Below are 72089 nucleotides of genomic sequence, written 5' to 3' on the forward strand. Positions count from 1 at the left end.
TTGAGCTCCTTCCATGTCCTAGATAGGCACATTGTGGAATAAAGATATGCCTCAGTGACAGATCTTACAGGAAGCCTACCACAGACGGAGGTAATAGATATACAAGATGAAATGATATTACAAGGTAAAAACGTGTCCAGATTGTGAGAAAGATAAGCAAAGGCCAAGGAACCAACACATCTTGGAGGAGAGCAATAAAAGACATGGAAACCTGAAAAAAAATTATGTTAAGTGAATTAAGTTAGGTTCAGAGAAAAAAAAGGATTCATGTTTTCCCCTGTATGTGGAATCATACATAAAATACTAGTGAAAGGGGTGACAATGATCAAGGTATAGTGTATTCATAAACTGATTTGTTAAATGTCAAGTCCTTTGTACCACTACTTAAAGATAATAATAATAGAAGAAGAGGTACAGTTTAATATAATGTAGGATTTTACATAGGATCTTAGAGAAGAAAGACTACATTACTGGAAAAACTGATGAAATCTAATGAACTGAATTTTCAGGTGTTGCAGCAGTTTTGATTCCTTTATTTTAACAATTGGAAGATGGTTATGTATGGTATTAACACTTGCAAAAGTTAGCTAAAGGGTTTAATGAGAACTCCAAATTTTCTACGTTGAAATTTATTTTAGTTGAAAGTTAAACACTGATAAATGCCATTAGAAGGTGGATGTGAGGATCTTTAGAGATTATAAGAAAGAATAAAAATTTTTTGAGCAGATAAATTCAAGCTTTGCAAAGAGGTAGGTGAATATCGAAGGCTAATAAAAGAAAAACAGTAGGAAACATCATGGAAATAGACTATAGACATAGAAGCAAAGAGGTGGCTCAAGTGGCAGAGTACTAGCCTTGAGCAAAAATGCTCAGTCTGTGTCTAGACCCTGACTTCAAGCTACAGGACTTATACACATATAGTTATACAACTATGCCAAATTATACATTGGTAATCTTTTCATTTTCAAGGTTTTAGCTACAATAAAATTGAAGATGCAATTACAGTTTATAGTGTTATGTGACAATATCATTTTTAGAAAAAAGGAAGACAGGTGGACTGGTAAAAATGAAGGTAGTTTATGTCTATTGAGCCTTACGAAGCATTTTATGAGTTAAAGGAATTCTGAATTCAATACTGGTATCATGTACATATGTATATATGTACACACACACACACACACACACACACACACACACACACAGGAACTAAGATTGCGGAAGCTGGATTTAACCAAGTTCACAGAGCTAGTATGTAACAGAACAGTGGACTTGAAATTAGGCATTGATCTTCTGAAGTTTGCACTGCTTATTATTATTTTATGCTGCTGCCTTATATGTTATCAGTAAATCTAATCATAGATTATTGTACAACTAACTTGGAAAAGGGGGGGACCCCTTTGCCTATATTCTCTTGTATTGAAATGAGTTTAGAGTTAGCCAAGTCATCTTTCTGTATATTTATAAGAAACATTATGCTACATTTGCATGTAAAAATTTTGCTACTCAATTTTTCAAGGTGCAAAACAAACTAGTTTCATTTCCTAAAAAACTAAGCAGTTCTTGTTTCAGTGAAAGATAAGATTGATATTTACCCAAATGAAATGGGGCATAATTCATCAGAAAATAAATCATACTCAATATCTTAGTGTTGACAACTGTGTTTGGAAAGAGGAATACTTGGTTGGCGGATACTAAGTCCATCAGTAGTTAGCAAGCCTGTGTGTTCTATTTCCCCAAAAGATTAAAACTAAATTTGGTATTTCTTTGTTCCCCTTTAGAGTGGTAAGCAGACTCTCTTGAAAGCAATTCTACTTTCCATAGTGGATGAGATTTATTATTCAAGTCTAAACTCCACACAAAGAGGTATAAACACAAATATTAATTCACAATAAATGTGGTGCCCCAAGGCACTATTTCTACATCATAAGTATTTGGATATGATATTACATTATATTGTCTGTCAAACCATGCTTGCAGCCACATTATTTTTATTCATTCCAATTTACATAATGCATGAAAAGACAATGAAAGGCAAAGGTATGTTCAATTTTAAACAGCCCAGGAGGCAAGTTATGACATTCTTGGACCACATTGTTCTAGATAGAAAAGGTGTGTGGTTACTAATCCCCTATGTATTAGTGAAGAATTCATCTATGAAGTAATTAAAAATGGAGAAAAAGGTCTTCAGGGAAAATAATATGCAGAAAAGTCACTGCCTTCTAAATCCCATTCATATTCATGGAAAAGCTAGGGAGGAGGGAAGCAAGGATAGAAATTTCCAAGGCCATCATTGAAGGGCTTCAGATAAAATGAAATCAATCAATCAAAAAATGAACATAAATTAGTTATTTTCATAGATTTCTTTTATTGGTAATGTGAAATCTACTAGATTCATACTTTTTAAAAGTTCAGTTTTGCTTATTATTGAAAATAATAGTCTCACATGTTCAATGCTAGAAGGCTAATAACCATATTGTTAATAAGAGCCAGATGTAGGCTTTTCCAGTATTTGAATTTTGCTTTAAATCGTCATATTCTATTAATTTTAGATAGTAATCGAAGTCCTTAATTGAACAATGTCACATATATAGAAATAGATAAGATCTGGGTTTTGTTTTTTGTTTTCATAGAATAAGCACTTATATGAAAATAGACAAAGTGTGTGGGTTACATCTTTGTCTACCTTTTCCCTATCAACTAAAGCCATTAAAACCTTGGAATGTTCACAATGTGCCCAGTAAGTCTATGAACCCAGAGTGTTTTTACATCTGCTTTCTATAAGTATCCTCACTCATCAGTTATAATCCTTTTCCCAATACTATACATATTTTGTATTTCCTTGAAATTTAACTTATCCTGACAAACAGCATGTGTGTGATGACACACAAAGCTTTCTCCTGTGCAAACAGAAACCTACTGTTAAGAATCTAAGAACCTATTGTTTAGAATCCACAGATAAGAGCCAAGTGTACAATGTTTGAAGATGTATTATAAGGCTTACAGTAAAAACTGTCTTCAAAAATAGATAGTTTTAATTGCTGAATTTTTGCATAGGAAACTCAAAGGTCTAGAAGAGAGTTTTTAAAAAAATATTTTCTTTGTGTTTTAAATATGGTAACCCTCTGTTCTAATAAACCTACTAGAATTTTTTCCAATGAGTTATATAATTCTCCCTTGTGAGGGTTCAGAATTCTTGTGGGTTTTTTTTTTTGTTGTTGTTGCTGCTTATTTTTTTGTTTTTTTTTGCCAGTCCTAGGGCTTGGACTCAGGGCCTGAGCATTGTCCCTGGCTTCTTTTTGCTCAAGGCTACCACTCTACCTCTTGAGCCACAGAGTCACTTATGGCTTTATCTGTTTATGTGGTGCTGAGGAATCGAACCCAGGGCTTCGTGTATGCTAGGCAAGCACTCTACTGCTAAGCCACATTCCCAACCCAGGTTCAGAATTTTTACGTGGCTGTTTCATTTCCTAAGTTCTGAGCAATTGAAGCTATATATGTAATTTAAGTAGCTTCTTTCAGTTCTTTACTATTTTCTTTCTTTTTCATGCACTGAAAAAGAATATAGATGCATTCCATGTATGCCATATACATTAACAAGTCATTTTGTGGCTATCTAAAAATTTCATTTAATTTTCAAAAAAAATCTTAATTCCCACAAAATAAAAATGTTAAAGAAAGGGACCAGTGGCACACATCTGTAATCCTAGTAACTGATGGACCTGAGATCTAAGAATCAGAGTTTGAAGCCAGTCCAGCCAGAAAAAAAATCTGTGGAATTCTTATCTCCACTTAACCACCAAAAAATTGAAAGTTAAGTTGTGGTAGAGTGCAAGCCTTCAGCAAAAAAAGGACAGTGCACAAATCCCGAGTTCAAGCCCTAGTACTGGCACAAAAATAAATATTAAATTTAAAATGAACAAAATGAAAGGGAATACCAAAATCGAGAGACACAGGGTAAAAAAAGACAAACAACTACAAAAGCAATACTTGCAAAACTGTTTAGTGTAAGTGAACTGAACAACTCATGGGGGGGAAGGGAAAGGGGGAGGGGGATGGGGAATGAGGGACAAGGTAACAAACAGTCCAAGAAATGTTTCCAACGCCTAATGTATGAAACTGTAACCTGTCTGTAATTCAGTTTGATAATAAAAACTTTTTTAAAAAATGAACAAAATACAATAAAAGTTACATTCAAGTCTTTCTAAAGAGATTCTTCTATCTATCTATCTATCTATCTATCTATCTATCTATCTATCTATCTATCTATCTATTTATTTATTGCTTGCCACTCCTGGGGCTTGGGCTCAGGGCCTGAACACTGTCCCTGGCTTCTTTTTGCTCAAGTCTAGCACTCTACCACTTGAGCCACAGAGCCACTTGCAGCTTTTCCTATATATGTGGTGCTGATGAATCGAACACAGGGCTTCATGTATGCAAGCCACTAGGCCACATTCCCAGCCCCTAAAGAGGTTCTTTAATATGTGAAGCTTTTTCTGGGAGCTTAAACAAATTGATTAACGAGACTATATTGTAAAATTCAAAGAAATGGCAATTCTCCTTACTTCTTAGGGACAAATTATTTTAATAAAAGGCAGTGGAGCATTGCACATTGAGTGGCATGCTGAAAACCCTGTGTGCCTGGATCTGAGTGGAGTGGGTTTCTGCATCATTCCCCACAGATTGCCTGTCTACACCTACACACAGTTTGTAACTTGCACAAAATAGTTGTCCTGGGATTTAGTTTTGATACCTGTGAAATAAAAAAATCCAAATGAGTGTCTTTGGCATAGCTTTCAGTCAAACGGAATTTGATCCTATAGTACCAATGGTTAGATAAGAACATGCTTATCAACACTGAAATAATTCTTAAAATGACATTACAAAATGAACCAAGTTAGACATATATGTATAAAGTATTTTTAATATATACCGAAGTTTAAAAGTCCAGTCCCATTTGTTCAACCTTTCTTTGATTTGTAGCATTTCTGGGCCTTTATTAAGGAAGTTTCATCCTGTGCTGCACAGCTTCTGCAGGGCAAAGAACATAGCTCCTAAGATAAAGAGAAAGCCCACAGATTGGGAAAAGATCTTTAATGGCCATACAATGGACAAAGGCCTCATATTTAAAATATATGCAGGACTAAAAAAATTAAATTCCTCCAAAACAAAACCACAAAGAACCAACAGCCCCCTTAACAAGTGGGCTAAAGACTTAAAAAGAGACTTCTCTGGTGAAATGAGAATGGCCAGGAGACATATGAAAAAGTGCTCTACATCACTGGTCATAAAGGAAATGCAAATCAAACATTGAGATTCCACCTCACCCCAGTAAAATGTCCTTTATCAAGAAAACTAACCATAACAAATATTGGATAGGATGTGGCCAAAAGGGAACCCTACTTCATTGTTGATGGGAATGTAAACTGGTTCAGCCACTCTGGAAAGCAGTATGGAGATTCCTCAGAAGGCTAAACATAGAGCTCCCCTATGACCTAGCAGCCCCACTTTTGGGCATCTACCCAAAAGACCACAAGCAAGAACACACTAAAGCCACCAGCACAACAGTGTTCATCGCAGGACAATTTGTCATAGCTAAAATATGGAACCCAGATGCCCCTCAGTAGACGAATGCATCAGGAAAATGTGGTACATATACACAATGGAATTTTATGCCTCTATCAGAAAGAATGACATTGCCCCATTTGTATGGAAATGGAAGGACTTGGAAAAAATCATACTAAGTGAAGTGAGCCAGACCCAAAGAAACATGGATTCTATGTCCTCATAGGGAATAAATAGCACAGGTTTAGGTTAGTCACAGCAGAGGATCACAAGAGCCTAACAGCTATGCCCCTATGAACGCATAAGGTGATGCTAAGTGAAATGAACTCCATGTTATGAAAACAAGGGTTATATCACTGTTATAATTACTTTCCACATGCCCTGTGAACCATAGCATCTTTTGTTGATGATCCTCTTGTATCCTTTCCTGTGCTTGTACTCGCGCCATCACTGTATCTCATTTGAATACAATGGATACAGTATATACTGGTATTAGAACTAGGGAAGTGAAAGGGAATATCAAAATCAAGAGACAACGGATAAAAAGAGAAACGAATCCAAAAACAATACTTGCAAAACCATTTGGTTTAAACCAACTGAACAACTCATGGGGGGAGAGGGTAAGGGGGAGGGGGGAGGGGGAATGAAGGAAGAGGTAACAAACAGTACAAGAAATATACCCAAGGCCTAACATATGAAACTGAAACATCAACTTGACAATAAAATAAAATAAAAGGATGAATAAAAAGAAAATGCAGACAAGAATCCAATACATATCTGATAAAATTAAGAGGGAAGAAAATGGTGGGTAGGGGAGGGATTGTGTGACAATATTGAAAGAGGTGACAATTATCAAGATATATTGCTTTCATGAACTGCGTGAATAATTCCTTTGTACAACTACTTAAAGATAAATAAAAGTTAGGCACAGAATAAGGAAAGAATCTCAAGTATGAGCATCAATGTATGTTCAAATCTAGTCTGATTTCAAAATACTAATCGTGGAAAAGCATCTTCTACAAGAGTTGGGGTAATCAGTACATGGTCAGGCTATCCCATCCTGTTACATTGTTCTTATCCATCTCTTATCCCTTATGTTTTCTTTCTTTTGTATCTCAGTATGTTACACAATTCACTTACTTGTTATGATTGCTTTTTAGTATCTGTCTCTCCCCAACAGACTGCCATGAAAACAGATGATTCTTTTTTTGTCTCTTTAATTCAGTGATGCATTTCAAGTCCTTTAACAGTAAGGCATATCACAGCTATTAATAACTTGTGTTTGACTTGCTGGAGAAATGAAGTATGCATTCAATTGTAAGGTAGTCAGGTAAGGATCCTGATTGATTCTCAGCTGCACAATTGCCACAATGTACACTTCTCATGCACAGGGACAAGCATTCTCAGGCCAGTACAGTTCCTAAAGTTCATTTGCAGCTTAGCTGAACATTTTGATTTTCTATTATGAAATTCAGTCATTGTGCTTGTCATGACACAGTGCAAATATACTCATGAAAGAAGAACAGTTAATGGAAGAACAAAGTGATTTACTTCAGCAAGATCAAGAAGATAGAACATTTTTGAGGTATACAATGTTATCCCTCCTACAAGATCCTACTTTGGTCTCATTGTGTGAAGGGCTTAATAACTATGTGCATATTATCATATAAAATTATGCTTATCAAAATGAACTACAAGAACGGAAACAAGAAGTTTTTATTGTGCTGTTTGTGGTTCTACCTTCTCTTCCCCAACCTTCCTTTGGTTTATTCCTTTTGTTGCTGTTTTTGATTTCTGTACCCTTAGTCTTGTATGTAAGTTTATCTGATTTGGGGAGGGGAAAGGAAAGCACAGAAATGGTGGAACAAAGGGTGAACCAATTCAGCAATGAGATGCACTAGACACTATGTTGAAAATGTAACTATACAACTTGGGAGGGGAGAAGGGCATCAAGAGTGGGAAAATTGGGAGAAAATGAGGGAGGGAGGTGACACTGTTTAAAAAGAAATGTATTCGCTACATTACTTATGTAACTGTAACTTATCTGTATACCACCTGTACAATAAAATAAAGTGTTGACTCTTAAATCTTTTCTTTTGGCAGTTTGGGATTTTTTTTTCTAATTACTACTTGCTCTTTTATTTTTTTTTTCAAATTTTTATTATCAGACTGATGTACAGAGAGGTTACAGTTTCATACCTTAGGCATTGGATACATTTCCTGTACTGTTTGTTACCTTGTCCCTCATACCCCCCTTCCCCTCCCCCTTACCCTTTCCCCTCCTGAGGTGTTCAGTTCACTTACACCAAACAGTTTTGCAAGTATTGCTTTTGTAGTTGTTTGTCTTTTTTTACCCTGTGTCTTTCAATTTTGGTATTCCCTTTCAATTTCCTAGTTCCAATACCAGTATACACGGTTTCCAATATACTCAGATAAGATTACAGAGATAGTGTAGGTACAACCACAGGAAGGTGGCAGTTTGGGATTTTAATTCAAGGTCTTCTGCTTGCTAGGCAGTCATGCTATTGCTGAGCTACAACTCTAGCCCCTTTTTGTGCTGGTTATTTTCAAGATAGATTCTAGCTTCCTGCCTAAGTACGTGCCTGGATACTGATCCACCAATTTTAGGCTTCCTGTTGTAGCTACATGATGGACAGGTATGCTCATCACAATCCTCCCAGTCTCAGCTCCCCAGGTAGTTAGAAATTCAAGTCTAAGTCACCTGTAATTGAACACAGGTTCAATTCCATGTTAATATTTGATTTCTAAATTTTTTTTTTAGCAAACTTGAAATTGCTACCTGTAGTTTACTTGTTCAAAGCATAGGACCAATGTCCTGATGAGCTATTTTATATTAATGTCTGCTGTACATAGTCATATTTCATGGAGACAGCTAGAATTGTTCTAGTAGCAGTAGACAAAATATTCTATTTGAGCAATCTTTAATTTCTCAGACAGTACAAGGGAATTTTAGCCCATGTATCTGTGATCTAGTAGGGAGAAAGGAATTAAATGAGAAATTTATGTAAATTGGAAGGACTAGGAGATCTAGTAAAAAACGCTACTATAAAACAGCAGGGGCGTTACATTTTTCTGAAGCAATATCTCATAAAGGCCAATGTATTAAATTTTCATCTTTGAATATTTTCTCCCTTAATAAGCCAACATACATGTGATTTCTTCTTAGTTTTGTGTCAGAAAAAAAAATGGCATATTTGTCGATTTTTTTGTTCATGTATTGCAAAGTTTGCCATCACAAGCCGCTCTGCATTTATTTCTAACAGGTATCACATTAGGAGTGCAATTCAGTGGTATTCCATTTCACTTGTGAAGCTAAGCAGCTCTGCATTCGAAGTATGCTGAGTTAATGGGACTATGTTTGAAGGATGTTTTACCAGGACCTGCAGTTACCTGGCTGTTTCTTGCTGAACTCAGGACTTGGCAAAATGAAGGCAGGAAACCTGCTGCGAGGAAGATACAAAAATTGTTGTAATCTACATTCCTAAATTGATTGAGAATTTTTGCTCAGCAGAAACCTCTTGACAGCCAAACCTATGAAATTATATCCTGCTGGCAGGAATACCTGTTTGGGGCAGGAGAAGTCTGTATGTTCTACTGTTCCTCAAAGCAAATTCTATGAATACATGTACAGCCTTACTGAGAGTTTGCTATACCTCTTCTCAAAGAGAAGCAACTATGATCCCTTTACACTACTCATGAAAAAAATTGTGTTTAGGCACTTTTTGGTTAATAAATTTACTGGGATTTGAATTCAGGGCCTCAGACTCTTATTGGAACCACCCTATCAGCCCTGTTTTGCTATAGTTACTTTTCCACATAGGTCATGATGATTTTTGCATGGAGCTTGGACTGTGATTCAACTACTTACATTTTAGGTAGGATTGTAGAAATCTGTCACCACAGCTTGTTTGTTGAAATGAGATCTTAATTTTTCCCCAATTGGTCTCAAATCATGACCCTCCTGATTTCTGCTTCCTTAATAGCAGGAACTAAAGACACGATTCTCTATGCTTGGCCCAGTTTTAACCATTTTTGATACAGAATTCCTTTGTCTTAAAGATAAATTTAACTTTTTGTGCCAATTCTTGGGCTTGAATTCAAGGCCTGGGCATGGTCCTTGAGCTTTTTTTTGCTCAAGACTAGGACTCTACCACTTGAGGCACAGCTTTATTTTCATTTTTGGGGGGAGGGATGGGTAGTATTTTTTTTTTTTTTTGGAAACAGGAGTCTTACAGACTTTTCTTCATGGTATGGCTTTGAGCCATGATCCTCAGATCTCAGCCTCTTGAGTAGCTAGAAGTGTAGGTGTGAGCTACCAGCACCCAGCTGTCATATGGAATATTACTCAATAGAACTACGTCATCACTTAAAAATAGACATTCTCTTTCTTAGGATGTTTTCCAACATTAAACTTACTTTCTGAAAAACTAGCTTAGGGTAGTTTGATATAGTTTCTAGATTTTTTTTTTGGTCAAATGGAGCTTGTCCTCTCATAGTTGTTTCAGAAATGGGTCATGATAATAAAAATTCCTAGTTCTCTCATAATGATGGCTAAATTATTGTGTCTTATGTAAGGTAGCTATTTGTTATTGAATATCTCAACTGTTATTAGCTTTTTAGAAAAGTTTTTTCCAAATTTATCTCCTTGAAAATGTCTAGTAGATTCTCCTATAGTCTTTTTTATATAAAAATCTTCCAAATGCTTCCATTCTCCAAGATAAAAGTAAGAAGACATTTAAGTAAAGGACAAAAACATCTCCCACTCCCTTTTAGTGGAGAATATTTTGTTTATTCTGCTACCATGAGTCACCATGTTGCTCTTAATATCCCTGAACATTCTTTTTTTTTTTTACTATTTCTTTTTTTTTTTTTTGGCCAGTCCTGGGCCTTGGACTCAGGGCCTGAGCACTGTCCCTGGCTTCTTCCCGCTCAAGGCTAGCACTCTGCCACTTGAGCCACAGAGCCACTTCTGGCCGTTTTCTGTATATGTGGTGCTGGGGAATCGAACCTAGGGCCCCGTGTATCCGAGGCAGGCACTCTTGCCACTAGGCTATATCCCCAGCCCCCCTGAACATTCTTATAACATATTTTGTAAGCAAGTTTAGAGTGATAATTTTAGAGGCACTGGAGTCATCTTGGAAAAAGGGTAAATAAACTGAGGTGGGAAGAAAGTGGGAAAGTGGGAAAGTGGGAAAGTGGGAAAAATGATTCCTGTAATGCCAGACCACCAGTAGGAAGCTGAGCTGGGCTTTACATCTAGGTAACACCCAGGCTAGGGACCTTTCCACTCACTAAGCCCTCCTGAAATGCAATGATGTGAAGTACTTCCTCACACTGTGAGTTTGTACTCTGTGTATGCCCTGTTACATAGAAAATTTGCCTACGGTCTGATGTCATCATTTCATTCCACATTGCAGCCGCAGAATGGCAAACTCGATAGCAGCAATGTTAGAGTACTTTTCCTGGGCTTTCTGTTAAATCCAGAAATCATCATGTTTATTTTCTTTTTCTTAAAAATGGGACAGTTCTGATGACTGCAGATTCAGTTTTCCTATCTCAAATGCTCTAAACCATCATTTTGAAATGTAATTAGAAAGTTTATACTAAAAATATAAGGCCAGATTCTGTCTTCAAATACACCACCCACTTGCTAGCAGCAGAATTTGGCCCTCAAAACACATTAACAAATATTGTCATTAAACTAAAGAGCTAATTACTTTGGACTGGGAGAGAACCAAAAAAAATAATAGGCCAACCACAGCTGATAGTCATAATAGTAACACTAACCATATGTTACATCAGCGATTTTAAAGAACAAAGACATATTGACACCCATGTAACCAAACCTGTATGATTCTTCTTTAATTAGAACAACTACTATAGTTAGAAAAGTCATGGAAGTTTATCACAATTATCTGATACATGAAATAAAGAATATCTAAAAGCAATTAACTATTTTAGTTTGAAATTACAATTGTTTAATGAAGAGGAAGACATGGAGACTTTTGATCTACTATGATGTTCTAGAAACAAAGAATTATATACAAATGTTTTTATTAAAATGGAACTATTATACTCATGCTTATGTCAGTTTAAGTCACAAGAGCCTTTCTTTAGGCTAGTTAAAAACCATAATTAGTACTAGGACTTCCTTATAGCCCTTAACATGAATTTTCTACTATCTGCATAATGTCTCAGCCTTTTAGAAACTGTACAATGACATGAAGAATATTTTCTTCAGAAAGAATGTTTTACAAACCCTGGGAAGCAATTAAAAAATCAGCCATAAGTCTACCAACAAAAGATAAGCATTAAATTATTTTGATTAAATAATTTTCCTTTTGATTTTCTCCCTCTTCATATTTCATATTTAATGAAAATACCATGCTGTAATGTGATTTTATAACATCCTGTATTTATTTACATATATTATGAATATTTCTCAGAGCTCACAATTATACTTTTACCATATAAATTTTAATGACTTCCAAACTTGTTAAGTTGAGAATAATAAACACATTTTAATATTTTGTATACTCTTAAATTTCATTAATATACAATTTTACAATTACACTATTGCTCCCAAGAGCTTCTTACATATTTAAGTCTATTTTCTCCTATACCGATGGTCCAACATTGGCTGTGTTTTTCAAAAGCTGTATCTTAACTTTAAATTCATTTTCTCTCAAATTCAGATTTCCAAATGAATTGGCTAAGCCTGACTCCTGATTTTTATGTGTTCATATATAAATTAATGAAATGGGAGATTATCCATTGACTGCTAAAATAATTGTTTTGAATTAAATTATGCTTATAAATAAATACTCAGATATTTTCTTCAAGTCATTAAGCTTGTTCCATTCTTTTTTAATTATTTCTTTCTTTGTGTTTTATTTTCTAGTCCTAGAACTCTGTCTGAGTCTAAGCACTGTCTTTTAGCTCTTTTTGCTCAATACTAGCACTCTACCACTTAAGCCCCAGTGCCACTTCTAGCTTTTTCTGTGATTACTGGAGATAAGAGTCTCACAGATTTTCCTACCTGGGCTTTCTTCAAACTGTGATCCTCAGATCTCAGCTTCCTGGGTGAGTAGTATTACAGGCATAAGCTGCCAGCGCCTGGCCATAAAGCTTTTACTTTTTTCTGAATAATTGCTTATTTATTGTCAAAGTGATGTACTGAGGGTTACAGTTTCATACGTAAGGCAGTGGGAACATTTCTTCTACAACTTGTTACCTCCTCCCTCATTTCCCAAGTTTCCTTCTCTTTCTTAACAAGCAAAGGTAAGAAAGTCAGCACTGAAAATACTTTATTGGCTTCTCAAGGATAAGTCCTATCTGACCAGATTTTTGTTTACTGTCCTTTGTACTAGACTTTCACAGGACAGGTTTTGAAGAGAAAAGAAAGTGTTATACATTGGGGATGAGATTTAGCCATCCATTTCTGTTCTAAAACCTTATGTAGCTGTGGTTCTAGAAAGTTCCTGACATTTACTCTTTGGTTGTGTATTGTGCTTCTTGGGTATTGAGATGTCTCACTTGGTTCTCTGAAACTATGTTAAAGTTTTCTTTAGGGAACCACAAATTAAGATAAGTGCCTGGCATAAGAAATGTGATTCAGCTGCAAACACAAATCTGTTCTCTATCTGCTCCTCTGCAAGGATAAAAATTTTTTTTAAAGGGAATGAAGGAGAGTTGGAGAAATAGAAAAAGAATAAGGGAGGGAGAGAAGAAGGGAGGAAAGGAAGATGAGAGGGGAAATGAAATAGAAAAGCAGTTTTTATGTTTTTTTAAAGTTTGTTTTAAACATTACAAAAATGTATTCTGAAAGCCTTATTAAGTTTCACTTGGGAAACTTATCCAGACATAAACTTACACTGTTTAAATTTTAGGATTTGTGATTTGTACTATAACTTTAAAATTTGTTTCTTGCATGTGCAATCTTAAGAATCTTAAGAAACTGAGAATGATGCTGATAATAAATGTATGTGAAATAATTATAGTTGTTCTAATTCTGTTTATATTCATTTTGATTATTTGAAAATAACTGGAAATTATTTTATATATATGAATATATTCAACTTCTCATGTGTAATTTTTGTGTGTGTCTTTCATAAGGTTTAAATTCAAGGCCTGAGTATTGTCACTGAGCTTTTTTTTTTCTCAAAGCTAGTGCTCTACTACCTGAGCCACAGTTCACTTTGTCTTTTTCTTTGTAGTCAATTAGAGATAAGAGATTCATGTGCTTTCTTGCCTGGGCTGGCTTTGAACCATATTCTCAAATCTCAACCTCTTGAGTAGCTAGGATTACAGGTGTGAATGATTGGTGCTGCACTCCTATGTGTAATACTGATAGCTAACATGCACAGCTAATTTATACTATGGGGGTATGCTTCTTTGTGAATGTTTATTTATATTTTTCCATATGTTATAAGCAGGGAATTTGACACAATGTATAGAAGTACATACAAGGACAGAGAGAGGATAATGTCTACAAAGCTAAAATTCAAAGGATTTTGATTAAAAGCTTCATTTGCCACTCTAAGATAACATCCTATTGAACCTTTAGTGAATCATCGCTATTTATAGCATTTTATTAGCATTAATTAGTTGGTCAAGGGGGTTTCATTTTGATATGCCCATATACACATATAATGTACCTTGATTCAGAAATGTCTTTGTTTCTCTCTCCCCTCTTCCACCCCTAATCAATCTCACCAGTTTCATTGTTTCACTTTCACACATGTACATAACATATTTCTACCATAGTTACCCACTTTCATCCTCTCCATTCTCCCTCTTCTCCCACTACTACCTCACCCCAGAGGATGCTTCACCTGAATATGTACTATGTTTCTAATGATCATTTTTCTAGTTACAATAAGAAAATATAAACCCCTTACAAGCTTAAAATTGCAAATAATGAGATGAAAGCTGTTAAATGAGATACAGGAAGCAGAAACATTATAAAGTGATATTCATTAAATGTGCATGTAGTCCATCATAGTATTACAAATTCTTATCTGCAAAGAAATAGAAGTAATGAGAGCTAGTTTAAGCAGATCTAATTTTTATCTAAATGTAAGACTGAATTTTTTAAATGAAATAAAAAGATTCATCCCCCAATATATAAAAATGCTTAGCCAACACTAGTAATTACTCATTATTTTCACCTTCTAGAAATTTCTTATAATTAGATCCACTAACCCCAAATATCTGAATAAATTAAAATACTACCCAGGACAGAGTAACAGCAGGAGAAAGCAATGACAAGAGCTACCATTCTGAAAGAGATAAGGACACGCGGGAATTAGCTCATCATATTGAACTTTAATAAAGAAGATTAATAGGAATTAATTCAAATGGTAGAATAAAAATAGAGTGCTAATTTAGTGCTTTTGTGCTAAAATCACTCTTTGTTTACTCTTTTAACTTAAAGGAAGCTAAGCAATGTAAAAATCAAGTTAAACATAAAGTTTGGAAATATAAAATATATAATTTTGAAACCCAGTTTCAATGACTCTTAAAGACGCCAAACACATTAGGATCAATTAGGGCTGAGTAAGTGCAACCAATCAGATTCCTGGGCCGTATCCTAGCCCAAGTGAATCAAAGTGAATCTCTGTGAAATACGTCCAAGAGCCAGCACTGGAAAGACTTCAACTGTCACTTTTATGTTTGAAGTACATTGTCAAGTAATGAGCATTTCTGTTGTGCCTTGCTTACACTTAAATCCACACAGCATGTCAAAACTTTAAACACTTCACTTAGTTGTCTATTTATTGCAAACTAAATAACTTAGTTTGGTATATATTTACATACAGTATTCACTTTTGATATAATTAGGAGTTTCCCAAGAAAGCAAGTTACCTCTCAAATCCTCTTACCTTCAAATCTTTATGCTCATCCAGAATGTTCTAAATATAGTTGATGACGTTGGAGTGGACTTTCTAATTTCCAAGGGTGTTAATGTTGGCTGCAGAGACTCTCAATGTGGACAGCAGAAGTGCTTCTCAAAAGATTATCTGATTATCTCTAAACAGAAGAGAAAAAAATGAATCATTGGTAAATGGAAATTCATAGAGAATCTTCTATGGAGAAGGTTATTTTCAGTAATCTGGCAGTGTTACTAAATTTAACCTTGGCTTAGGTTCACTGCACCCAAATTTAGCACAGTTGTCATTAAAATTTTCAGGTCATTATGGAGTCAGAATTGCACGATGTGGCTGACTGAAGAAAATTCTGGTACAACTCCTGTTGTTTTAATTGACTATTTTTTTCAAATTTGCATCAAATGGGATAATTAACAATTTTAGTTTTTTTGATATGCAGTGCTTCATTCCAGTGCTGGATTTCTTTCTAAGTCAAGATTGGTGAAGTTTCTTGGAAATGTATTTTTATGTGAAAAAAATGTCATACCCTGTGAAAGATGTACTGGGATACTTTTTACTTAGTCACTAAAGAATAATGTTGTAAATTTGTTATATTTTCTTTCACATGGAAAATGCTTTCCAAGATAATTATGCATCAATAAGGATAATATCCTTTCTTGTCAATATGTTTTGCTTCTCAGGGAAAACAAGCTTCTTTCATCTTTGCTGAATGAGTTAAGCAGAAGTTGTTATTAGTTAATAGGAAAGAAGAGAAGAAAACTTTTAATTTTTAAACTGGAAATCAATAGAGGAAGCAAATGCATGGGTACATATAAAGTGAGATAAAAATGACAACAGTGGTGACACATGAAAGCACAAAGAACAGTATATTACAGTAGTTCTCATGAGAAATCCTATGGGATCGTTATTCAACAACCATTTCCAACTACCTTCTTCTTTGCTATGTCTCACAATAAGAAGGTCATGTAACCTTATCCTGGGACACAGCAACATAAAGTATGCTATGTAAAAATGTATGGCTGAGAGCCTGGTACGGTGGCTCAAGCCTGTAATCCTAATTATTTGGGAGGTGGAGATCAAGGGATTTTAAGTTCAAGGTCAGCCCAATGGCTATCACACAGGAATATGTATATCATCCCAACAGTGCATGGAATTACAACAGAAGGATCATAGTCCAGGTTAGCTGGATGTAAAGCCAAACTCTATCTCAAAAATTAACCAACACAAAAAGGCATGGAAGAGTGGTAGACCCCAGAACCAACATTAGAATACCTTCCCCCCCCCCCAATACTGGCAGAATTTACCTCACTCATAATAGGATTCTGCTTTTTTTTCCTCTCCTTACACCATTTGTTTGAATTAAGTTGTATTAATTGAAGAAAGAATAGCTATCTTCATACATGACATACAATGCTACAAAAATCCAGAGAAACAGAGATTAGACACTATGATTGATGAGGTGAGCCAATACCATTGTGTCTGGAATTCTGCTTTATTGTGTTGAGGTTTTTTTTCCACTTAGCCAGTTAACAAAGAACTCAAAATATTTCTAAGATGTCAGTGCCACCACAATGATTGTAGTGATATTATTCTTTAACTTCTTGGAGTATAATTTGCAACCAGAACAACAACAAAAGATCTCATTCATTGGAATCAAGGACAGCCTTTACTTGAGTGAGTTAGTAACTCTGACTGAATGGTAGGGAAGGTGACTATGAGGACAATAAGAGACACAAGATAATATTAATTAATTAAAGTGAAAGACTTCTTTTGGTCTGCCATCATACATTTTTGTTTCCTTCCATTATATTGTCCTTATGAGATTTAAAATGATCATCTTAATTTCTTTTTTCAAAAAAACCTTTATTGTAAAGGTGATTTACAGAGGGGTTATAGTTATATAAGTCAGGTAATGAGTATATTTATTTTTGAACAGTGTCACTCTCTCCCTTATTATCTCCCACTTTTCCCCCTCCTGAATTCCTTACCTCCCCCCATGTTTTATAGTTCATTTCCAACATAGTATCTAGTAAGTATCACTGCTGATTTAGTTCACCCATTGTCCCACCATTTCCCCTCCTCAAATCAGATAAAATTATATATAAGACTAAGGGTACAGAAATCAAATACAGCATTAAAAGGAAATAAACTAAAGAAAAAAGAAAGAAAGGGAGAGAGAGATATATATGGGGGGGAGTGAGGGAGGAAGGATTGCCAACAGACAGTAAAAAACCTATCCTTTCCATTTCTTGGTGTTCATTATGATAAGCATCACTTTATATTATCATATGCACAGAGCCATTGAGATGTTGTATTCTTCTAAAAGTATCATCCTTTGTTTTCACTGTGTGAATGTTTAGAATGGTGTTTAATTAATCATGTCCAAGTGTAATTATTTGTCTTTTATAGGCACATTCTAATTATCACAAATGAGGGAAACCATTCCAAGACTCACTAAAGCCACCAGCACAACTATATTCACTGCAGCACTGTTTACCATAGCTATGATATGGAATAAACACCAGGGGCCCCTCAGTGGATGAATGGATCAAGAAAATGTGACATGTGCTATGTACACACACACACACACACACACACACACACACACACACAATGGAATTCTATGCTTTCATCAGAAAGAATGACATTGCCCAATTCATAAGGAAATGGAAAGAGTTGGAAAAAATCATATTAAGTGAAGTGAGCCAGACCCAAAGAACATAGGCTGCATGGGTTCTCTCATCTGTACTAATTAGAATGTGCCTATAAATCTACAAGTAAACATGATTGTTTGTTTCCTTATAAAAAGTCTCCTTTTGCAGTTCAAGCTGGCCCTTGAACTATCATCCTCCTGTCTCTTCTTCTCATTCAGTCCCTAGGTTCAAGTCTAGAATGATCTTTGTAAAATGCCTCCTATAATTTTTAGAATACCAACTACACATTTTTGAGCTTCCTATCATAGGAACCTTTATACTCAGCATCGTCTCCCTAAGCGATAGGGAGCCTTTCTTTATCTCAGTTTATATACACACAGCATTGAGCACAACACTTAATACATACTAAGCAGCTAATAAATAATCTATTAAATGAATAAGCAATTGCATTGTAATAACTTGTAAAAATCTTGTATTATTAATTTTTCCTTCATATTTTATTTTCTGAAATTCTTATAAATATATGAAGGTAAGAAAATACCATTCATTTCTTTGGAACCGACAGCAGAATGCCATGGAAGTAGTAGAAGTTCTGAACTATGCAATTTTCATTGATATGAATAATTCAATTGTTTCCTTTTTAAAAAGTTGAAGTTCATAATCTTTCAGTCAATAGGCTTTCACTTTTTAATAAGATTAGGAATAAACAAGGGAAAATATATTATTATCCTGCTATTTGAAAAATAATAGAAAATGTGTCTGATTCTATACAATTTGCAGATTAATTATAAAGAGATTACATGATAAGGGAAGCTCAGAAAGACCTTGAGTTAGATGGACAAATAAATGTTCATATATCATGTTTGGTAATTCCAGTGTCACATTTTCAAATATTTTCTTTTACTTCTATTCAGCTACAATTTATATGTAAAAAGGAAAGCTAAAGGGCTAGGCAATGTAGTGTACATCTGCAATCTCAGCTGCTAGGGAGGCAGCCAGACACAGGAGGACCAAAAACATATCTCAAAAACAAAGTGGTCTGTTGACTCATGCCTGTGGTCTCAAGATACTCAAGAGTCAGAAGAATGAGTGTCAAGGTTTGAGGCCAGGTTCAGTAAAATTTAGTCAAAAACAAACTCAAGTCAAAAGGATTCAGGGTATGGCATAAGGGTCAGGGTATATCTGCTTAACAAGCCATAAGACCCTAAATTTAATTTTCATTACTCCTCTCCAAAAAATCTAAAACACAAGTTCAATACTTATAATGACTAAAAGAAATTGAGGGCTGGGGATATAGCCTAGTGGCAAGAGTGCCTGCCTCGGATACAGGAGGCCCTAGGTTTGATTCCCCAGCACCACATATACAGAAAATGGCCAGAAGCGGCGCTGTGGCTCAAGTGGCAGAGTGCTAGCCTTGAGCGGGAAGAAGCCAGGGACAGTGCTCAGGCCCTGAGTCCAAGGCCCAGGACTGGCCAAAAAAAAAAAAAAAAAAAATGAATACAATAGGTTAGTTTCGAAAGTAGTTCCTTATACACAAGTATTTGTATGTATTAGATATTTACCTTTGAAGAGCAAAAGGAGCTTTAAGGATTCAAAAATGGAGATTGAATGGAAGCACATTGCTCTCTGTATTATATACTGACCTTACTCCAAAATAAGGGAAAGATTTCCTAAGGTACCTTATGTGAGAACAGGCACAAAAAGACTAGGAATGTTACTGCAGGGTTTCTACCTATATTATTACCAAAGGGTCGAAAAGATTTTCCAAACTGGAGACAGGCTAATAAAATTTAAGATTAAAGAGATCCAGAAGATGAGAGGCCAGGAAATGTAAGTGAAGATCATGCAGATGTTGTCCTATACAAAATTCTTGAACAGGCTTCATCTTCTGGGTCCTTAAAGGCGTATTTCTCTAAGAATAAATTATCTTTGGGTTTCTATAGAATATTGTTCAGCTATAAATACTTTCTCATTTCCTCAACATAGTCAATCTGTTGAGGTGTTTTTAAAATCAACACAAAATGAAGGCAGCAAGGCAAATAAGTAGGCAGGGAGGGAGGCAGGAATATAGGAGGAAAAGAGAAGGAAGGGAGGGAGGGAGAGAGGATCCTTCATGAAATTAATCTTTACAATGACTATAAACAGTTCTCTTTAAATAGTCAGACAACAGGCTATTTTACACTTTTTCCTTAGAGTACTAAAAGGTATTTTAGGAAAGCAGTGAATCATGATTTAATACTCAATTCCTTTTCAAGCAAAATAAGAAATTCCACTAGGATGTTAGTCATGATTGCATTTTCCCTATAATTTAAACTCTCAGTGGTAGGCAGAAGCAGTACCATTTATTTTGGCTCTCTTCATATGAAAACTCTATATAATAAGTTTAACTGAATGACAGAAGAGTAGATTCTTACATTCTGTTTATACATGTATCTTTCATGGAGGAGGAAATATTGTTCAGTTATAAATAACATTTTTATGGAGAAAATTACAATTGCTAAACTTTTAGTACTATTTGTAAATTTATGATTTTTAAAAACAGAACTAGGCTCACTCTTTTTCCTGGAAAATTGATAAATATTCACAGACATTTGGTGATTCTTTAATCATTGATTCTTTTATTGAGAATATGGGACTGCTGGAGGAGAGTGAGGGAAAGGGTGATATAGTCCCAAGGAAATGCACTCATTACCTGACTTAGAGAACTGTAACCCCTCTGTGTATGACCTTTATAAGAAAAATTTTTTAAAGTGGGATAGATTGTTCATTTACATATACTTTACACAGGTGACTACATAATGGTGAACAATAATTTTTTTCTAATTTCCTGTTCAAAAATGTTAGATAAACCATGACAGCTTCTGCTTATGAAAAGTACAATGCCCTCAGCCGACAATAAATAGGATGGTATGACAAAACAATACAAAAATACACATTCATGATTCCCCTTAGGTGCTCAGTTTTTGTTGATTTTCCTCAGTGAGTAACTAAGCTAAGGAGTCTGGGAACAACTAAAGCTCCCCTAACAAGATCTGAAAACAGGAGAGAGGAATGGACTGTGGGTAGAAACACTGAATTTTATTAGCAGAGGGATGGCTAGGTAAGAGTGGTCTTTTTGTGTATTTTTAAAGCAAATCTATCTCTCACAAACCAATTCTTACACAGAATCTAGAAGCCTGTGGAAGATGGCTTGACCAATACAGGCTATGAGAATGGAAAGTGGAAAATATGGGAGTGGGAAGTTGCTTGTGTTGATCAGGATGAGCAGAATCCCACATCCAGTTCACTTATTCAGATGATTCCTCAGATTCAGATTTGTTTTGCTCTGCGTGGTGTTTTTTTTTTTGTTTGTTTTGTTTTTTGTTTTGCTTCTGCCTACATTTATTACTAAATGACTTCCCGGGCAGAGAGACACACTAGGAGGAGTCAAACAATGCCAATGGTTTAGAAATGGTTGTATGCAGACATGTCCGGCTCGTGAACTGACTTTGCAATTCAGGAACTCCAATTTCTTCTCCAGAATGAGACTGTCCTCTATGTCAAATTCTCATGCCAACAGTGGGAAGATTTGCACCCTGAACCTTAGAAAATTCCATGAAGATAGTTCTATTATGACGTTAGTTATAGACAGCCTTCTGGTCTGTCTATCCTCAGCTTACAATTTTTTTTTTTATTGTGATTTCTACTACAGACATCCTTTCTGGTATTTTTTAAAAAAGTGATCATTAAAACCCAAAATATTCAAGAATGTCTCTGTTCTTTACATGATAGTGGTAATTTGTACAAACCACACATAGTCATAAAATTATATTTCAGATAGACAGCAAGTCCAAGCTCTCCCATTAGGTAAGAGAATCCTTATTGAATTCTTGTGATTGGTATAAAAAAACCAAGTGCATATAGCTATATTTGTGCAATACCCTTACATTTATGAGTTTTTTCTTATTTAAATATTTATTCTTGGAGAAAGATGGCGCCTACAGAATAGGGAGGCACCCCGACTCGCTCCAACTGAATAGCGAGCTGGGAACTCCAACACCCAACACCCCATCAAGAACCCAGCAAAACCAGCAGCCAGAAGCAGTGGAGAAACACAGGAAAACAAAAAGGAGCAAAAAAGAAGAACCGAAAACCTACACGGAGCCGGAGAATCTCCGGGGCACCCTCCCCCCACCAGCTGACCCTGGCCCAAACAGGGCCAGGCTGGGACAGGGGAACCGGAGATCGGCAGACAGGCTGCCAGGAGCGCAGAATTCATATAGCGGGAGACCCCACGGTCACAAGGCAGGGTGCGGACCAAGACACACACCGGCAGCGACGAGAAGTTTGGGTCCACACCGGGTTTGGACAAGGGAACCCAGCGCGGCAGAAAGAGGGAACCAGGGAAGCCACCACGACACTTCGCCAACCCCTGAAGGGCCAACGGCTGCGTGGGACACACACACAAAGCAGCAACTGTGAGTCCCCCATTACCCCCTCCCCCAACGGGAGACCAGCTATCAGAGACCCAAGCCCGACAAAGAAGCTAGATCTCCCTCCCTCCCCCTCCCCACCCCGAGGGAACAAAGAACCCCCAAATCAGGCGGGGAGCCCCCATCAGGCGCTGGGAAGTCAGTATAGCAGGGAAAGGGCGGAGCAGCCCCAAGGCCCCACAGGTTCCTGAACTGGCAGAACCGGACCCGCCCCCTTCCCAACAGGGGCCAGGGGATGGCGGGCAGTACAAGCCCCACCCGAGGCACCTGGACCTCGAAGACTCTTACAACTAAAATCACAGGCGCTGGTGGGCAATACCAGCCCAGCAGGGTCACCTGAACCTGATCACGTCCCCCCCTCGCAGCAGAGGTGAGGTCTGAGTGTGCCAAGCCACACCTGGACAGTCGATCCCACTGGACCCCACACATACCGCTCCCCACCCCCCCGCCAACGGACTCGCAGGAGGGCGCAAGCACAACCCAACAACCCGGGGCTCGCTCTGGGAGGCATAGCCCGCTAAAGTGCCAGTTGTAGTGGACGCACAGCGCACAGGAGGGCGGGGGCCCCCGGCGACAGCACCCGCTCTGGTAGGCATACCCTGCACTGGTGGGCGGGGCCACAGTGACAGCACCTGCTGCCTTTGACACGCATACACAGGAGGGAGGGAAGACCTACACAGAGCTCCAGATGCACAAATCACAAAGAAACATAACTCAGTTCATAAAAGGGCAAGCCAACTCACCAACTCCATAAAGCAGCACGACTGAAGAGGAGATGGAGACTAAAAAAGCAAATGAGGCCATGTTAACAGGAATTATCGAAAGCGTCAGAAATGAAATCAGAAAACAATTCCAGGAGTTTAGAGCAGAAATCTGGAAGGACACCCAGGAAGCCAAGAAAGAAATGGAAGCAAAAATGGATACAATGCAAGCCTCAATTAAAGAAATGGAAGCAAAAATGGATACAATGCAAGCCGCCTTTAAAGAAAATCTCCACATCCTGAGAATTGAAATGCATGAAAAAATAGATTTAAAATACAACTCTTTAAAGGAAGAAATTTCCACGATCAGAGCTGATATGACAAACATAAATAGCTCTCTGACATCCATAAACTCCGCAATTGAAACCATAACACAAAGAGTGGACCATATAGAATCCAGAATCTCTCGCCTGGACGATGAAGCAGCTGACAACAACCAGAAAATGACCACACTCCAAGAAAAGGTGAAGCTTCAGGGAAGACTAATCCAGGAACTAATGGACAAAGACAAGAGATATAATCTGCGCATAATTGGAATAGAAGAAGGAGCCGAATACCAGAACAGAGGGCTTAATCATGTTCTCAATAAAGTTATTGCAGAAAACTTCCCCAATCTCACAGGGGACCCCATCCAGGTAACCGAAGCCTATAGGACACCTGGCAGGCCAGACCCCAGGAAAGCCACCCCAAGGCACATAATATTCAAGACTACAGACCTCAAGATTAAAGAACAAATTCTGAATTCAGCCAAAGCAAAGAAGGAAACTTTTTTCAATGGGAAGAGGATTCGAATAACATCCGACTTATCCACACAAACTTACCAAGCTCGAAGTGAGTGGAAGAACACCATCCAAGTACTTCAGAATAACAATTTACAACCTCGGATCAAATATCCAGCGAAATTGGAGTTCACATTCGAAGGGAGAACCAGATCTTTCCACACCAAAGAGGAGCTAAAGGAGTATGTGAATAAAAAACCAGCCCTACAGCGAATATTAAGAGGGGATCCCCACCCAACAGAGATCGTAAAAGACACACAGACAGAATCAGAAAGAAACTTCAATAGCCAAAGTCCAGCAGAAACACAAGCTCACTAAAGACAGGAAAAAAAAAAAAAGAGGAAAAAACAGCCCAACAAGAAAATGGAAGGAGAAAAAACACCCTTATCCTTGATCTCTTTAAATATAAATGGTTTAAACTCCCTGATAAAGAGGAGCAGACTGGCAGAATGGATTCGCAAACAAAAAGTTGACATCTGCTGTCTACAAGAGACCCACCTTACAGCAAGGGACAAAAACAGGCTTCGAATGAAAGGATGGAGCAAGATCTACCAAGCAAATGCACCCACCAAAACGGCAGGTGTAGCCATTCTGATCTCAGACAAGCTGGACTTCTCATTAAAGTCCACTCAAAAAGACAAAGAAGGACACTACATATTAATACAAGGAAAAATCCAGAATCAAGAAATCACGGTGATAAATGTATACTCACCGAACAAAAGAGGCCCTACATATGTCAAACAAATTCTCACAGAATTACAGAGCAAGATAGACACAAACACAATCATAGTGGGTGACTTTAATACTCCTCTCTCTCCAAGAGACAGATCCAACACCCAGAGGATTAGTAAGGGAGCTGAGGACCTAAATAACACCATTTCCCAAATGGATCTAACAGACCTATATAGAACTTTTCACCCTAAGGAGACCCAATACACCTTCTTTTCAGCAGCCCATGGATCATATTCCAAAATAGACCACGTCATAGCCCACACAAAGAACCTCAGCAAATACAAAAGTTTTGACATCATCCCATGTATTATATCTGATCACAGTGGATTAAAGGTAACCCTCAACAACAAAGGATACCACAGAGGCTATACACACTCTTGGAGGCTAAACGCCACGCTGCTATCCAACACTTGGGCCACAGACCAAATTAAAGATGAAATCAACGAATTCATAAGCCACAATGACAAAGAATACACATCACAAAGAAACCTATGCGACACAGCTAAGGCAGTACTGAGGGCCAAGATCATTGCACTCAGCACCCACATTAAAAGAATGGAAGCATAGCAGGTGAATACCCTCACGATAAAACTAAAACAACTGGAGAAACAAGAAATGACAGAATCTAAAATGACTAGGAGGAGAGAGATCACAAAGATTAAAGAAGAGATGAATCCGATTGAAAATAGAAAGACCATTCAACAAATAAATAAGACTAAAAGCTGGTTCTTTGAGAAAATAAACAAAATTGACAGACCCCTTGCAAGACTTACAAAAAAAAGAAGAGAAGAGACTCATATACGTAAAATCAGGGACTCCACCGGAAAAATTACAACAAGTACACACGATATTCAAACAATCATAAGGAGCTATTTCCAAAACCTCTACTCAGCAAAAAACAATAATTTTACAGAAATGGATCAATTCTTAGAGAAGTACAAACTGCCCAAACTGAACCAAGAAGAAATAAATCAACTAAATAAACCAATAACTTACAGTGAGATACAGGAGGTAATCAAGAACCTCCCTACTAAGAAAAGCCCAGGCCCAGATGGATTCACCAACGAATTCTACAAAAACTTTAGTGAGGAGCTAATACTAATACTCCTCAAATGCTTCCGCGAAATAGAAACAGAGGGAGAAATCCCAAACTCATTCTACGAAGCTAATATCATACTCATTCCCAACCCAGGCAAAGATCCAACAAAAAAAGAGAACTACAGACCAATATCACTAATGAACACAGATGCAAAGATCCTCAATAAAATATTAGCTAACAGGATCCAGAAACTGATCAAGAAAATCATACATCATGACCAAGTAGGCTTCATCCCTCAGTCACAAGGATGGTTCAACATCCGTAAATCAATCAACGTAATTCACCACATAAACAGATCTAAAATTAAGAATTACATTGTTATCTCAGTCGATGCCCAAAAAGCCTTTGACAAAACACAACATCCATACTTATTAAAAGCTTTGGAGAGAACAGGAATAGATGGAACATTCCTCAAAACAATAAAAGCCATATACAACAGACCAACTGCTAATATCATATTAAATGGAGAGAAACTTAAATCATTCCCCCTAAACTCAGGAACAAGACAAGGATGCCCACTCTCCCCACTTCTCTTCAACATAGTGCTGGAATCCCTAGCCATAGCAATAAGGCAAGAGGGGCACATCAAAGGGATCCACATCGGCAAGGAAGAAATCAAGTTATCCCTATTTGCAGATGACATGATCTTATATCTGAAGGACCCAAAAAACTCAGTCCCCAAACTCCTACACCTAATAAACCAATTCGGCAAAGTAGCAGGATACAAAATCAATCCACAAAAATCAGCAGCTTTTCTGTACACCAGCAATAGACAAACAGAAAAGGAAATTATGGAAACAATTCCATTTACAGTAGCCAAAAAAAGAATAAAGTACCTAGGGATCAACTTAACCAAGGACGTGACGGACCTATTCAATGAAAACTACAAAAATCTAATAAGGGAAATCAAAGAAGACAAGACACAAGGAGATGGAAAGACCTCCCATGCTCATGGGTAGGCAGAATCAATATAGTGAAAATGGCCATATTGCCCAAATTGTTATACAAATTCAATGCAATACCTATCAAAATCCCAGCTACATTTTTCACTGAAATAGAGAAACCAATCCATAAATTCATATGGAACAGCAAAAAACCTAGAATAGCCAAAGCAATTCTAGGCAAAAAAAAATAGCGCAGGAGGTATCACAATACCAGACTTCAAGCTCTACTACAAGGCCATCATAACAAAAACAGCATGGTATTGGTATAAAAACAGATCGGAAGACCAGTGGATTAGAATTGAAGACCCAGAAATAAAACCACACTCTTACAGCCAACTGATATTCGACAAAGGAGCTAAAGACATACAATGGAATAAACATAGCCTCTTCAACTACTGGTGCTGGGAGAACTGGGCAGCCATATGCAGAAAACTCAAAGTAGACCCAAGCCTATCACCATGCACCAAGATCAACTCAAAATGGATCAAGGACCTCAACATCAGACATGAATCCATGAAAATACTGAAGGACAGAGTAGGAAAGACACTAGAACTTATAGGCACAGGAAGGAACTTCCTGAATAGAGTCCCAGGGGCACAACAAATAGGGGAAAGACTCGACAAATGGGACTACTACAAATTAAAAAGTTTCTGCACAGCTAAGGTCATAGCCACCAAAATAGAAAGACAGCCAACGATATGGGAAAGGATATTTACCAGCACAGCAACAGACAAAGGCCTGATATCGGTCATCTACAGAGAACTAAAAAAACTAAGCCCCTCCAAGCCCAATAAACCTATTAGGAAATGGGCAAAAGAGCTAAAGAGAGACTTCACAAGAGAAGATATAAAAATGGCAAAGAAATACATGAGGAAATGCTCAACATCCCTGCTAGTAAAGGAAATGCAAATAAAAACAACCCTGAGATACCACCTCACCCCAGTTAGAATGGCCTATACTCTGAACTCAGGAAACAACAAATGCTGGAGGGGCTGTGGGGAAAGAGGAACCCTTCTCCATTGTTGGTGGGAGTGCAAATTAGTACAACCACTTTGGAGAACAGTATGGAGGTTTCTCAAAAAGCTCAATATAGACCTACCCTATGACCCAGCCATACCACTCCTAGGCATCTATCCTAAACAGCAAAATCCAAGATATCAAAAAGACATTTGTACTTCCATGTTTATCGCGGCACAATTCACAATAGCCAAAATATGCAAACAACCCAGATGCCCCTCCACAGACGAATGGATCCAAAAAATATGGTACTTATACACAATGGAATACTACATAGCGATTAGGAATGGTGAAATATTGTTATTCGCAGGGAAATGGTCAGAACTCGAACAAATAATGTTGAGTGAGACAAGCCTAAAACACAGAAAACAAAGGGGCATGATCTCCCTGATATATGACTGTTAACAAAGGGAGAAGGAGAGACAGTAGAGACCAAGTCTGTGAATACTGTATATGATCTTGATACATTGTATATTGCATATATGTCTACCTGACCTAGACAAGGGATAGAAAAACAGGTCATAAGATAGCACAAGAAATGTACACACTGCCCTACTATGTAACTGCATCCTCTTTGCACAACACCTTGTAAAAAAATTTATGTTCAATTAATAAAAAAATAAATATTTATTCTTTATACCCAATAAGCTTAAAATATATTTTTGTTTGCTTTTGATGAATAGGAGTTGATGTTTTCTGTGTTTCCTCATGAGGAATTAGTTCTGAGTCTGAGGACTGACTGTATCTTCTTTATTCCTCTGCCTACTCAGTGTACAGTGACTGCTTCATGCGTGACGATGATCACTACATAAAATACTTTACATGTGTAAAAAAAGAGAAAAGTGTTCCTACCCTTTATCAGCTATCATTTTCATTTACTTCTGGCACTGGCAAGACATTACTTTTTGAGCACAGGCAAGATGCATTTAGATGTGCTTTTCCATCTCTCCATCAGATAAAACATACACCACATAACAATCAGTACTGCAATTTTCTGTTGAATTGAAATATTTTAGAATTTGATGGGCTCAACAGATATACACACATAGAAAAGACAGATGTCAAAGAACAGAGAATCGTGCAACCATCCGTACCTTCAATATTCTGGGGCCCATGCTATCAGTGCTACTTCCTCTGAATGTTTCTCAGGATCTGACTTTTACACATAGGTTTTAGGATGATAGTTATTGTGTGCCAGTACTGGGCCTTGAACTCTGGGCCTCTGTGCTTTTTCTCACAACTGGTACTCTACTCTTGAACCATGCTTTCAGTTCTGTTGTTTTTTTTTCTGGTTAACTGATGGTAAGAGTTTTCCAGATTTGTCTTCTAAGAATGGCTTTGAACCTAGATTCTCAGATCTCACTCAGCCTCATGAATAGACAGTATAGGTGTGAGTGCCTGGTGCTTGGTTTTACAATGATTTTTTTTTTTTTTTTTTTTTTTTTTGCCAGTCCTGGGCCTTGGACTCAGGGCCTGAGCACTGTCCCTGGCTTCTTCCCGCTCAAGGCTAGCACTCTGCCACTTGAGCCACAGCGCCGCTTCTGGCCGTTTTCTGTATATGTGGTGCTGGGGAATCGAACCTAGGGCCTCGTGTATCCGAGGCAGGCACTCTTGCCGCTAGGCTATATCCCCAGCCCCTACAATGATTTTTTAAATGGGAATACATATGATAAAATTTTTTATGATGGGGGAATGAGGGAGGAGGTAACAGTACAAGAAATGTATCCAATGCGTAATGTATGAAACTGTAACCTCTCTGTACATCACTTTGACAATAAATAAGAAAACAAAACAAAAAATGATTTATGATGTTGTTTCACATAAAGTCTAAGTTATATAATAATTTAGAATGCAAAACTTCATTATCTCCTTTACTGTCACAAACTCCTGTGTTTCACAAAACCCACCACAATTATCAAGGAGTAAGTTATTTTTTGGTGAAAGGCAAAGGAGTAGACTATGCTGGTGAGTGCAGAAAATCCATGTATTAATTTATCCAACTGTATAGCAACATTTCCCTGGCTGACGAAAATATTTATTTTCCCCCAAACCAAGATGTGTGGTTCTTTCTGTTAATATCATTGTCAAGTGAAAGTTCAAAGAAGACACAAATGAGACAAAATGTGACTTGTAGATTGTCATTAATTTTGTTCTGAACTGGAGCTAGGTGGTGTGTTTTCTAGTCCAGTCTTTCCCAGGGATGAAGATAAATCATCTCTTCTTAAAGGATGTGTAGTTTGTTTATACAAATAAAAAGAGGCTGAATAGAACCAGAGGCTTTATCCTTGAACTCTGGAATAAACCTGGGTTTAAGAAAATAAGTCCCAGGCCATATCCTTAGATATTGATCTAAGCTGAAGAAAATGAACCTCAGAAATTCCTCAGGTGATTTTATTATTTAACCTGGATTGAGAATCATTGAATCTTTAGTGCTGAGTAAGGAATGATGCTGGAATTCTGAATAAAATCCTATTTCAAATAAGGGCTCATAACCCCTGCCCACATGCTCAAAAGACAGTTTATTCATTAATTTGGACTCTCATTTTTATTATAGTTTCAAACCCTGGCAGGAGGCAACTGTATAAAAATATCAACAGAAAAGCTAGACAGGAAAGAAAAAAATATATAAACACAGAATATTAGTTTACTGTAAGCAATATTCTATCTGCTCACTAATAAATGAATAGAAATGCTTTTGGGTACTTCCTTATATACAGCAATTTTCTGTCCACGTCCACAATCTATAGAGGACACCCAAGTCCTACCAGCAAGCTGTGTAGAATGCAAGCTTTTTTTTTAAAAACAAAACTTTTTATTTATTTATTTTTTGCAACAATTTAAACATTTATTTTTTTTCAAATTTTTATTATCAAACTGATGTACAGAAAGGTTACAGTTTCATACATTAGGCACTGGATACATTTCTTGTACAGTTTGTTACCTTGTCCCTCATACTCCCCTCCTTCCTCCCCCTTTCCCTTCCCCCCTCCCCCCCACGGAGGTGTTCAGTTCACTTACACCAAACAGTAGAATGCAAGCTTTTATAAACACTTTTACTTTTAACAAACTTTAGGAAATACAAAAGATTATCGTATAGTGGGAGGAAAAAGCTCTGCTGAAATGGTGATAGCTGATCTGATTAAAAGAGATAAAAATCTCTTTCAATGAAGAAGTTGCTTGATTTTTTTTTTTGGCCAGTCCTGGGCCTTGGACTCAGGGTCTGAGCACTGTCTCTGGCTTCTTTTTGCTCAAGTCTAGCACTCTGCCACTTGAGCCACAGCGCTACTTCTGGCTGTTTTCTGTATATGTGGTGCTGGGGAATTGAACCCAGGGCTTCATGTATAGGAGGCAAGCACTCTTGCCACTAGGCCATATCCCCAGCCCGAAGTTGCTTAACTTTTATTTGTTGAAAAAATGGAACTTTCTTACGTCTAATTGCAGTCTATCTAAATCTTGAAAAGGGGGTTTTCTCAGAAAAATATTGTAACTTCTGCATTTCTAGCGGGATGATGTCCAGAGCTAAAGAGTGTCACGATGGTCCCCACAAATTCATGCCAGAAGAGCTACTCATGTTTTGGCCAAAGGGAAGGGCATGGGTATACAGAGTTCGCTTCAACATAATTTTCTTCTTTAACTATATGACCAGTATGCAAAAAGTTAATAAGGAAGAGAAATGTAGGAGTGAGCTTAAAGGAACTGTGAAAGGCAGTTGATGTGCCACTGAGCATTTTCTGCTGAAAAAAGCTGTACCTTAAAGAAAAAGAAAAGGACCACATTTTTGGTCTCTCTATGTGTCTATAACACCCCCCCCCCCGTGTGTGTGTGTGTGTGTGTGTGTGTGTGTATGTGTGTGTGTGTGTGTGTCTTTCCCCATGTCTTCTCCTTTATCTCCCTAATTTAGATTGTTCCCCATGCTTCTTCACTGTTGTCTTCTGTCCATACTCTTCTGTATTCAGTTCTGCTGAGTAATAAATAAAATCCAGTCAAGATGTCCAGTTTCAAATGTGTAAATATTACATGCAGTTCTGTTTTTAAACGTGTCTTACTTGCTCCACTCTTAGATTGGACGGCTCTTCAAGGGCATAGATATCATGCCTTTCCCCTTTTGAACATTCTATTACACTGAAAATTAACAAATGAAGGCCATCAAAGATTAAATTCAGATTGTGGAATGAGTTACAGGCAAGCTTCCAAACTGCAAATGTCATATTTGTGAGCATTTCTGATTCTCTCTGTGATTGTTACTTGCAAGGAGTTCATGATTTCAATGTACACATGAAAAAAAATACACTTTTATTCTGTTTCTGTCATCATTAACATTCTGTGAACAAGATACATTGAAACAAGCCTGCTACTTTCCATCTCATTGGTGTGGAGAAACATTCCATTTTTCCATATGTTTTCTTTTGAGGTTCTCTGTTCAGGACACATTGGCTGAAGCTGTAGTTCAAAACTAGGGTGGAAGAACTTTATTCTTATTTACTGCCTGCGGATTTTTTTTTTCAGTTGGTAAGGCTTCATCTAATCTATGAAGTACAATGGCAAGGACAGGAGTAGCTTCCCATAAGCTAGAGACCAAAGTTGTACATGAAATACTGTCATATTCATAGATCCTCCTTTCTTTTTGAAGACTGTCTATATTAAGAGTAAGTGAATGCATACTGATTAAATTTGGAAAAATAGAATCCTGTCAGTCACTCATGTAGCCAATAAGTAGCTTTTATGTGCCTCCCTTCTTAAGCCATGATGATACAAAATTATTAATTTCCCAACAACCTATTTGTTCACTTCATCTTGGGTGGTTTTGAGGTAATTCTGTGGCTTTGGGTAAATTTTGTATCTTTTATACACAGACACACAGACACACACACACACACACACATGCACATGTACACTCTGCCCTTCATTCTACTAGCAGACCAGTTGTTTTTCAATGGAAGTACTCCCTTTTCACAGGGACATTCTTAGTCCTTGAATTAATTATGATGCTTCTGATGTCAAGCTTTCTGCTGTATGATATGAAACAGTCTTCTGTGTGTCTCCTAACCTCAGACAGAAGGGTGGCTCTCCCACCCCATAATGTTTGCCTTATTACAGTTGGTAGCCTTTCCTGCATTCATAAAGCACTAATTCATTGGCTCTTAGTTTTGTAACTGCTTCACTTTTAACTAATTTATTTATTTAGGCAGTACCAGGGTTTGAATTCAGCTGGCATGATACTATTTGAGCCACACCTCCAGCTTGGCTGCTTATTTTGGAGATGGACTCTTCAGTGCTGTTCTATCTGAGTTGACTTTGAACTATGATCCTCTGCATCTCAGCCTCCTCTGTACTGAAGATTACAGGTGTGAGCCAGCTTTACTTAAGCCCAACTTATTTTTAATCCCCATTAAAAATATCTTAAGACAATGAAAGGATAATAAATACTGCAACATTCAAGTCCAGGTTGCTAGATGCAAAGTGGGAGGAGGGGAGAAGAGATACCAGCCATGTAGCCAATGTGCACAATATTTTTTTAAAAATCAGGAATTGTTAACTGGAAACAACCCTGTTACAAAACACAAGGCTAGTGTTACTCTTCTAGTTTAAATACTTCACCAAAAACAGAACAAAACAAAAAAAATCAGGGAGAGTAGATGCACAAATATATTTTTGTAATTTAAAGTGTAAAAAAGCCCACCATGTAATCTGGACTCTCTTCTCTACATAATTATAGTCATTTTCTAAAGTGTCTAGTATGAAAACATAGGCCCACAACTGTAGTTTTCAGTAATTTCTCATGAAAACAGCATCTCAGAGCTTAAAATCCATTATGCTCCTCTTTCTACTGTATACCCCAAACTACTTAAACTGTTTGCTATGGGCGAGTATTGATCACACCAGAGAGGAAAATCAAGGATGGGCTGGGCTCACTGACTGTTATTTCAGGTGTCATCCATGGGCCTTGCCATGTTGTTCAAGGACCAATGAGGAAGGCACTTGCCCAAAGTCGTTTTGATATTCATGGGTCATGCAATCAAAGTAAAGAGTCACCACTGAAAAGACATGTAATACAAAGAATAGGATTTAGAAAGAGATTTGAAAAAACAAAACAACAAAAACTCTTTCACTTTTTTTTTTGTGGGGGTTGAACTCAGGGCCATGAGCTCTTTATGCTCAAGGTTAGTGCTTTACCACTTGAGCCACAGTGCCATTTCTGAGTTTTGAGTAGTTAATTGGATATGAGTCTCATGGGGATTTTTTTTGCCCTGTCTGGCTGAACATTGATCTCAGCCTCTTGAATAGCTAGGATTACAGGCATGCACCACCAGTGCATGGCTGCTCTTTCACTCTTTAAGCTATGTCTATACATGCAAAGAAAGATCAGAATTCTTTTTAGAATACAAAGAGAACATCTTATCTCTCATTCTTAACAAGACCCTTTCTCTGGACCATGAATAGAAAATAATTGCTTTTTTTTAAGTTACCCTCTTTGATACATCTTTCTTAGATGGTGTAGGATGGAAAAGTCAGAGTTTTTTTTAATGCTAATTTCAAGCTTTAATGGGGTTAGGAAGAGACAAATACTGTAACTGTTTCCCTTTATTATTTTTGCCCCCTCTCTACAACATTCCTTGCCTTTGCTATTCCTTGCAGTACTTCCAGAAGAAAAGTTCTCTCTTTCATCTCCTTTCAATTTGTATTCTTTCTGTAACCACCTAGACTTTTAAAAAAGCTGGTAAGTGCTGAGAAAAATAACTTTGGAACTCAACTTTTCTACTATAAAATGTTAGATTCTAATCAGGTGAAGTTCTAACGCAGAAATTTATTCACTTGGTAATAAGAACTCAGGTAATAACCCTTTATTATATTGGTGTTTGCAAATGATATCTTTGTTGGCAGTCTTAGAAGCACAGATGATGAAAAGCCATGTTGGAATGTCTCCAGGTTAATCATGCTATGAGATTGGGAAGTTTGGTGATGTGTGTGTGTGTGTGTGTGTGTGTGTGTGTGTGCACGCGCGCGCACGCGCGCTTAGCACAGAGCTACTGGGTAAGTCGAGGAGTTGCTGCAGTGTTGTATGACAAGATCCAAGAGGAGCAGACACAAAATATTCCCCCGCAGTCAGTTAATTTGTGAGATCAGAAAGATGACATTCTCTTGACATTCTCCATTTTACCTTCCTATGTGGTTACATCAGCATATAACTTACAATTATTTTGCCTGTGTTTAGTAATGCGTCTTCTCATCCACATCTATGAGACAGAGATTGGGTAAAACAACCCACCTGGCTCTTCCCCACATGCTTGTGAATACGGCCTGATGTCAAGTGGCAAGGCTGGACCCTCATTGACAATAGTGCCTGTGTGTGCAGCCAGCATACTCGTATCGGTTGCCACACTAGAGCACCACAGGTGAGAAGAATAGATGACAACAGATGTGGTGTGTGGAGTTGGTGTGGGCATGGCCACAAGTTGTGAGGACAGACACAGTCCTGCAATGACAGGGAAGTACAATCACAGTGACACTGATAGCAGTGGACTGCTGGGAAGCCAGCGAGCCTGATAGATTGCTCTGGCATGTAGCAGGCAGGGGCAGTGGCCTCATGTCCAAGGGAAAAAAATCTAAAGAAAAATTGATATACAGAACAGACTCCCAGAATCCTGGGCTCTGACTACATCAGTGGAAGCCAAAATAAACATGACAAGCATTAGCAAGGGAGGGAAAGCTTTTATGTGTGGTGTCCAGGCCAGATGCATTCTGCTAAAGCCAATATGCAGGAAAAACTACATCTCAAACTGATACGAAAGTAGAAGCATTTGAGGAAAGGGTCCAGAAAGACATCTCATGACTCATAGAAACAAAGCTTGAATGAAGGAAGAGCTGACAACTTCACTTTTGCATACAGGCAAAGGAATATGTACTTCTGGGAAACTAGTCTAGCCTAGAACTTCTTAGCAGCTATACCCCACTGTCCAGAAGTGTACATATGTAATGTGTGACATGTAGTATCTATTAATAAACAGTCTTAATATAATTATAGGCAGAGTGCTTATGTGCATAGCCAGCATTGACTTGCTTTCATGGTGGCTAGCAGAGGCAGATATGTCACAGAGCAATACTGCATGAACTAAATTATCAGAGGAGTTACTGAAAACATGTGGGCTCACCTATGAGCTGTATAACTTGTCAAGGTATCATCTCTGCTTAAGCCACTGTGTTTTTGTGAGGATTGAAGTGATAATGGTTAGAGATGTGCTTTGTAATCCATGGAGCACTACACACCTATTTGAAAGCCTTAAAGTATAATGGAGAGGACTTGAATAACAATGGTCACAGCAGACTTAGCACATTCACTCTTCTCATCTCAACTCTGAAAGACAATAATATGATTTTCCTATCTCTTAAACCAAATAAAAAGTGGCTTTAATAATAGTTTAGGTAGCATTTATACAGCAATGTTTCCATTAAGAGAACAAAAGCAGTACAAACTCCCTCGAGCTCTTGCTACCTTAATAGTTCAGTGAAAGCCATCTTAGTACTCAAAGGCAAATTCTGTGTTGGTTCCTTTGTTTAGACTTTACACAACTTCTAAAAAGTACAGCTGGGCATCCTTTACCAACTTGTAGTTACTCATAAAGTGCTTGTTGTTTTCCTCTCCTACTCACATCATGAAGAGAAACCTTAGAGAGAAAAGACTTCTCTTTTCATCGATTTGTAGCCTTATACAGATAAAACAATCAAGCAGGCCAAAGCCCAACAACAACTTTGAAAAAGCAAAGTCTGCTATGAAAGACTATTGTTCCTTTCTTACGAGAATGGGAAAAGGAAGGGGGAGAGTAGATTAGAGGAACATTTCTTTTTTCTTAATTTACTTTCGTCTTAAGCTTTATTGTGTTTCCTTTTTCATCACGGTGGAATTTGATAAATCACCTAATTCTCATGCTTCAGAACATCCTTGGATGGTCAAGGGAGTCCTTCCCTTCATTATTTGTGCAAGGGACCACACCAGTCTGTCATCTGGTACCAGTGGCAATTTGTACTGGGAAACTGGCCACTGAAGCAGTGAGAGCGAACCAAATGGCTCACCTGCTTTTTGACTAGTTCTGTAGTGAAGAAACCCAAAGACTATCTTCATGAGAAATGAGAAAGGTAGACAACAAATGCAAGAGAGGATTCAAAAGTTTAGAAAGTGAGTAAATCTCATATTTGATTTTACTCCAAGAAACCAGAGAGACTGGTGGAAATGTAACTTGGGGGAAAGCAATGGAGTTTGACAGCTTGTAAGTTATAAATCTGGCAATTCTATAGCAACAGGGTCTGTTTCTCATGAATGTAAAGGAGTTAGTACTGTCTCCTGTGTTTAAAAGTCTGTTGGTTCAAAACAAATTTAAGCAACTCTTTGGGGGTTAAGTGCTCTGTTTTCTAGTCATTATTCAGCTTTGCCAGAGCCCCTTGGGCACTCCTACCTCTCAGTTTAGCATTTCTATTCTTTATTTAATATCTTAGGTTTTATTCCCCTGTTTGGCCTACTGAATAACTTAGTCTATGTGAGCTCAGGCATGAGTACCACTGAGCAGCATTAGAAACTTCAATGTATCATTAGTCTTTGAAACCAATAGAATGGTTATTTTTCTAGTTGAATATAAAAGGTATAGCTTGTCTTTGTAATTAAACAGATAATAAAGATAAAATAGTCACCATGGCTTTGCTAATGATGTATACACATGAAAGACAAGACTTTTAGGAGCTAGATCTGTAATATATCACAGAAAATAGAAGAACAACTGATTTTCGACTGGAGAACAAGATTATAAAGGATTGCTAAAATGAGAATATGCATTAATCTCTAAAGAAGAAGCAAGTGCTAACAACTGACTATAGAAAGCTATGTAAATAATGTAAACATTTATCAGTCTGAGGAAGGGGTGGTGCATGGTCATCAGAACACTCATTACTTCATTCATTCATTAGATTTGTTTTGAACTTCTGTTATAGGGATAAGAACTGTGTTAGACTATAGAGATAAAACTCATAAGTCAACCAGGCAAGGTCTCTTTTTTCATGTAGCTTATAGATGGGAGATTTGGGTAATTTAATAATATTCAACACGGAGGCAGAATTTTAGAAAAACAAAATTTTTACAATATTTCAAATAAAAGGTAATAAGATAGGCCTCACTTTCAATCACTCTAATATGTAACATACATCAATCCACTGCTGGTTCTGAGCCTGGAACTCAGGGCTTGATCGCCTTCTCTGAGCTTTTGTGAATGGGGCCAACTCTCTACTGCTTTGCAACTATTCCACTTTTTGATGATGAACTGGAGATAATAGTCTGACAGACTTTCCTGCCCCGGATGGCTTCAAACCATGTTCCTCAGATCTCAGCCTCCTGAGAAGCTAGGATTATAGGCACAAGCCACTTGCAACTGGCTTGGCTTGTACCAGTATTTTTTTTTTTAATCATAGTACTGTGCAAAAAAAAAAAAATGCCTGTAATATATTACCAGCTGCTTCAGCCTAACAGCAGAATTTTTAACCTGAATACACTGATTATTCAACCTGTGGTTATGTTTGTCTGCATACATGCTATTGAAGACATGTGTTATAGTTTTGTTGGTCCCTGCTAACAACAAGTTTTCTATTAGCTTTTCAGAATCTTGCCCAGACTAGACAATTTAGCCAGTGAAATACACAGAATTTCCTGTGAGTTTCTCTAGTTAATAATGCATTACATATGCAAAACAGTCAATATATAAAATTGCATGTGTACACACTTTAGTCAGTGTACTTTTAGCACATATATAATCATTAATAAATGACCTATAGGCCTAAAGAAGCCTCTTTTTTTATTGACTGATTGATGATTTTTTTTCTTTTTTTTATTATAAAACTGATGTACAGAGAGGTTACAGTTTCATACATTAGGCATTGGATACATTTCTTGTACTGTTTGTTACCTTGTCCCTCATACCCCCCTCCCCCTCCCCCTTTCCCCCCTGAGGTGTTCAGTTCACTTACACCAAACAGTTTTGCAAGTATTGCTTTTGTTGTTGTTTCTCTTATTTTACCCTTTGTCTCTCAATTTTGGTATTCCCTTTGAATTTCCTAATTCTAATTCCAGTACACACTGTTTCCCATACACTTAGATAAGATTACAGAGATAGTGTAGATACAATCACAAGAAGGTGATACACGAACATCATCAATAGTAGAAACTACAGATACACATGGGATGTTGAAAGTAGTTACAACTGTGATATAACAATCATTTCCATAAAATGGAGTTCATTTCACTTAGCATCATCTTATGTGATCATAAGGGTATAGCTATTGGGCTCTTTTGATCCTCTGCTGTGACTTGCCTAAACCTGTGCTAATTATTCCCAATAAGGGAGACCATAGAGTCCATGTTTCTTTAGGTCTGGCTCACTTCACTTAGTATAATTTTTTCCAAGTCCTTCCATTTCCTCACAAATGGGGCAATGTCATTCTTTCTGATAGAGGCATAAAATTCCATTGTGTATATGTACCACATTTTCCTGATCCATTCGTCTACGGAGGGGCATCTGGGTTGGTTCCAGATTCTCGCTATGACAAATTGCGTTGCAGTGAACATTGTTGTGCTGGTGGCTTTACTGTGATTTTGTTTGTGGTTTTTTGGATAAATACCCAAAAGTGGGGTTGCTGGGTCATAGGGGAGTTCTACATTTAGTCTTCTGAGGAATCTCCACACTGCTTGCCAGAGTGGCTGAACCAGTTTACATTCTCACCAACAATGAAGTAGGGTTCCCTTTTGGCCACATCCCCTCCAACAACTGTTATTGTTAGTTTTCTTGATATATGACATTCTTACTGGGGTGAGATGGAATCTTAATGTTGTTTTGATTTGCATTTCCTTTATGGCCAGTGATGTAGAGCACTTTTTCATATGTCTCTTGGCCATTATCATTTCCTCATCAGAGAAGTCTCTTTGTAGGTCTTTAGCCCACTTGATGAGTGGGCTATTAGTTCTTTGCGGTTTTGTTTTGGAGGAAGGTAATTTTTTTAGTTCTGCATATATTTTAGATATGAGGCCTTTGTCCGTTGAATGGCCGGTAAAGATCTTCTCCCAGTCTGTGGGCTTTCTGTTTATCTTGCAAGCTATGTCCTTTGCTGTGCAGAAGCTCTGCAGTTTGATGCAGTCCCATTTGTCCAACCTTTCTTTGATTTGTAGCCTTTCTGGGTCTTTGTTCAGGAAGTTCCGTCCTGCGCCAAGGAGCCTAAGTGTTTCTCCTACTTCTTCCCTAAAGAAGCCTCTTACATTTTTCTCTTACTCTATTCATTTTTTATTACATATAGCTTATACTTCCATTGTACCAACAAATAGATATATTACGTTACTCAATAATTAATTCAAAGTTACTAGAAATAATTTGTATGAATGTAAATGAAGAATGAATGAGAACAAAAGTTTCTGGCACTTTATTCTTGGTCTAAGTCTGGAGACACTGTTGTAATGTTGCCCCAAGCAGTGCTGAAACTCAGTTCTGTAATTGTAAGGCATGTTGGCTGCAGACAGCTTAGAGCCATGTCCTTTCTTTAATGTGGCCTGTTGCTGAACTGAACTGACACTGAAGGGTCCATGTAATGATTGGCCATGGGAGCCTAGAGTTCCTCAACGTGGGACAACTCTGCTGGAGACATTTAGGTCAAAACTTTCATGGTAATTTGGAACCTCTGGTGAAATAATGTTGCTGGTGAGCTCCCTCTGTCAAACCTTGCTGTCCTCATTTGCATAGCTATATGGATAAACACTTCCCAAGATGTCATGCTCATAAATTCCCTAGAAGTCTGTTTCCAGGGAATTCCTGGGTATTGTAGAAGTTTAAAACAAAGATTATGAATGTAAAGATAAGTAGATATGAATCTGAAATATGTGTATATTCACATCCTTTTTAAGCTTTGTAATCATTCTATCTTTCAGTGGGGCACATACATGTTATTTATATAAAGTTAATACATGAATATCACTCATTGTTTAAGGTGGAATTTTAAAGAATAACTTGAATTTCTTAAAGATTTTCAAAACATGTTTGGCAATAAATTCATGGACCATATACATTATGAAGAAATGAGATGGAAGTAAATTGGAGACATATTAAAGATTGAAGTCTTCGAAATACAACACAATTTTGGCATATTTTTCTTAAAATTTATAATTTATTGGCTAAAATATGAAGTAGATAAAATATCAATAGAAAAGAAAAGGATTTCAATAAATAATATATGTTGCTAACCTTGACATGAAAGACGAAATATTCTGTCTTGAGCTAAAGTTTGGCTTTTGTTGTTGTTGTCAATTTAAGTATTAATCTTTGAACTGTATTTTTATCAGGAGAAGCCAGAAAGGGCAGCCATATTTGCTTAGCATCCTATGAGTCAATCTAACTGGTAGCTGCACTTTTCTTTTAAGAACTCTTACTTACATCCTAGCTCTTACTCTTACATCCTAGCTATCCCTAGTGAGTCAATCTCACAGGTAGGGGTTTAGAAGTCTCACAGAGGTAGAAACTGTTCTCAAGTGTTTTGAGTGAGTAAATGGAGCAGGAAATAGAAGAAAGTCTATGAAGTAACTACTCAGCCAAATATCACCAGTGTAAGAAAGGCACCTGTGAAATGGAGTTTTCAGCACTAACACCTAAGTTATAAGAAATATTCCCATGACATTCTTTAATTGACACTAGAAAGGGAACTGTGGAAACAGATAAAAAGTCTTAAATGAAGAGGAGTGTGCAAAAACCAGTGTGGGTGATTTTGACATTGAAACAGCTTAATGAGAGTGGCTTTAAAACTATATTCAACAGTGAAATACTTTTTCCAGTTGAAGTTAGATACAGAAGCCCAAAATGTCAGGCCATAGTAGACTAGTTCTGTAGAACACTGAAGGTATGAACTTGGGGTTATAATAGTGCATAGGCTGTGAGGCCCTCAGATACCTCTCGACACTTTGTAGGGCTTCATGGCACAGTGCACAAGAACCCACTGACATTGGGAAGCTTGCCAACGGTAGGCACTGAGGGCCAAGAGTGCATTAATCCTGTTGCTGCTTCTTGGGATTGATTTTCACATTCTTTCCCTTTCCTCGAACACTTCAAATTCCCAGCACATGGACTGGATGGAATTGATTTCTTTCCTGTTTCCAGGAGGGACCTTACTGGCTTAAGCCAGGCAGCATATCTCATTTCCAGCTCATACTAATTAGTTCAGAGTTGACTTGATAGATTTATATCTGAAAATATATAACCTCAGGACTTCCTTGTTGTTATGCTGAGGCGGTACTCCAAAAGGCTCATGACAAGAGTGAACATTGAGCAAGTGGCTCTGAGAACCAAAGACAGAGTCATGATAAGAAATTCATTTCAGTCACTTGGTTCAAGCATCATCTGAAGCCAGAAATGTCTCAATTTCATGCCAAGCTATTCCCTTAATTTTTCAAGCCAACTACCAAATGGGTTTTCTGTTGTAACAGTAAAACATTATAACTGATATTAACAGTATTCCAGAATTTCTAGCACACAGTGGGTAGCTCAATAATTTTTTACTAACAAAGACAGGGCTATAGCTTCTAATCCAATGCTTGTCCTTAAGTGACAACTTATTTAATCACTCCAAGTCTATTTCTTTTATTTATAAAACAAAAGACACTCAGATTCATCTTATAAAAGTCATCCTATATCTAACATGTCTCTTTGTGCTTTTCTTAGATTATCATTTTTTCATTTGCATCTCAGCCAACCTGATGAGATATCTGAGTTGAGGCACTGGTTCAATTCTGTTGAGCACAACCCACTGTGAATGTTCATTAGCTGAGGGTTAAGTTGGTATTTCTTTTTCCTTTACCTGACTGTCTGGGTGTAAAATTATGGTGATCCACAGTAAAGAAACAACAGTGGAAGAATGGAAATATATAATTTATGGGAGAGACAGTGGGGTTATCACTGTTTGTTTAATAGTGTTGTGAACATTAGGGGATGAGAGCAAGTTTCTTGGATGGTTGCAAAAGAAAATATGGAGGATAACGTTTTGTGGTCAACCTGGGCAAAACGTTTGTGAGCACCTTTTCAGCAAATATATGACATTGCTCGAGATGCATTGTACCCATAAACTGACAGGTTGAATTGAAACATTTGTACAACTACTTAAAGATAATAAAAATAAAAAATAGAGGATTTATAAGTTTTTTTAAGTGAAACGAAGAGCTGGATATGGTGAAATGGGCCTGTCATCCCAACTATGTAAAATTCTGAGATTTTGAGAATTACTAGTCCAGGTCAGCTCACAGAATAATGTTGGGGTTATAACAGTGCTTCTTCAGAAGGAGGTGAGTATGGTGGTACAAATCTGTCATCATAGCTACTACTGAAAGCATAAAAGGGGGGAACTGTGGTCTAGATGCATGTGAAAGGTGAAATGCAAGACCCAGTGTCAGAATAACTAGGGCTGGGAGCATGGCTCAAGTAGTAGAGTGCCTGCTTTGTAAGTGCAAAGCTCTGAGTTTAATCCCCTTTGCAGTAAGAACAAAGATAAACAGAAAAAAATCTAAAAAGTTGTGTAATCTACCTATGAAATTACTCAAATAGAAGGCTGAACCTGTCTGAGGCTGATATCAAAGTATCATCATCTTTGGGCCTTCAGAACATAAGATGAACAGAGCTCTGATTTGTTTTTCTTTGTTTTACAAATTTCCAAGTTTTCCCTCATAGTTGCAATCTGGAGCATTAGTGTTCAATAAAAATATAATGCAAGTGAAACACATATACCACGTTCAATGTCTGAGAAGTCTGTTTAAAAGATATTAAGAGAAATAGATGAAATTCATTTTAATCATCCACCTTATTTGGCCTATTCTATTAAAAACATTATTTTGACATACAGCCATTATAAAAATATCAATGAGGTATTTTGTTTTATAATCTTTAAAATATGGTCTGATAGTGCATTTAAAGTATTTATGGCACATTGCTCTGAGTTGGTCAACAGAGATCCCAGGGAGAGTTGTTGGCTTCTGGGATTTCTTTTGTATCTGGTGCCACTAACGTGGTGCCACTACTTCCTCACATTGTAATTCTTACCTGGAGAGTCAGCATATCCCTTCTCACAAGTGAAGAAGTTTAACATGGCCCAACACTCAGGAGGAGTGAAGAAGAATGGAGGAAGCTTGGAGTTTTTTAGTACTTTCCTAATCTTATAAACCAAGGTATAGGTAGACATTTAGAGATGACACTGAACACACTTACAAGCTGTAAAAACCTTCATATAAGAGATTGACAGGATTCAGTTAGTACTGTAGTCTTGTCACCAATCTACTTGGTTTCTATATATTGGATATGTGGTAAGACAACATTTCAGATATTAATCAGTTTGCTCTCCCTGTGATTCATTTTTCCTTCCTCCGTTTAGCAGGCAGTGGACACTCTGCTCATTGTTTCAAGAAAGAAATACGGCAAGGCTAAAAAAAATTAAAATGTCCTCCGTGACTTTTTTCATCCAAAATTTCCTTCAGGCCATTTAGAAATTATGTTAAATAGGTGACAGGAAGACAATGTGCACACATAGGAAATAACATTTTTGGACAAAACTGCAAACTAAGCAGGACTGTCCTCCAGGCAGGAAGGTGGGAGACAAGAGAGGAGAGAAGACAAGAAAGAAGAATGAGAAAGAGAAGAGGGGTTGGAGTAATAGTGTAGAGGATCTGAACTCTGCTTCCTGAAGAATAGGCACCAATGAAAGACCATTTCTAAGGGCAGACATCCTGAAGAAAGTGATAAAATGCTTCCAAGAGGTGGGAAAGTTGAGAGACAGCCTGGGAATGATTTTGATAAGCTAAGAGTGGTGAGAACTGAAGCATGTGCAGTGGTAGATGTTCTGGGAGAGTAAAGAAGGAGAAGCTTGTTTGGTCTGTCTCCCTTGATGGTTTTGGAGTGGAGGGGGAGGAAGAGAAGGGAGAAGAGAAAAGAGGAGATGGCAAAACAAGGGAAGGGAGGAGGAGAAGAGTGAAAAGGTGGAGAAAAAGAAAGGGAGGAAAGAGAGAGCAGAAGATAGGGGATGATAGGAAAAAAAGAGAGAGAAGAGCAAGGAAGGAAAGAAAAGGGGAGGGGAGAGGAGAGATGAGGATAGGAGGGATATGGGAAACTGGAGAGGGAGACAGGAAAGGAATGTAGAAGGGAGAGTGGAGGAGAAGAGGGGAGAGTGGAGGAGAAGGGAGGAGAGGAGAGGAGAGGAGAGATGAATTAATTTCTGCTTGGGAGGCAGAACTGGCAGTGCTTGCTGGATGGATGTAGTGAACTGAGGGAAGAGAAGTCAGGGCATATTCCAAATATTTTACCTAGAAAAAGAGTAAAAAATTTTTTAAAAGTCAAGTACCCAATGAAACACTAGATGCTCTTCTGAGCTCCTGACAAATGACTCATTGAATTTCTGTAATAACCCTACTGGTGTGGTTGTTACTGTTTTTACTCACATTATATAGGTGAGGACACTTTTATAGATGGTGCTCAAAGAAGTGAAGTGATTTACCCAAAGTCAGAACTAGTAAATTACAGATGTCTGGGTTCAAAATCTTACTCAAACACTTCTCCTCAAGTCAGATAATCAGCTAAACAAAGGTCAGAGAATGATTAACACTAACAGGAAAGTAACAGGAACAGCCTAGCCAATGCAATCCTACATTTATGTTATCATGGTCCTGGATACTCACTAACTGCTGTCCCTGCTCTACATCCATCTTTAATCTCTCTATCTGTGTAACACTTAAGAGTTGGGTCCCTCTTTAACAGGTTATTATGGACTTCAAACATAAATGTTCCTGATTATGGCTTCTAGTATATGTAGCAATTAAATGCAGAGACTCTACTTCCTTTCCTATTCACAAACAAATGATGGCATCTGGGTGATTGCCTTTATCCATATGTTCCCTCCTCTGGAGAACAGATCGGTGTTTTCTTGAGGAGTGTGTGAAGATTTCTGTCCTGTTTCAGAGCATGAAGACTCAAGGCTTCCCCTATATTTCTATCAGTTCTTGCAGGAAATGGAATTTAGATGAAAACAGAAACATTTTATCCACCTCATCAGTGGCAAGTGATGACCACAAGGGTTGGAGGTGGTTCAAGGTAGGAAGAAAGGTGCGGATGATGTTTGAAGATGCGTCTATGGGCACAGGGTGAGTTGCTGGGTCTTGACCTTAGGTTTCAACGTTGCTAAGACCCCTGGGCCAGCATGCCTCTCAGTAGTGCCCTGTACTTATAGTAAAATCTCCCTCCTTTTGCCACATCTCTTTGGTCTGGCTCCTGAACCCTTTGCTGGCAGGCAATTTTCCCCTGTTTGGAAACTGTTGTGAAGCCAGGCACTAGTGGGTCATGCCTATAACCATAGCTACTCAGGAGGCTGAGATCTGAGGATTATAGTTAGAAGCCAGCTTGGTCAGGAAAGATAATGAAACTCTTATCTCCAATTAACTATCAAAAAAGCTGGAAGTGCTCTAGATCACTGGCCATAAAAGAAATGCAAATCAAAACAACATTGAGATTCCACCTCACCCATTAAGAAAACTAACAATAATAAATGTTGGAGGGGATGTGGCCAAAAGGGAACCCTACTTCATTGTTGGTGGGAATGTAAACTGGTTCAGCCACTCTGGAAAACTGTATAGAGATTCCTCAGAAGGCTAAATTTAGAGCTCCCCTATGACCCAGCAGCCCCACTTTTGGGCATCTATCCAAAAGACCACAAACAAGAACACACTAAAGCCACCAGCCCAACAATGTCCATTGCAGCACAATTTGTCATAGCTAAAATATGCAACAAACCCAGATGCCCCTCAGTAGACAAATGGATCAGGAAAATGTGGTACATATACACAATGGAATTTTATGCCTCTATCAGAAAGAATGACATTGCCCCATTCGTAAGGAAATGGAAGGACTTGGAAAAAATTATACTAAGTGAAGTGAGCCAGACCCAAAGAAACATGGACTCTATGGTCTCCCTCATGGGGAACAATTAGCACAGGTTTAGGCTAGTCACAGCAGAGGATCACAAGAGCCTAATAGTTATGCCCTTATGAATGCATAAGATGATGTTAAGTGAAATGAACTCCATGTTATGGTAAGAGGGTTATATCACTGTTAACATGCCATGGAAACTGTAGCTTCTATTGTGGATGATCCTCTTGTTTCCCCTTCCTGTGGTTGTACCTGCACTATCTCTGCATCTTATCTGAGTACATTGGAAACTGTGTATACTGGTATTAGAACTAGGGAAGTGAAAGGGAATATCAAAATTGAGAGACAAAGGATAAAAAGACAACTCCAAAAGCAATACTTGCCAAACCATTTGGTGTAAACCAACTGAACAACTCATGGGGGGAGACAGAATAGGGGAGGGTGGAGAGGGGAATGAGGGAGAAGGTAACAAACAGTACAAGAAATGTACCCAAAGCCTAATGTATGAAACTGTAACCTCTCTGTACATCACTTTGACAATAAATAAGAAAAAGAAAAAGATAAGAGTGGTGCACATGTGCAATGTGCAGGACAGAAAGGGAAAAAAAAAGCTGGAAGTGGAGCTTTGGCTCATTCACTAGCCTTGAGCAAATTTCTCAAGAACAGCACCTGGACCCTGAGTTCAAGCTCCAGGACCTGTACACACAAAAAGTGAAGAAATAAAATTAAAAGATATTAATAAACACTGTTATCTCTTCTTATATCCTGCTATATTCTTCTTGCTGCCTGGAGCCTCTAGTTTTGATCTTTTCAACTCTGATCTGTTCTCCTATTGTTTTTTCTTGTCTATTTGGCAAGGATTTTTGTTTCTAACTGAATTGCCAGATCCAGGTTTTGTTTTGTTTTGTTTTTCTGCCAGTCCTGGGCCTTGGACTCAGGGCCTGAGCATTGTCCCTGGTTTCTTTTTGCTCAAAGCTAACACTCTGCCACTTGAGCCACAGAGCCACTTCTGGCCATTTTCTATATATGTGGTGCAAGGGAATTGCACCCAGGGCTTCATGTATTGAAGGCAAGCACTCTTGCACTAGGCCATATTCCCAGCCCAGATCCAGGTTGTTGTTTTTTAAATGATAGAGATAGTTAAATAAATAAAAGATGAGGTTTTAAGTACAACTAATGTAGAAAATAAATATTTACACAGATGCTCTAGACATTCTATGGGCCCAATTCTCATCTGGGAAAAATTCTTCTAATTATATAATCCATGCCTGGGTTCCATACATTGACAGGCCATGAGTAATGACAGTAATTAATATTATTCTTGTTGCTGATTTAAACCTTTAAATGTAATTCTTATTTTTCTAGAGTCTCATCAGCATTCTCTCAGTAGACTGTAGACTATTTTTTTTCCAGTCCTGGGCTTGGACTCAGGGCCTGAGCATTGTTCCTGGTTTCTTTTTGCTCAAAGCTATCACTCTGCCACTTGAGCCACAGAGCCACTTCTGGCCATTTTCTGTATATGTGGTGCTGGGGAATTGAACCCAGGGCTTCATGTATATAAGGCAAGCACTCTTGCCACTAGGCCATATCCCCAGCCCCTTGACTATAGACTATTATACATATTATTAACATTTTATATATGTGTATGTATATATATACACACATATATATACAGTATTTTTGGAAATGAGATTTTGCATTTATAATTGATGACATTGTTTCTTTTCTGCCAGGGCAGAAAAGTCTCTGAGGTTCCATCTCCAATTACCCAACAAAACACTTTCTATGCTTCTTTCATTAGGAAATTGAAAAGAGTTGGAAAAAATTATATTAAATGAAATAAGCCAGACCCAAAGAACCATAAGCTGCATGATTTCCCTCATTTGTAATATTAGAATGTGCCTATAAATTTACAAGTAAATCCAATGGATAGTAAAAGATAAAGTTACACTTGGGCATGATAATTTAAACAAGCCTCTAAACATTCACACAGTGAGACCAAAGGAGGTTATTCTTAGGAGAGGATCACAAGGGTTCAACAGATTTTTTTCTTAAGTTGATCTTTAAATAAATAGTAAGATACTGGCATGTCTATCTATCTATCTATATGAGACAGAAAGAGAAGATATAAAAAATAAAAAGTACTAACCAGTTTTCAGAAAAAAGCCAGAATATTACAACAAGCATTTTCTTAAAAAATGTAGAGAAAACAGCGTACAGTACAATTAGCAGTCACTGTTATTGCGGTCTTGAAAAGAATTTATTGGAATCTAAACCAACAGATTTTACATTACTTTAAGACTAAAGATAACCGATACTGTGAGTCATGTTCTATGCTAAATGTTGTGTTGTGGGGGACAGTTTCTAGGGAGCAAGGACATCAGAATCAGAAGAGCATTATCTGTTCAAGATTCTGAAGTGTTTCCTTTTTGGCTGGACTGTGGTATGTCTGAAGATGGGGAGGAAAGGAGTTAGATTGTGAACTCTGTTAGGGAATTCAGAGTATTCTGAAGCATGGGGACATCATGACATTACTATTTTGGAGTTCACATTCTAGATGCAGGATGGGAGATGATTGAGGTGAGTGAGAGGAGACTGCCTAGACTTGCTAAGGAGATGGTGACTCTGGCCACAGAGGTGACAACTGATGGCAACAACCTGAGGAGTTCAGATGAGTAGTGGAAAGACAAGGTAGAGCTCAGTGGTTTGAATGCCTCAGAAGGAAAGTGTGTAACAATACAGATTCATAGTCAAGTGTGAAAGAAATGGAATAAATTGGTTAAAATATGAACTAAGAGAAGCTTTTCTTTGGAATAGGAAATGTTTAGTTTGGGATTAAGAGGAAGAGAGCCAGTGAAAGACACAACTGTGGGTGAAGAAGACAAGAGGGTTAACTAATTGGGTGCTGTCATGGGAAGTTGAAAGGTTTAGTAAAAATCACATAAGCAGTGTAGCTAAGCACAGACAGGAGAACAAGCAACTTTTTTTGGTGGGAGGGGGAAGGAGTGAACAACTTTGGATACATGAGGGAGAGAAACTTCACAGTTTCCATTTTCTCTGTAGGTATGTTGCCAGAAATAAGTAGTGAGAATGAACAGGCCTGAAGCTGACCTCTCTGTTCTGTTTCAGAGGGAGAAATGAGAAAGAAGGGTGTTGCCTTTTACACTGTGAACACGGCATGTAAGAAATACAGGTGTCTTACTTAACAGAAAATTCCCCCACATTCATTTACAGTATATGCTACTGCTAAATTCTGACCATGATTCCTTTTTTGGCCAGTCCTGGGCCAGGACCTGAGCACTGTCCCTAGCTTCCTTTTTGTACAAGGCTAGTACTCTGTCACTTAAGCCACAGTGCCATTTTCTATATATGTGGTGCTGAAGAATCAAACCTAGGGCTTCATGTTTATGAGGCAACCACTCTTGCCAGTAGGCCATATTCCCAACCTGACCACAACTCCTTAAAACTGATTAATGTTCTTTCATGTGTCTTCCAATGTTTTAGTTTTTTTTTTTGAACACTTAGGGCTAAGCCTCATTAGACTCACTTCCTAATGTGTCTGTCTATGTTAGAAACCCACCACCCAGTGTTTCTGTTTCCATATTCATTAATTCATCCAATACCTCGTCATGGAGGTCTTAGTATAACTATGAATTGCAAATGAGAATTACAGTTCATGTCTTATAGAGACTTGCTGTCCTCTGGGTCCTCATATCTCAGCATGACCTCTCCTCACATAATTTCTTTGCCATTAACAGAGTAAGCACTGTCCATCCATTAAGTGGATTTTATGTAACATCAACTTACATAGTAAGGAAAAACATCAAAATTTTTCATTTTTACATTGTCCTATTTCACAGATTATTTCCTTGAGTAATTAGGTTACAGATCACTTAATGAGAAATAATCTGTGAGTGAAACTATGGAAAATTCAATAACTTTGGGTAAGATTATTATATTATCTTTAAAAATATTGCGTGTGCGCGTGCGCACACACACACACACACACACACACACACACACACACACACACACAAGAGTACTGGCCACAGCCAATGAGACTGAGAACTGACTTGAGTTTGACAGCTTGAGTATCAAGACTTGAGTTCTGTAGTTGATCTCACCTATAACCCATTCTCAGAACAAGTATCAGAGTTGTGAATATTATACGCTTCCAGATAATATCAAGTTTACATTTTGTCAGGAATATCCGAATAATAACAATAAATGGTCTAGTTACTCATTGATCCTAACATGATCTCAGCATTATCATTCCCACTTGGTTTATAATACTTCATTAGTTCTCATTTTAGTATGAAATCTATACTTACATACAGCCATCACATCCCAAATACATCTTTCAACTCCATGGTAACTTTGGTTTTGTCTTAAAAAAAAAATAAGCAAATTGCCTGTATCTTCAGCCCTTTCCTGTCTAATGATTTCTTCAAGTCATCCACTAAGTATGACTTAGTCTTACATGAGAATGGTGAGATGGATAATGTATCACGACAGTTTCCACATACAACGTCTCACATTTGAGACTGTCATTAACTGAGCAAAGAGAAAGAAGTAAATCTTAGGCTAGACTGGAAACAATCTAAATGCCAATTCACATTTTCTGTATGTTTCAAATTATTTTTAATCATGACAGCATTGTTATCTTTTACCCTGTTGACTTTAAGAAACTATACCTCTGCAAGTGGATATAGGGGTCTCTGTCCATGGTATATTTTTCTCTTAGGACCAAATTTCAAAGGATGTCAGTGGTGCTTTGTCACCCAATCCTTAGCCCAGTCCAGGAGTCATCAGATAGCTGCTGAATACCTATCTTGTTGCCCAGAACTCAGAAGGAACACATTAACCCTAATTCATCTGGAAACTGATCATCAACAAGTTATTTGTTTTGTTTTTGTTAGAAATCAGTGATAAAAACTTGAAAAGAAATGAGCCTCCACCTAAAATAAAGCAGGCAGAAAGCTCCCTGAGAATAACAAATTTCAGTACTTTGAAATTCAAAAGTATGTTAGAACAAATAGCTTTTCCCCTTAACTGGAGAATTGGATAATTTATAATTTGCTTCTTACCTAGATAAGAAGAAAGTTTTAAGTTTAAACTAGATTTAATGAAAAAAATAATTTATAAAATCAGAACTCAAATCATAGGGAAGGTCTTATTGAGAATCTTTCCTGATTTTGAATATTAAGATGCACATCAAGGTTTCCTGAATAAAACTGAGTAATAGACGGCTAAAGATCTGGGTTATGTTTTTTCATTAATTAATTAATTTGTGGCCGAGGGGTTACAGATTCATATCTAAGGCAGTGAGTACATTTCTTATCCAACTAGTTACCCCCTCAATTTTTCTCCTACCTTCCCCCTTCCCAATCCCCTTGCCCACCCCCCCAGCCCAAGGTATACAGTTGGTTTACAGCATATTATTTTCTAAGTGTTGCTGTTGCATGTTTTTGTCTTTTACAGTTTGTTTTTCTATTTTGATATAAGAATGGCAAACAGGCACGTGAAGAAATTATCAACATCACTGGCTATAAAAGAAATGAAAATCAAACCAACATTGAGATTCCACCTCACCCCAGTAAGAATGGTCATGATCAAGAAAACTAATAACAACAGATGCTGGCAGGGATGTGGCCAAAAGGAAACCCTACTACACTGCTGGTGGGAGTGTAAACTTGTTCAACTACTCTGGAAAGCAGTGTAGAGGTTTCTCAAAAAGCTAAACATAGAGCTCCCCCATGACCCTGCAATCCCGCTTATGGGCATTTACCCAAAGGATTACAAGCAAGAACACACTAAAGCTACCAGCACAACTATGTTCACTGCAGCACAATTTACCATTGGTAAAATATGGAATCAACCCATGTGCCCCACAGTAGATGAATGGATCAAGAAAATGTGACACATTCACACAATGAATTCTATGCCTCTATCAGAAAGAATGACATTGCCCCATTCATAAGGAAATGGAAAGATTTGGAAAAATTCATACTAAGTGAAGTGAGCCAGACCCAAAGAAACATAGACTCTATTGTTTCCCCTCATTGGTAGTAATTAGTACATGTCTAGGATAGTCTTAGCAGAATACCACAATAGCTCAATAGCTATGTACATATGAACACATAAGATGATGCTAAGCGAAATGAACCCCATGTTATGGAAATAAGTGGTTTATCACTGTTATTTTCAATGTACAGTGTGAAATCATGTCTTTTTCTTTTATCTTTCTTCTCCACAGTTTTACCCCTGATGTCACTGTAACGGATTTTGGTACCCTGCATATAGCATATATTTTTTATCAGAACTAGGGAAGAGAAGATCTAAGTTATTATTATAGTTCACAGCCATGATTTCAGCTACTCAGGAGATTGGGGGAATTATTGATCAGGGCTAGGCAAAAAGCTAGTGAAACTCATCAAATAAGCTGGACATGGTGATTTACATCTGTAATTCCATATACTGACTCAGATAGGTTTGCCATCTGAGACCATTCCAAGACTCTTCAAAACATAACTAAAGTGAAAAAGGACTGGGTCATGGCTTTACTTAGCAACAAGAAGGCCCTGTGTTCAAAATTGGTACTGAAAAAAAATCTTTTTTTAAATAATTACTTATTTATTGTCAAAGTGATGTACAGAGTTGTTACATTATCATATGTAAGGCGTAAGGCCATGGGTACATTTCTTATACTATTTGTTATCTCCTCCCTCATTCTACCCTCCCTCCTTTTCCTCTCCTCCCATGAGTTGTTCAATTGGTTTACACCAAATGGTTTGGCAAGTATTGATTTTGGAGTTGTTTGTCTTTTTATCTGTTGTATCTCGATTTTGATATTCTCTTTCACTTCCTTAGTTCGAATACCAGTATATACAGTATCCAGGGTACTCAGATGAGATATAGGGATAGTGTGGGGACAACCACAGGAAGGGGATACAAGAGGACCATCAACAAAAGAAGCTATGGTTTCACATGACATGTTGAAAATAATTACAACAGTGATATAACACTCGTTTCCATAACATGGAGTTCATTTCACTTAGCATCATCTTATGTGTTCATAAGGGCAGCTATTGGGCTCTTATGATCCTCTGCTGTGACTAGCCTAAACCCGTGCTAATTATTCCCTATAAGGGAAACCATAGAGTCCATGTTTCCTTGGGTCTGGCTCACTTCACTTAGTATAATTTTTTTCCAAGTCCTTCCATAGAAAAATCTTAAAGTTGTAAAAAAAAAGTACGTCTGATAGACCCAGAGTCATGATGAAAATATTCAGATAAGTGAATTCAGACAAAAATTTAGAAAAAAATTTAGATAATTGAATACAAAATAATATTTTTTTCAATATTGTGTAATACATTTCTGTCTCCTAGAGTTCAGCAAAGAGGCCCATTTTTCTAGAGTAGCCCTTTATTTCCAGATCAGCTTTGACAATAATGAAAAGCAAACTCAAGTAAAGAATTTACTGGAAATAATAACTTGATTATCATTTCCTGTTTATTTCCATCTTGTCCACTGAGCAGGTCTTTATACAGATAGAAAAATCTTCAGTTATCAAAGAACAAATTAATTTATGTTCAGTACACTTCTGAGGAAGAAAAGATGTTTTTACAATAAATTTCTAAACAAAACCTTCCTAAGAGATACCTAAATCACTCTAAATGAACCATAAATGTTAGCTCAGAATTTCCTGGGCATTCTAAATAATTCAGTTTTTAAATTCCTTTGACTTTTATCATCATTATTAAACAACATTACTTGTTTGGTAATTTATTAATTTATTTTTAATGTAGATGCATGTATAATATGAGAACGTTTGCTGAATGGTCAGTCTTTTCATTCCTTTCTCAAAATAGAAAAGCAAGAATGTAAAATTTAGTAAAAAAATAAATTGAGACTGGGAGCTGGTGACTCATACCTATAATCCTAGCTACTTAAGAGTCTGAGATTTGGAGGATCTTGATTCAAAGCCAACTTAGGTAGAAAAGTCAGTGACAGTCCATCTCCACCAAAAAGCAGGGCTGGAGGAATGACTAAAGTGGTGGGATATAAGTCTAGGAAGCATGAGGTCTCACACCTCACACACACGAATTTATCCACCAGAAACATCCCTTTTCTTGGGTTTGATGGTACCCTAAATTTATCTAAAGAAAAATATATTTAAACTCAAAGATAAGGCTTAAAATTAGGGTACTTTTAGCAAATATTTGAACTTATAAAAGTTTAAAAAGTTTGCTTTCCAAAAATAAATGAAGTCAACTTTTATTCTTCACTTTGTAGAAGTTAAATGGAGAGGTATTAGCTGACTATATATAAGCTAAGTCTGCTCATGAAAAAAGCAAGAAAAACAAGTACTTATTGTCATTTTTTTCATTTTAAAATGTAATGTGTGGGTTTCTCTTCCAAAAATCTCAGAAGTGCATCAAATTATGAGGAGCAGAAAACAACAGGAATACTTATCATGTAGGTTTGAGAATAATAATTTGTCAGTATTCATGTCAGTATTTTTCTACACCTTAGACATAGCACCAAGAACATTTTGAAAGGTGACAAGTACCAGTCCTTTTCAAAGAAAATTTGTCTCCAACTTTAATTGATCAAAAGGACTAAAAATGATAGAAAGCATCTATATTTAAAATTAGTGAAGTGAGCTGGTAGCTCATGCCCTCTAAAATCTAGCTACTCAGAAGGCTGAGACTGGAAGATCTTGGTTCAAAGCCAGCTTGGGCAGGAAAGTCAATGAAACTGTCGCATCTCTACTCAAAAAGCCAGATGTGAAGTTATGACTCGAGTGGTAGGGAGTTAGCTTTGAGCCAAAAAGCTCTAGGACAGCGCCCAGGCCCTGAGTTCAAGCCTCAGGACTGGTATACACACACACACACACACACACACACACACACACACAAACACACACACACACACGGCGTGATGTGTCAAGCTAAGTTTTTGGCCTACGTTTAACACACAATAATCAGTTCAAATTTTAATTACATTTGAAGGAAAATGACTTTCAATTGCAAAAAGTATGTCTAGTTTCCTATTAGATATACTTTTTGGTACTTAATCTTCTCATGCACCCATATTTTGTCCATATTCACTGTCTTCCATATATATATTCCAGCCTTCACTCTACTTATTTGTATCTTGACATAGAAGTTCAGAAATGGCAAATGTGATAAAGAATGAACTGTCTAAAGAATCATGAAAAAATAGCTAATGACTTATTGGTGCACATGAAATTAGTTTTAAAATAATAGTCCAACAATCTACTACAGTAAAAAGAGGAAATATTTTAAGTAAATAAATTTTAATTTCAGGTAAAACCTTTGCTGGGAACATTACTCTCTTTAGATGGGCTTGTACCATCTGTGTCAAACGGGGGAAAAAGTCTCATGTACATCTAAAAATAATATGTATCTACCACCTACACTTTCCCACCATTTCCAGGATACTGAAAACAAAGTGCCCCAAATGCACTCAGTTTAACGTATGGCTCCAGGTCTTGAGGACATGGAAAGGAAGCAGACAACAGATCCCAAAAGACTGAGGCAAAATTCAGATACAGAGAGAACAAGGTATAAGCCCTTCCCTGGAAAATGGCATCCGACATTATCTAAAATAATTTAGCCTCTTAGGCTGGGGTGTTTTCTATTTATCTACTTTTGAAAGTTAGGGCCAGTTTAAAAAAAAAAGTTAAGCCAAGGTGCTATGTGCTCCTAGAAGGTTGGCAGAAGAATATCTATCTATCCATCCATCCATCCATCCACCCTCCCACCCCCCATAATCTATCTATTGCCATGTAATTTCCATATCAGTATGCTTTTTGAAGAGTTCTGATTTTTTATTTTCAGAAAATGTTTATTTCAGGAACATTTTTTTTCTAGACAAACTGTTATCACGCTCCTATTTCTCATGATACAAAGCTGTATAGCCTCAATTAATAGGAAAAACCCAAGTTCACCATCTCTCCCTGTGATTGGAAGTGAAACCTAAGTATAACTTAAATCTATACTCCTTATATTTACTCCTCATATGTACTCCTTATATTTCTGTCAGATAGTCATTCATCAATGTGTAATTTCTTGCACCAGTTACTATGAGTTAGCAGAAACCCTTCCTCCCCTAGTTCCTATACCTTGGGGTTTTCTCTGTGGTGCAGGACACTACTTTAATTCTGAGTACCTAGCTTTCAGCTCTGCAACTCTGAACTTCTCCATAGCCCAGGGTAGATGTATCAGGTGTGTGGGTTCACTTAATTCTCTCGGGAGAGATGTGGGACAGAGTATTTATATTTGGAGAAGAAGTACTTACAGAAGAAAGATGAAAATGACTCAGATCTGTTTCAGTGTCTCTGTGCCATTATCGTGCTTTTTTTCTCATGACTTTAGAGACACATGACTTAAGTATATATGGAATGAGTATACATTCCCTAAACACTTATCTAATATCTCTACTAGCAGTACTTTAAATGTTGTCTATTTAACGTGCATATTAGCACAGCAAGAAATAAGAAGAGATAAGGCAGATATAGTGTGAGGGCTATGCTGAACAATTACTATTCTCCTTTTCCCAAAGAATAAACTAAGAGGACAAGCAATGGCTTGGAAATGAACCAGTTAGTTGCATTTGTTTCAGGTAGTCTCCTCTTTGGGTAGCAAATGATGAAAGAAGAAGCTAAAAGCTAAAAAGTTAGAAGTAAAGCAAGTAGACAAATAGTGAAAGGAAAAGTAAGAAGTATATTTTATCGTCCATTGCTGACATTTAACTTTTAAGTAGTTGAGAAGAATTAAGCAGGGGGAAAAGCAATGATGAAAGAATGTATAGGAGAGATGACTTCTCAAGAGAAAGAAAAAGAAGATTGGTGCTTGGCCTACTTCTTGGTTAGGGCTCAGCCTGCCCTGGGAACAAAGTTTAATACGCCAGAGGCCATCCCTTCAATATCCAAACTCACAAAGGATCTGCTGTAAGATTTACTAATTTAAATGCAATTTGACTGGTATATTTTGACATAACATTGTGATTCTAAAATTTCATTTGTTGTTTATCAAAATTTCCCCTCAAGTACTAATCAGTCACATTTTAAAAAACAAAGTAGAAAATAATTTGTTGAATGCCTACTACATGTCAAATGATAGGTTAGGCAGTATATGCCTTTTATCTCAATGAACCCCACAGTCCTATGATAGAGTTATCTTCTTGTTTTAAAGGTGAGAAAATAGACTCAAAGAGATAAATCATTTCATGTAACACTGTGCAGCTCTATGAATCAGTTCCTAGAGATCTGATTCCTAAGTTCATATTCCTTCTATGTTATCATAATACTATTATGAAAAGCCTACCACTACACATAATACCAGCCATGAAATAAGCAATGTTTAAAAGGAGACACTTGATAGCTTTGAAGTAGATAATGACTTCTCTAAAATTCATAAAAGAAATCTGGATATTTTTGTGATTTTCTGTAAAGGACAGTTTATTCCTTTCATGGCATTCTCAAAGGATTGCCTCATAAAATGTGAAAAACTGTTGCACTTAATGTATATGGAAAATAATAGCATTTCACCTTCAGTCCCACCATATGGCATTTGAGCTCATTCCCAACATGGTCAATTTTCTTCACTTATTGGAGCAAGGGTGGAAACCACAGAACGAAGGAGATTAAATAATAATGAAGTATACCAAAGTCCATTTAGCCATGTGTGCTATTGGCGGCTGCCCATATAATTTCTGCTATCAGCACACCCAAGGGACTACTGTAGGTTCTTTAATATAATTTGACTGGAAGATCTTTTTATATAAGCCAATCCTCTCAGTTTATAGATGACAAAAACCAAGATCCAAGGAATAGAGTAACTCACACACTGTCACCAACTCTCACTGGCTTGATAATGGATTTAATTTTTACCCAGCAACTTGCCACCTTTGGTCATCATCTCTGCCTATATCGTTCTCAAATCGACCCTTCCAGTTGTATTATTGATCTAGACTACCAGATACTATTTAGCTTTCCAGCTCTAATCAGATTAGCTTGTGGCACCACAACCGTCTGGCACCAGAGTAGACTGTGAATGATGTTAGGGGAAAGCTGACATGGTTCTGAGAATTCTTGTACTCTGAATTAGCAAATAAGGGTTGAAAAAAGAGGCCCTTCTAAAATAGATCTTAATGAGGCAGACTCTGCCAATTTCCCTAATATCAGCCAAGTCATAATGATAAAAATCAGTAACTTAATTACTCACTTGCAAATGAAAACATCATCCTCACCATTATTTGAAAGTATGATGACTCTATTAAAATTTCCACTTCAGTAAAAATATAAAAAGAAACTTTTTTTTAAAAAAAGAAAAGTCTGTTTTAAAATCTTTAAACCTTTCATAAGAGGAAACTGCTGAAAATAAATTGCAGTGGCAGAGTGCATTGTAAAATTTTATCATGGTACAATTTGGTGCATGGTTCCAGTCATCTGACATGATATTAAGTACTGAAAAATATTATACAATTGAAATAAAAACATTTCAGGAAGCTTCATTTGAATGTTCCAGAGGAAAAATCCATTGTACAGACCACTCTATAATGGGGTCCAAGAACGTGTAGGCAAAAATGAGCTGGGAGAACTCAGCGTTGCTAGATTTCAGCTTTTATTGCTGTGCAGTTTGTTTGACTCCTCTAAGTCTTGGTCAAACTCTAAAAAATGAAGCTTATGATTTTTTCTTAGCTTTTCTATTGTTGGACATGAAGTCAAGTGTGGGGACACCTTGCATCAACAAGAGGCGGTTCTAGCTGGCACCGCCTCTTTTCCCAGCCCTGGGGCCCTCATGGCTAGTAGCCCCGCCTCCTGCCTCTGGACCACTTGTGCACTCCAAGATGGAGGCGGGGGAGGAACCAAGAGGCCGCCCTGAGGGCCTGACATAGATGTGGGCCGCCCCTTAGGGAGGTCCCTTGGAGCATCCACCCTGATGGAGAGCTCAAGCATCAAATCCCAGCCCCTATGTAGGTGCACATATCCCTCCCCTTCTGCTGCCCTCCAACCTGTATAACAGATTTTTTCCTGAATAAAACGAGTTTGTCTCTGACCGGCTTCCAGGCTGCCTGTTTGTCCTCTGTGGAGAAGAGGGCTGGGTGGTGGTCTGTCAGCCCCCATATCCTCTTCCTGGACCCGCCTGCGTAGGGTACGCTTTCCTGTCTCTCCTGCAGGACAGGAGAGCGGCGGGAGGACCCCAGGCAGTCAAAAACTTTGTGTTTATTATGGGCAAAAAAGGTGTAAAGTATAATCTAGTTAGACTAGACTGCCAGGCACGGTTATAAAAGATTAACAGTCCTATATGTTTATAGAAGATGCTCAGCTAGATTTGTTATGAGTTATCATCATATCAGAATGCAATCTTAAAGACTGATATCCAATATCATTCATGATAAAAATTGCCTCTAAATAACCTCAAAATTTTAATGCCTTTCTATTGTATGAATATTTCTATTACGTAATGATACAACAAAATCTGCTTGGACTGGTATAACTGTTAGAGTTCTTCTTAATAGTAATTAAAATCTGGCTCACAGCTGTGTTTACTTTTTTATACTACCAAGTTCTGACAGGTATTCTCTTAGTTGACCTTGGAGGCCAAATTTTTCCTTCCTCTTCCTGTTTGTACTAGATCTTGTCATTCTTTACTTCCTTCTATAGTTTTTGAAGCTTCTGATACTAAATAAATAAGAATGTATAAAAAGAGAACAAATTAGTTAACACACTGGTATACAGCTTTAGAAAAGAAATACAGTAATTCTTTAGAAAATGTAATTTCCTAGACCTTGATGAAAATATAATGTACATTATAAACACAATTGATCTAGTTCTTAGGGTGACCTAACTTTAGCTTGTGTTCATTTTGTATGTAGTAGGCAACTATGACTTCAAATTAAAGCAAAACTGTAGCATACTTATTGTTAACTCATTATTTATTCCCCCACAGTTATATCCTAAATTCTTCCTAATTTCATTCTTTTTCCCCATCATTGCCTGCAGATAATCCTGCCTTAATATAACTCAATATATTGAATAAATGGGGTTAAATTCATCTTTCTGCATGAAACTGAATATTTATCTTTGCACACACCTTTATTTACTTTATCTATTTCTCCTGAGAGAAGAATCCTCTCCTGTCCTTTTGCAGGAAATGAATCCTATACTTTCCACTTTTACCTGCTCACAGGTGGACCTAACTCCATTATGGTATCTCTCTTTCTCTTAAATCATCCATCTTCCCTGGCAGCCTATACATATATTTTCAACATATCAAAAAAGCAGAAAAAATGGTAAAGTGTCACATGGATAATGTATGATTTCAGTGAGCCACTCAATCATTAAAATCCTGATGCTACACTTTTTTGAATGTATTTTTTTTCATTGTTTGAAAATATTTATCACAAGTTCTTTAAGCTCCTTAGGATAAATTCTACATCCGCATCATCTGACTGCTCTCATTTCTATTGATTCTTTTTCTATAACGATGGGTCACATTTTCCCATTCTTTTCTATGTATAGTAATTTTATGTTGAACATTAGATTGATGGATGATAAAAGTTCTAGAGTCTGTGCTTTCCCCCTTCTAAGTGATGTTGCTTTCATTCTAATAGGCTGGAAATTAATCATCACCTTGACATTGTGTAGGGCAGATACGTAGAAAGCCCATACATGTTCCAATGAGCCATAAATGGAGATGTAACTTCAAAATATTATCTTCCTTAGAATCTTCTCATATGTCTTTTTAAACTTTGCAGAGAAGGGCACGGTTCTAAGCTATGGCCACTCCTTTGTTGCACATGGCTTGGAATCAATATAAGGTGCTAAGAAACTGCTGATATGTATAGCATGGAATATCAAGATTTTACATCACTGTTGTTCATTTTTCAACCATAATAGTCACTGGTAAGCTTCAGGAGATTTTTTCATGCACCCATTCCACAGCTACAGATACACACGAGACTCCAACAGAGACCTTTAGGAATCCTACTCCAAACAACTTTACTCGAAGAAATCTGATTAATCAGATGAAAGAGTAAAGCATACTGCTATCAGGGGAAGGGACATTCCAGGAAACAGTAACTACAGAGACATAAAGTATAAAAATTCCTGGTGAATTTGACATTTTGCAATATGGCCAGAGTGTGCAGAGTTTGGAAAGAACTAAGTAGCAAGGGAAGCATTCAAAAAGAGAATATCAGGGTGGGGTGGGGGTGGGGTTGGGGAAGAGGAGGAGCAGCCTTGCACTCCACAGTCATGACTAAGCTTTTACTCTGAGCAAATGGTTAGACATTGCAGGATTTTGAGGAGGATCATGATTAAATTTACCTTAAGATCATTCAAGCAACTCTAAGAAAAATTAACTTTATAAGAACACAGGCAAAGGAAAGGAGACAACACTAAATGTAGTTGTGAGAGTATTGTGGAAAGAATAGGGGTAATGATTTCTCACTGTGAGAAATAGAGATATTTTGAAGACAGAGCTAGTGAATAACCCCAACAGATTAAATATGGACTATGATAGATAAAAATGTTCTGCCCTGATCCACTGGAAAAAAATAACATTGCCCTCCTCTGAAATGGAATAAATTAATGTAAGATAATTAATTAGAATCCTGAGATTGGTGTTGGCTCTTTAAATTTGTGATACGTTTAGATTGCAAATTATGCAATTTGCTGATCTGAGACTGCAGCTCCAGGATGAGGTCCAGTTGATAATAATCAGCCTACTGATGATATATAAAACTACAAGACTTGAGTAATTCATCAAAGGAAAATAAGATCCTAGTTTCAGTTTCCTGCATATGGGTATCTTGTTTTGCCATCATCATTTGTTGAAGAGGCTATCTTTCTTTCAGCAGATGATTTTTTTGGCTCTCTTATTGGATAGTAGATGGTTTCTGTGGGTACATTTCTGGGTCTTCTGTTCAATTGTTCCTGAGACCTGTTTTCTGCCAGTACCATGCTCTTTTCATTACTATGGCTTTTAATAGAGTTTGAAGTTTGATATTGTTTTTCCTCAAACACTTTTCTGCCTCCTAAGATAGATTCTGCTATTCAAGAGCTTGTATTATTCCATACAAAATTTTGGATTTCTTTCTCAATTTAAAACAGATCAAACTAAGTGAAGTGAGCAAGACCCAAAGAAACATGGACTCTATGGTTTCCTCATAGGGAATAATTAGCACAAGTTTAGGCTAGTCACAGCAGATGATCACAAGAGCCTAATAGCTATGCCCTTATGAACACATAAGATGATGCTAAGTGAAATGAACTCTATGTTATGGAAACGAGTGTTATATCACTGTTGTAATTACTTTCAACATGGCATGTGAAACCGTACCTTCTTTTGTTGATGATCCTCTTGTATCCCCTTCCTGTGGTTGTACCTGCACTATCACTGTATCTAATCTGAGTACCCTGAATACTGTATATACTGGTATTAGAACTAGGGAAGTGAAAGGAAATACCGAAATCGAGAGACAACAGATAAAAAGACAAACGACTTCAAAAGCAATACTTGCCAAACCATTTGGTGTAAACCAACGGAACACTTGTGGGGGGAGAGGGAAAGAGGGAAGGAGAGGGGGGACATGAGGGAGGAGATAACAAATAGTATAAGAAATGTACCCATGGCCTTACATATGAAACTGTAACCCCTCTGCACATCACTTTGGCAATAAATAAGTAATTATTAAAAAACAACAACAAAACAACAGGTCAAAGACCTCAGTGTAAGACCAGAAACCATAAAGCTATTACAGGAAGGCGTAGGGGAAGCACTAAGGCTCCTGGGCACAGGTTGAAACTTTGTAAGTCAAAATCCAGAAACAGAACAAATCAAAGAAGGACTTGATAAATGAGATTGTATAAAAATTAAAGTTCTGAACAGGAAAGGACATAGCTAACAAGCTAAATAGAAAGTTCACAGAATGGAAGATTTTTACCAGCTATTAGACAAAGGCCTAAAATCTAGAATATACTTCAAGTTCAAAAAATTAAATCATCAAAAATGAAATCCTCAAAGAATAAAAAAAGCTCAGTTAATAAATTGGTTAATGACTTAAAAAGTATCTCATTTGTTGCTTGCTCTACCCACTGCGCCAAACCCCTACATCTGTGCTACACTTTTACCTTTATAAATCCCAACTCAAGGACTGTTAGGGGTCGAAGTTTCAGCTCCCAAGTCTGCTGCATCTCTGGCCTAATATCCAGAATATACTTTCAATGACTTAGAAAGTAAAAATGGCCAATAGACACATGATGAAATGTTCAACACCTCTGATAATAAAGGAAATACAAATAAAATCAACACTGAGATCTCCCCTAAACTCAGTTAGTGTAGCTACTATCAAGAAAACAAACAACAAATGGTGGTGAGGATGTAGCCAAAGGGGAACTTTAATATACTGTTGGTGGGAATGTAAGCTTGTTGAACCACTTTGGAAAGCAGTATGGAGGTTCCTCAAAAAATTAAACATAGAACTAACCTATGACCCAGCAATTCCACTCCTGAGCACTTGTCTACTAGAACATAAGTAAGGTTACAGTAAAGCCACCAGCACAACCATGTTCACTGCAGCTCTATTAATCATAACCAAAATATGGAATCAGCCCAGACACCCCTCAATGGATGAATGGATCAAGAATATGTGGTATATATATGCAATGGTATTCTACTCATCTACTAGAAAGAATAATAAGGAAATGAAAAGACTTTAAAAAATTATATTAAGCTACATAATCTAATTGCATAGGTTGCATGATTTCTTTCATTTGTAGTAGCTAGAAATGTGTCTATAAATCTACAAGTAAAAACAATGGATGGTAAGCAAGTGGTTACAGACTAATTAACTGAAGTAGAATAGACTCCATGGAGAGCTCAAATAGTATAATCTTTTAGAAAGACTAGGTCAAAGTCCAACAAAATCAACACCAAGAAATGGGTGCATCCAAGAAGGAGAGTGGGGCCAAAGCGAGAGGGGTAGATGCAGATAGGATGGAAAAGTTTATCAAGAATTCATTGTATATACCATAGATTTAAGAAAAGTAAAAGAAAGAGTGGATTGAAGGGTGGGTGAGAATAATGAAGGGGGATACTGATCAAGATGCATTGTATTTATTAGCTGTTTGTTAAATGGCACCTCTTTTTTACAACTACTTAAAGATAATCAAAATGAAGAAGAGAACAGGAATAGAAGAGATCCAGTGTTTGAGTTTTATGGTGCTTCAAGGGACCTGAGACGAAATACTCAAGACACTGAGAAAGAATATTAGGAAAGTGGAAAGAAAGCTAAGGAGGTCGGTCTCCTGAAAGGCAAGTGAAAACCAAAAGTATTTCAATGAAAAAAAATAAAGGAATTGGCTGTGTTAAATGCCAACAATTCAGGTTGGATGAAGAGTGAAAAGTGTCTAAAATGTGTAGCATAGAACTATTGGTGATTCTGAAAAAGGATGGTGGAAAGTGGTGGGAGCTAGAGCTAAAATCTTGATGGTTATTGAGAAAAGTTCTACTGTAGAAGAAAGTAGAAAAAAACAAGGTTGTAGCAAAAGAAGAAAGTAGATAAAAAAATATTAAAAAATGAAGATGAGCTGGAAAAAAACCCACGTGTTTACATGCCACAGGAATTATGTAGTACAGAAAAGACGCACACTTTGATGGTGGAGATAAAGCAGGGAGTAGTGTCTAAGGACCTCATGTTGGTCTCTGACAGGAACATGACTGGGTCCCAGAGTTGAAAGGTGAGACAGAGAAGGTGAAAACAAAGGCTTGTGAACAGGGACCTTTGTTGGTATAACTTTGAAACCTCTGGTTACTTTTATTGTTAATGAAGTAGTTGGTCACTGGAAGGGGCAGGATGGAGGCTGTGCGAAGAGGGAGAAAAGAGGGTGTCAATGGAAGCACTAAGGACCACTGGAAGTTTAGAGGTTATGATCTGAAAGAGAAGAGGCAGCATGGTGTGTGATTTCCTCTGGAAATGTGGGGCTGCTATGGAGCAGGCCTGGCACAGAAAGAAAACTAGAATTGGGGTAATGAGATAAGTCCTTCAATGGAGGACCATGTTTTGAAGCTAGTAGGAGGAAGTAAAAATAAGAGAAGATGGAGGGACAGTGAGAAGGTAGAGGAATTGGTGGATTATGGATTTCTGTGAATTTCGGGGGATAGAGTAAAAAAGGCAGTACTGCATATAAGGAGACTGAAGGTGATGCAGTTAATGACAATAGCAAGGTTTAGATTATGTCTTTAAGAGGGTTTGCAGCATGATGAGAAGCAAGATCAGCTCAAAATGTTTCCTCTGCAACTCTTTATTATACTTTGCACTTATTGTTACTGGGGTGCATTACTGAGAATGAGCACCTTGAAATGTAAGAACGTGTTAAGAGTCATCTCCTCAGCACATATTTGTTCCCTGAGCACACCATAATACATAATGAGAATGCATGATATACAGTTGTTGAATCAATAAACATATACATAATTCAATAAATTGGAAATTCTATAAATAAGATAATTCTATAATGCTAAACCAAGAAAAAGAAAGATAATAGCTAGCACTATGGTTTTGTGCTACATATTCTCACAACTACTTGATATGACATTACTAAGTTTTGCACTAACACAATCTCATAGGTAATGCATCCAGAGCAGCTATAGGAACAAATGGCTTCACTGGCTCAGGTACAGGGCTTAGGGGATGAATTGGTGAGCCAGTTCAGATTTTACAGAATGGAGTAAACGTCGATAACTATTTTCTTATCAAAGTCCAGACAGAAATTCTTTTAGGATTATTTATTTATTTATGGCCATTTGGACTCCAGCAGCTACTGTATTGACATTATGACAACAAAAAAATAACAAAGGGGTGGGGTTGTAGTCTAATGAAAACTTATGTATGCACTCTAAAATCTGATTTTATATGTTTTTCATATGTCATGATAGACATATTTTTCTTTTGAATTTCTTTTAGCTGCTTCTAATTATAAAAATCATTTTTAGTCCTGGGTTATTCAGAAACTACTGGTGAGTTTTGCATAGTGTCTACAGTTTGAAAGCAATTATGATAGGAGATGCCTTGTGATTTTGGCTTATCAGAACAGTTCTTAACTTTAATGAAAAAAAACAACTCAGGATAGAATTGCTCCTGTTTTTATTCCAGTTCTCGGGTATAATCATCTAAGGAGTGTTTCTGAGAACTGGTTATCTCAGGGAGGGGGCAATAGATAGATGAAATCAAAGATGGCAACTATAGAAACATGGGGGTGTGAAAGTTACAGACTATCTGTTGTACTCCTTATAAAATCATAACAGAGAAAACAAAATTACTTCCTGAAGACTATATACCTCAAAAAAGACAAATCTAGGATTAGAACCATGGCTGTATTACTCATTTCCTTGACACTTTGTTACAATGTTTAATGATATGATAATTACTAATACTTTGCCTTAAATGTGCTTATAACATTTCATATGCCACACACAAGGAATTTTCTGCCTTTGTACTTACTGGTTGAGTAAAAGAACTGGTATTTTAATATTGGCATGTTTATACAAGTATCTAATAGCATTCTAATCAATAGGTAATTCATGTCTTGTTTATGATAAGAATACTCTTTTTTTGAATTAGTGCAGACTTTTTGCAGGTAAAGTAAACCATGATCTGTAGCAGACAGCTAAGTCTCCCAGCTATGAGACTAGAAATGAGAGGAAAAAAAGATTTTGGTGAAAATTTCCTGGTGGAATGCATTGAATGTCTTCTACTGCAGTTTCAAATTTCTTTTCTGCAGCTCATATTTTGTAAAATGTAGAACAAATCTTGCATCTAAGATTGGAGCCTAATGCGAACAAATATTTCCAAGTACACATATTTGTTCCAACTCAATCTACACAATTCACTTTGGATGTCACCTCTATATGAAAGGAAATAGTGAATGAGATGAAGTTCAGAATGCAGTTAGCTCAGACTGTTGAGTGTGTGAGAACTCTCCAGTTACAGAAGCTGCCTGGTGCCCTGTGTCACCTCATGCAGAGCGATGCTGCTTACATCAAGGGGAAGCCTCATAGTCACAGTGGTCTTGCTTTTGTTTTTAAAATGAGAGAATGATTTAAGAAATCCTAAAATTCTTAGTTTTTCCTTTTCCTTGTTCTTTCTGGATGCTGGGTGAATACTCAGCGTACAAACATGAACATGAAACAAGGATCCTTGAGGAAATGAGTGGGGTTGGGAAAGATGTGGGGAGAGACTGCCTGAAGGAGAGATAATGATCAAGATGCATTGTACACATTAATGGAAATATTAAATGGAAAGCCCTTTGTGCAACTATTTGAAGATAATAATAAGAAAGCAGAAAACACTAAACACCATATTCATCATTTTTCAACCTCAAGTTTGAAGTACTTTCAGAGTCACTTCTACACCTAGTAAGGATGATATATTAAAGCATTTTTAATTCATGACTTAATTTTTTAAATTCTGCAAAACCAAGGTTGCTTTCTTGGCTTATACTATCAATAGGGTGTTGAATGTCAATGGTGGATAGATACAATGGTGGACAAAAACAAAGGGGAAAAAATGAATTCCATTTCATTTCCTCTTTTCAATGGGATATACTACTTCTTGTAATAGCAATCATACAAATAGTAATCATAATTATACCAAAATAAAACTGTGCATATAAATGCAAATGTCAAATTCATTTTCTCCTTTCCTTTTAGTTATGGCAATTTTATCACTTCTATCTGCTGAATAAACAGATATGTTCCTAGGTTAGGATGTTTGTTGTGCAAAATATTTCTCAGGCAGAGACAGGCAGGGAAGAGCTCCTGATAAGGAAATTCATTCGAAACTACTCCATGCTTGAGTGGAAATTTGATTGACTTCAGGAAAAGCTGCATGCAGACCTTATTCAGGGATGTTTCAAAAGGTTTGTTCCAGACATTTGTGCTTATATCCATCCCTTCTTGGTCGAATGTTCTCATTAAAGGTGACACAGGCCAGGTTACAGTTATAAATAAAAAGGGGAAAAAAGATGACCATAAAAAACTTCTAGTTTTCAAAAATATATTTAAATTCTCCAAACACTAAAAGGTCAGCCTATTTATCATTGATGAGAGCATTATGGCTTTCATTTCTCACCTTGGGTGAAGCCACTAAGGATGGGATTTGAAGCAAGCAGGATGATGGGAGAACAATGGATGAGTGAACACGGACACTCATGACTGACAGCTGGGTTAAGTCATGAGGGACGAGACCCAAAAAGGCCCGAAGAGCAGGTTTACATGTACTCTTCAATTATTCTTAGGAAATTTATATTGCTCCATAAATGAACACCATGCTGTAATAAAAAAAAATATCAAAATCAATAGAAACCCTTGCTGTTCAATCCTTCCACTTCTTGAATTTGAATGTAGGCGATTTGAAACATTATTCTTTTCCTTGTCATTATTACTAATTTCTGTCTTAAGGGTTACATTTCCTGTGTAATTGTACTTGCAAATTTAACAGTTTCAGAATGTTGGAGTCAAAAGGAACAGAATTTTTACTCTCAACTCACAAAAGACAATAAAATGAGAATTGAGGGAGAATTTAGAAATTTGGGAAGAAGAATGTGCTGTTTTTTATACTTATTTAAAACTAGCATTATTTTAGCATTAAAAAATAATTATCGGGGCTGGGGATATGGCCTAGTGGCAAGAGAGCTTGCCTCGTATACATGAGGCCCTGGGTTCGATTCCCCAGCACCACATATACAGAAAACGGCCAGAAGTGGCGCTGTGGCTCAAGTGGCAGAGTGCTAGCCTTGAGCAAAAAGAAGCCAGGGACGGTACTCAGGCCCTGAGTCCAAGGCCCAGGACTGGCAAAAAAAAAAAATAATAATAATAATAATTATCTCTTCAGGAGATAAGCCAAGCTCAAAAAAAGACCATTACAATGTTTTTGCTTATGAGAATTTAGACCTAAAGAATGACATGCTTGTAAAAGTAGGGAAAACCAGCAGGTGGGAGGAGGAGGAGCAGATATATACAGTTAATATTATAGAATATATTATACATAAATGTATGAAAACAGTACAATTAAACTAATCAAATCCTGTTTAAATGGGGGAGGGAGGCTAGAAAAGAGTAACACAGATCAGGTGAATCTAATTGAGAACATTATATGCACGTTGTAAATCTCACACTAAACCCCTTTGTACAATTCATACATAGTGAATTTTTTTAAATTTAATAGAGTGAAGGACCATAAATTCTTATAACAGATCTCCAGGGTTTTAATTGCTGGTCATCTATGTTTGGATTACTGCATCCCAATTTTCAAGAAGGCTAAAGGCTGAAGGTAGGCAGGCTAGACAAAGCACTCAAGAGAAGAATATATTAAATAAATGGGGATGAGAGTGGGAGGGGAGTAGCTTAAGAACCTCTGAGTGAATTTACACTAAAAAAGATCAGTTCTGGGAAAAATCTCATTTTTTCCCTCTGAACAAAATTTCATGCACACATACAGATCTCAAAGGGATTCCTTTTGAAACCAGATGGAAATGTGTTGTCTACAGCAAATGACAGAATGCAACTAACAAGATCAATTTATCAGGAAGACATAATTTCAGGAAATACTCCCAGGCTTAGGAAAAAGTCAGAAGAACAAGTTCTTCATTTATTTGTACTTTACATTCAATTCCTAGGCATCAATTCTATTTAAATAAATAGGCAATGTTTACTTAATGATTACTGTATGATTAGACAAGTTTTAATGGCAGGAAATAATCTATCTCTTTAGCTGACTATAAGGCAAAGAAATCTGGGATGAATTAAAAGCTTAAACATCAGGATTATTCCAAGTTCATATTTCATTCCCCAAATCAGCACCTAAGTCAGTATTTCAATGTGCATGCCCATGTTTTTCCACACTCACTTGAAAGTAAAAATGTATTTCTGTCTGTACAATGGAAAACAAGAAAGTACATGCAATGTCACAAAAAGGCAAATGTCTTGCTTCAGAAAATGCCCTGAAATGTGTGCTCATTCTTAACAAGGTACAAGAGAAATAAGAAGCAGCAAATCGCACTAAAGGCTCTGCAAAGGAAGCACAATTCAATGATAATGATCACGTTGGCTTTCTATTTAGGGCAAACTAGGTAGGACCTGGGCTTTGCGAGTTCTGCAAGTTTCTAAATGTAGACTGGGTGCTCATGGCATAAGAGCTGCCCCAGATTTGTATTGCAATTGCACTGTCTTGTAATCTAAATGGTGGAAACATGAACCAAGAATGCTCTATAAGCTGGTTGCTTCCACATTCCTATTAGCTCTTAAAGACGGTCCTCATTTTGTTGCATCCTGACATTGTGTTGAGGACTTGAATCTGAATGGCAGAATTTATTCTGAAGGGAAAAGACAGACTAAGAGTAGTAGAAAACAGGCCCGTATTTGGCAGTAAACTGATGAAAAAGAGGAAATGACCTTCCAGAAGTTGTGAGAATTTAGGCAAGCTGGTTTATTTGGACATAAGCACACATATCTAAATGTTGATTTAGGTGCTGATTTTTTTTATAAAAGAATATGAACTTTGAATAATCTTGCAGTTTTAGCCTTCTTAATAACTCCAGGCTTTGCTTTGCAGTCAATTTGAGGTAGTAGATTATCCCTTGACATTAAAGTATTCTGGTATTTATTTTTAATCCTATAGTGCATTGCTTTTTTAAAAATATCTAAACAGAACTGATGCATTAGAAAGGAAGGAGTCAAGGTGGTAAGAGCACCTTGATGACTTCCAGTCCCTAGCATCAGAATGCTCAGGGATGAGCTAGGAAGAATTCCCTCATGGAATACGAATGGACAGGAGAGAATTTAAATCCAGAATAAAAAGGAGTAAAACGTTAGTACATGTTATTGGAACTAGGCAAAGATAAAGGGAGAGATGTCAAAGGAAGCGTGGGAGAGGATCCCAGAAAATTGCTATCTAAGTGAGATTTAAACAGGGAGAAACTTTTCTTGATATCTGTGTGTGTGTGTGTGTGTGTGTGTGTGTGTGTGTGTGTGTGTGCATGTGTATGTGTATATAACAGAGAGAGAGAGAGAGAGAGAGAGACGGGGGAGAGAACAGACAAACAGGCATCTTGCTTTAAGGAAGAAGGCAAAAGTTGTTTGGGTACCTGAGGTGTGGAA

This window comes from Perognathus longimembris, chromosome 9 (assembly GCF_023159225.1).
Source record: "Perognathus longimembris pacificus isolate PPM17 chromosome 9, ASM2315922v1, whole genome shotgun sequence".
NCBI classification, from domain to species: Eukaryota; Metazoa; Chordata; class Mammalia; order Rodentia; family Heteromyidae; genus Perognathus; species Perognathus longimembris.